The sequence below is a fragment of the Taurulus bubalis genome (genome assembly GCF_910589615.1).
Source record: "Taurulus bubalis genome assembly, chromosome: 9".
In the NCBI taxonomy this organism is placed as follows: Eukaryota; Metazoa; Chordata; class Actinopteri; order Perciformes; family Cottidae; genus Taurulus; species Taurulus bubalis.
Window position 1 is genome coordinate 4,419,423 of NC_136597.1, and position 72,089 is coordinate 4,491,511.

Consider the following 72,089-nt stretch of genomic DNA (forward strand, 5'->3'; position numbering starts at 1 on the left):
AAAAGAAAAACAACCGGCGGAGTACGGCTCCTTATTCGGATTGCCCCGAATAAGGAGCACAAAAGCATTTACACACGTGTGTTTGATGCCAAACCTTTACAAAAAAAAAATGGAATTCTCGACTGGTTTGGACTTTGAAGACCTTCTTTCCCCTTAGTGCAACGGGGAATCGACAGCCATTGTATTTCAACAAGATATGTGATGGCACCCTGAAGCTGAAGAATTAGACAGTTTTAACACACACACACACACACACACACACACTTATTGTCTCCCTGTGAGGCTCTCCTGCAGCCTGACGGCAGCAGCAAGGGAGATAACGGCAGGCCAACACACACACACACACACAAGCGAACACATTTTGTCACGGTAGATGGATACACTGTTAATAACACACAGACGCACGCACACACACACACACACACACATACACACACTGAAATACGGTTATTACCACACCACCAGGATCGTCGCCCAGACCGGCCTTTGCCATCACAGATTACACCATGAACATGTGTGAGAGCGCCGTGTGTGTGTGTGTGTGTGTGTGTGTGTGTGTGTGTGTGTGTGTGTGTGTGTGTGTGTGTGTGTGTGTGAGATTTCTCTCTGGCCTGCACACTGCGATATCTCTTCCTCCGGGACACTCACACTGCAGACAAAAAACAAAACACCACCTGACCCTTTCCAACAGCAACATCCTCCAAAGTGCGAACATTGTAATAATGGACGAGAAAGGGGCCCCTCCATTCCCATAGAACACCTGCGTACACGCACGCACACACACACACACACACACACACACACACACACACACACACACACACACACACACACACACACACACACACTAAGGCACGTCTTCATTCACTGCACCATTGTTCTACTGCGGAGATTATTACATCGGGCCGCGGAGTGTGTGTCATTGTGAGACGTCCCGGTGACGATGCCCAGGGTTGTTGTCTGAATACCCGAGGTGTACCTGTGTTTATTGTTAATCAAATTATGACACCATGGCTCCGTTATTGTATTGTAATTTTTATGTGCAACATTCCTCTGTGATTCGACTGGAAAGCGCTTGTGTTTTTTTTTTTTTTATATGAATATTCAAGTGTGAAATTGTTAATAAGCAGCCACTTATTTGATGTGTTTCCTTTCCTCTTTTTTTCTCGCAGGGCTTTCTCCGGCAGACACGGTACGTCCTCCATGAAGAAGAGTGTAAATTGGAGATATTATTTGGATTTTATTCACAAATCTTTAAAATAAATTGTTATGTATTTACTCTTCACAGAGCGCGACGCTTTCGACACCCTGTTCGACCACGCTCCAGATAAACTGAACGTCGTCAAAAAGGTACAGGGGTCTTTTTTTTTTTTTACAGTGGCAATCTCAATTCCAGCAGCCATCATGGAGGTCTGGTAAAGATATGGCAAATTACATGTAAATGTGCAGAAGTAATAAACAGGTCTTCTGGTATTTAAACCCCCAAACTGGCCATTTTGCTCCAGTCCATGGTCCAGGTTTTACTCTGCACCATTATCGAGCTCATGTCATTGGTCCTGAATAATGAGGGCAGGTCCTGGACCTGAATATACGGACCTGAAAAAGATTGTTGCCATTGTTTAAGGTGCAAATAATCTAGATTTGTTCCCTTATTTTGGGTTCCTGTGATTTTTCCTTATTTTCCTTACTTGTTACTACTTGAGTACCGGTATGCGTTACTCCCAACACTGTTCTTGACCTTGGAATATATTGACCAAAAACTCAAGGTCCTCTTCCTGTCTTCTTTTCTGGGACTTTCCATCCCATCCAATGGTCTTCGTCAGTGGATGTTCTTAGTTGTCAAGGAGTTGGCTGGACAACTTGGCAAACTTCACCCACTGATGAAGACTGTGATTTGGATTGAAAGTTTATTTTTGGGACAAACTATTAGGTTCTTGCTCAAATCATTCAAAAATAGTGATGGCAACCAGATACTATGGTTTAGTTGCTAAAACGTCAGAAACAAATGAATAAATAGGTGTAAAATTCTTCTCCAAAGCTGTCATTTTCACATCTTTAGGTTATAAACTCATGTTGTTTTTCACCATTTCTTGGAGGACCTCAAATGTGGCTGCCATGGACCAAGATGCTTTGATGTGTTTTTTTTAAAATATATATCTGTGTGTGGCAATGTCGTGACAGAGCTTTCTTTTATTTTGTGTTCGTTCTCAGACATTGATCACGTTTGTGAACAAGCACCTCAACAAGCTCAACCTAGAGGTGTCTGAATTGGACACACAGGTACTTCACACACACACACTTCACAGCTCCTACATCCACAGCTTGTGCATAATAACCGAGAGAACGCTCACTTGTTTCCAAACCCGTTGAAACAGCGAGTTACCGCCGCTAACCCGCCCGCGCTTGTCTCAGTTTGCAGACGGCGTTTATCTGGTGCTGCTGATGGGATTGCTGGAGGGATACTTCGTGCCGCTCTACAACTTTTTCCTCACACCAGAGAATTTTGACCAAAAGGTAAAAGTGTGATTATTTATTTATTTATTTATTCTTCTTCATTCCTTTATCAGTGTGACAATTGCAGGAATGCTCCACCAAAGAGTCCACACCAACTTCCCGCTTCACTATTCAACATAATCTGCCCATGTGATCATTATTTTCCAAATACCATTTTCCCACCGAAATATTTCATAAATGCGCAGTGTCAGTTTGTCGACTTGCCGTTCACCGTTCTTTCATGTGACTGCTTACGCTTGCTTTGGTCAGGAATGACAAACGTAATCCCTTCATCATGCTGGCGACACGCTGACGCTGTGTTGTTGTTTGCTGTGCGGTGTAAATTAAACTCACTTGATTTTACAGTGAAACTATTCGAATATTCGAGCCTTGTGTACATTCTGTTTTCAAGACCCCTCGAGGAACGGGACTCGACCCTTTTTCGTTTCGAGAAAACACAGCCGAATCCGATACTTCATATCTGAGGAGCCCGTGCACTCGGGGAGCCAGCGCTCTCTTCTCAACCGCCCCGGTGAAATGCCCTCCGCTTTTTTTTTTTTTTTTTTTTTTTTTTTTTCCCGGAGCCCATTCAGCGAGTGCGCCGCCATCTCTCCTCTCCGTTGGCCTTCGCTGTACTGCGGCATTCTGAACGGGCGATCTGCGGAGACACCACAGTAGCCTTTTGTTTGGGGCTCGGCCAGAGGGGCCCCTGCCAAGCTGCGGAGCAGAATTGGGTATCGGTGCCACACACACACACACACACACACACACACACACTCCTGGCCCGGAAGAACAGGCACCAGCCCCACAGCATCTGTAATCTCCTTTTGCACAGGGAAACACTGGAGTGGCTTAGGGGCTCAGCTCTATTACTCCGTGTGTGTGTGTGCTCCCTATCGATGATACACCTGGGGTGGGCTGCGTAAAGTAGCACCAGGCACCAAGAAAGCACTCCTGCTTGTGCTCAGTAGATCTCTACTTAAGGTTTATTCGCTCTCCTTTTCTTTTTGACTGTATTAGAAGCTAAGGTCACGCTTTTCACACAATGAGCCCTTGTTGGGCAAAGCTTTTAGTACATCACAGCAGGCGCACACACTCACACTCACACACACTCAACCATACAGATATTATGGGCAGAGAATAGAAAACATCTTTCAACTCTTTCTATCTCTTCCCTCTGATTAGTTTTCCTTCTCTCTTTCACTTTCCTTTTCTTTTTATATTTTTTTTCTGAAGTCCGATTGGCTCAGATGCGGGTTTCCACCGCAGAGCTGTGTCTATATAAAGGTTGAAAGGAAATACAAAATAAGTACACCTGTAAAAGATTCTGATTCCATCTTTTGTGAATAAACATCAGACCTGCATTTTTTATTTTTGTGGCATCATTCAGTTCCCAACAAAAAACAATATCTTCAGCACTCATGTTTCTCCCTCTAATAATAATGTAATGAACGCGAAACGGCCCATTGGGTTCCTTCTCTTCCCTCCACACTGTACACGTGCTACTCGTGCGCTACTCCTGTCTTCGTCGTTCAACGACACTGTGGATTTCTTGGGAGTTTTTCCGAGTGACGCCGATCGACGCGCGTCCATTGATAAAGCAGTTGTTTGTGCAGCTGCTGACGGCTTAAGTTCTTACAGGACAGAGCGCCGCTGTGTTTGCCAGCACAGGAAGCTGTGGTCGTACGATTGAATCAAACCCCGCCCCTCCAGTGTATTGTGGGATTTAGCAACCAGTGTCCACCGTTCCCTTATCAGCGAGGAGCTGTGTGTGTGTGTGGAGATGTACGGTTTGCACTCACCCACCTTTTGCCTGTGTGCGTGCGTGTGTGAGCGTGTGCGTGCAGCGAACAGAGAACATGCTTCCTAACGGCCTTGTTACTCTCTGCAGGTCCACAACGTGTCCTTCTCCTTTGAGCTGATGCAGGACGGGGGTCTGGAGAGGCCGAAGCCCCGGCCAGAGGGTAGGACGCTCTGTTCAACTAGGGGTCTCCCCAATCCAAGTCTTTTAATATCAGCTGTCCCCGATACTGATGCTGATTTAAATATATCTATCTGACTCATTAAAGTAACAGCTGTGGCCTAAATTGGCAGTTTGTGATGTGTGTGTTGATGTGGTCAAAGAGGGTTAGATTAGAATTTAGAACGAGCTTTCCTTTTCATCGCCATACACTGACACGTAGCGCGGTATTTATCTGATTAGAGGACAGTGGCATTCTTTCATGTCATGATGTAGATTAGTCTGAGATTTGGATCATTCTAAACGGTAGTTTTGAGCCTTTTTTTTTTAAACCAATTTTATATGTTTGGTAAGAAATGTGAGTATTCCCACCAGCATTGATGTGTTTCATCACAGTACAGTCTTATCGTTTACTTCGGAGCTCTAAACACCTGCTTCAGTGTGCAGTCACCCTTTACACTCCCACTGCATGTAGGCCCCCAACAGCTCATCTCTCTGTTTGTTTGTTCCAGATATAGTGAACTGCGACCTAAAGTCGACCCTGCGCGTCCTCTACAACCTCTTCACCCGGTACAGGAACGTGGACTGAGCCCCGATGTGGCCGGAGGGAACCCTTTACACCATGGACCACATGTTAGAGCTGAAAGCTTAAAGATGTGCCTTTCCTTCTACTTGTCGTAGAAGTCTGTTTTTATATGAATGCATGCATCACATTGTTGCCCCTGTTGGATATTGTACCACGCACAAGTCTGTATTTTATTTCCATTCCTACAGAGACATTAGTATGGAAGCCTTGGGAGGCATGCGAAAAAAGAAAAAAAAGTGCTCTACATTTTTTTTCTGTCCTGCGTTTAGGACTAAAGAACAGGTACAAAATGTGGGGTATTTTGTAATACTTAAAACTACATTTTGACGGGTGATTTCGTTTTTTTGTGTGTTAATTTGGGCAACACAAAGCTGAAGTCCACCACAACCCCATGTTCTAAAATAGGACCCGTAAGCGTTCATGTTTTCTTCCAGGTGAGTTCTAATTTCCATAAATTGCTAACGCACGCTGACTGCACCTTGTGTTGAGAGTGCATGGGGAAATTAAAACTCGGCTGTAAGAAACATTAATGCTTTTAGTCTTATTCAGAACATGTGATAGTGGTGCATTTTGGTGTTGTGTTGACGAAATAAGCACTGAAAAAATATATATATATATTATCCTGGCAAAACCTTTTGTGGCCCTTTCAGGGCTTCCGTACATTCTGACTGTTGTGACACTAAAATACTTTGTATCGTAGATCGGGCATTGCTACGCAGTCCTACTGACATCAATGAAATACGATAGCCACTGGTAATGTTGAGCGAGGTTGAGGAGGTAATTCTGTCATGACTTCTGTCGCCCTGTGTTGTCATCACAAAGATGAGCAACAGCTCTTTTATTTTTGTCACTGCGGTCTCGTTCATGTCATGCCTTTTTAAAGACGTGTGAATAGAGCGAGCAGCTCCCATAGTTCGTCATACTGGGACGCACATGCTCCCGAGTTGTCTTAACGTTCCGGATTCCCTTTCCATGTGTGTGGGGAACCTTTTGAAATATCTGACCAAAGCCCTGTTGTATTCACACTGTAAATCATATAAAGGTGTTACTCAGCAGCCGCTCTCTGTCTTGTGTTTTTTTTTTTACTTGATGAAAATACATGGTATACAGGAAATGTTTTTAATACACATTAATTAGATTTCCCGCAAATGAAAACACATTGACTGCATACATTAAATCTATGTTGTGGCCTACTTTCAAGGCCATTCCCAGCTACCAACACTCTCCATTATGTATCTGAAAGCATTATATCCAATATTACGTTCGGCCCCTGAATGCAGCTGCATTTTTATTTTTTTTTTATTTTTTTTGCCCCTCAAAGGGAAGCAAAGGAGAATGTGTTTCCAACAAAACAAACATTGGGGTCAGATTGGTTCCAATTTGGCCTGCACAACAGGACAAGTGGACCCTGCTCAACAATTTTCCTTTTCTTTTTTTTCTTCCGCTAAATACTGTCAGTAAAAGCTTTCTGAATTGGAGCTGACCCCAACATGGACCGAAACAGAAAGCACAGTTACAAAGGGAATGAAAAGGTTCATTTTTTAATTAATTTAGTTCCCCCTCCCAAATTCCACTATAGCTTTTGAAAAGAAAGTGTGGGGGTGTATATCCTTAATGTGTGTGTGTGTGTGTGTGTGTGTGTGTGTGTGTGTTGTATTATTAATACACACTGCTATTGCAATATTCCCTGCCGAATCCAACGCACATTGCAAATATCCTCACATGTTTTTGATTCCAAGTTGTTTTTTAATTAATTTCCAATTTTGCTGTATTTTACGGACACAGAAAACCATGCTTGCGCGTGTGTGTGCGTGTGTGTGTGTGTGTGTGTGTGTGTGTGTGTGTGTGTGTGTGTGTGTGTGTGTGTGTGGTCCCTAAATTGCAAAGTGAGTAATCTTTTAAGGGCCGTAACATATTTCAAGTTGAGAACATTGTAAAGGCTATAAATAATGTAATCTTCAATCGGGAGAGTTTGTGAGAAAGTTTTTTTTTCTTCTTCAATTTCACCTCCGAGACGCTCTGTGAACCTGCACGTGTTTTGGGTTCGTGAAGACGGGAACGAGCCGCACGCATGCATGCATGCAGCGTCACGCACGGCGACTTGATGCCCATGGCCAAGTGTACCATTTGGTCCGTGTAACCGTATCCGGTGATGATTGCCCTCTCAGACGCTCTCATGTCAGTTGCAACAGATCCTGAGGGATCTGAAACCATGTTATGATCATTTCCTCTCCGCTCCCTCGCCCAGGGAACAATTCAGCCGCTCTAGTTATTACCTTGTTACACTGTCGTTATTGCATTATTGTAACGTTGGCGCTCTCGTGCAGTAGGTCACGTGGGGACGCGGCCCCGCATTCCTCTGATTGAAGACACCGCAGTAATGTAGCATGAAGAAGAGAGTGCTGCTTCTGGGATGGGATTGTTGGTTCAATAAATAAAAAGTTGTATTTGTTTGAAGAGTAAATTGCACCATTTGCATGACAGCAAACAAGTTAGGACTTGTTTCCTGTAAAAAGGTAATGGCGTCAACCAAAAGCTGTGATGACACCTCATGGTTTTTATAAAAAAAATTGCTTTGTTGCATTTTAAGGTTAGCCCTCGCCCTGTTCACCCTGTCCTGGTGAAGTGTAATCCCTAAAGGTGCTATAAACGAGACTGGGAGCATTGCTATCGCCTCTCAACGGCTGAGCCGGTGGCGGGCAACTAAAGGTGCTGAAGGCGCTAACGGCGCCAACAGTGCAAACTGCAGCAAAAGTGCTGACAGAGTGAACAGTGTTTACCTGAGGGGAAACTGGAGGAGGGAGGGTGCTATAGTTCCACGACGGCCCGCCACTGGCCGACAGCGTTACTAGCTGTAACCGCTGCATCAACGCAGTGAGCTAACCAGCGGTGCGCAGCGAGCTGTCCGAGCCATGTCAACAAAGCACGGAGAAGCGCCGAATACAACACGCGCAGAGGTACATGCTCTTACTTCTCTGTACTACTTTAAAAAGCAGATAGTTGTTTAATGCTTTGAATCCAGGATATTGCATGTTGAAATAGTTTGTAGTAAAACCGCTGTTAGTAAATGTAGCTGGAGACAGCAGCAGTTTAGCTTAGATCAATGTTTAAACTGGAAACAGCACAATATATCTTGCGTGTTTTCTGTATAAACACCAAATTGCTATTTTACAGGCGGTTATGTGACCCAAAAAAATATAATATATAATACAAACTTTGCTCCCAAAAGTGTTTCCCAAAACCTTTTAAAGCTGAGCTCATCAATATTTTTTATATATACAGTGATTGAAATGCGAAAAGTATCTGGTACCAAAAGTCAGTCTAGCCGAGCCTTTGCTGTAGTGGAGCATTTAGTTGGTGGGGACCAAAAACAGAGCTAAAAGGAGAAGTGAATAATAGACTTCGGCTGGTGGACTAAACGTTTCTAAACGTATGACCATCAAATATCAGTGTTGTTTTTTACAGCCTGTACCGCTACCCAAAATGATCGACCAAAGGAATCCGTCATTACGTTTCATTACGTTTCCCTTTACATTATACCTTACCTGTTCCGTCATAGGTTTCAGACAGCCTCATGTTTACAGGTAATACCTTAGCCACTTTGTATTCCAATCATTCATTAAAAAAACTAAAACAAAGAAGAAACACATTTAGTAGTTCTGTCTAATAATGTTTTCATAGTAGCCTTCCTAATATTTTACATCACAAACTTTTAACCAAATTTGTAATTGCTAACTTGATTAGTCACCTTAAACTGCGGCTTAATTTGACCACAGCAAAACAACTGTGCTTTGAGTCTTGATCGGGGCTTCAATCAGAATCAGAATCAGAAACCGTTTATTTGCCAGGAATGTTTACACAAACGAGGAATTTTTCTAGACGGAAGGTGCATACATTAGACATGAGACGTTAGACGAGACAAACAACAATCAACATTCAACGACAACAACAATGCAATGTTGTTAAATCAAGTATAAGATAGTGCTCAGACAAACAGATAACGTTAATGTAAATGTATGTTAAAGTGACATGTGTGTTTAAGTTAATGTGCATGTTAAGTGGCATGAGTGTTTAAATATGAAGTGTGCAGAGGAGTGACCGCTAAGAAGAAAGAAAAGAAGAGGAAAGAAAAGAAAGAAAAAATAGTCCGAAAAATAGTACTGGGGCCGACAGAATCAGTCAGTGGGGGACCCGGGCTCTGTTGATGAGCCAGACTGCCGACGGGAAAAAACTGTTGGTGTGGCGTGAGGTCTTGGTCCTGATGTATCTCAACCTCCTGCCAGAGGGAAGGGACTCAAATAGGTTGTGACCAGGGTGAGAGGGGTCAGCTACGATCTTTCTAGCTCGCTTCAGAGTCCTGGAAGCGAACAAGTCTTGGAGAGACGGCAAATTGCAGCCAATCACCCTCTCAGCAGAGCGGATGATGTGCTGCAGCCTGGCCTTGTCCTTGGCAGCGGCTCCAGCATGCCAGACAGAGATGGAGGAGCAGAGGATGGACTCAACGATGGCTGTGTAGAATTGCACCATCATTTTTCTTTGGCAGGTTGAATTTCTTCAGCTGCCTCAGGAAGAACATCCTCTGCTGGGCCTTCTTTGTGATGGAACTGATGTTCAGCTCCCACTTGAGGTCCTGGGAAATGATGGAGCCCAGGAAGGCTGCATTCTTTCTGAAGTGGGTATTAAATTAACTATATAAACTAAGATAAAGTGCTCGGACAAATAGATAACGTTAATGTATGTGTATGTTAAAGTGACATGTGTGTTTAAGTTAAAGATTAAGTTAAATATTCTCCTATGAGGCTCCATGGATAACTTGATCACAACACAGAAGCTCCATCAGGTCCTCAGGTGCTCCCTTCTGCTGCCCTCTGACCCCTTTATGAACTATACGGCAATACTATGTATGTATATGTTTTCTTTGTGAGGATCAATAAAGTATCACATTATTATATTATGTGGCATTAGATAAAAGGTTTGGCCATACAGCCCAATAATGGCTGGCACTCCACTTAGGTAATGTTACAAAGTAGAGCAGGATTGCTTCACCGGTCGGTCGTAAGTGTATCGATGTTACACGTGTCGGCTCTGACATGTTTCCTTTTTGCCGTTGTTTCTCAGAAGCTCCCCTTCAGTCTTGAGGATGAATGCAACAATATCACTGCCGTTCTGTGAAGAGACTGAGGGAGCAGAAGAAACGGAGAGACGGGGAGCAGGGGATATCACATGAGACTCGTACGATATATCCTGTTATGTGATTCATCTACTACGAGCGTGAAGAACTCTCATGGTGATGGGAAAGGCCAGTGGATACAAAAGCTTGTCACAGTGCATGAAAACATTTATGTGGACGATGATCTAATGTAAGTAGTTCACACTAAAGGATGAACGTGAGACACAGAGTACCTGTGAAAGTGCACTTTTGCACAAAGCGAGTACAGGCGACTGTGGCTCAGTGGTAAGCAGGGTCGTCCTTCAATCAGAGGATCGGCAGGTCCAATCCCCGGCTCCGCTAGCCCATGTCGATGTGTCCTTGAGCAAGACACTTTACCCTAAATTGCTCCCGTAGTTGCGCCTGCGGTGTATGAATGGTTGATAATCCTGATGTGGCACCTTGCATGGTAGCTCCTCTCATCAGTGTGTGAATGGGTGAATGATGTCATGTAGTGGTAAAGCGCTTTGAGTGGACGAAAGACTAAAAAAGTGCTATACAAGTACGGGTCCATTTACCATGCACACTATAATAATATATGGCGCCTGGTTATTCGTCTCCACGTAAAAGTTCAGTACAAGACTGTTGTCTTAATCCCGCTTCAGCCCACTGTATTTCTGATTATTACCACCATATATGTCATGCATCAGGAGGCAACCTCCGGTTCTGTTGAGTGAAGCCAATGCGGAAGTGTCTTTAAACTTGCATTCTCTCTACTGACCAGCAGGGAGCGACTCCTCCTGTCAGATCGTATGGAAGTCTAGTTTCAAATCTTCTTCAATACAGCATGATGTTCATTTATTAAATGATGGTTAATTTGGAGTCAAATAGACCATAACGCAGGGTATGCTTTAGGGCGGGGCTACAAGGTAATTGACGATTCACTGCCGCTACCAGAGACGTATCTGGCGTCACTATATTACTCCACCGCATTCCAAATATGGTAACTTCCATTCATTGGCTGCAAAAAACAACATGTCGAAGCCCATAATTCAAGATGACTAACCCCTCTTCTTATATACAGTCTGTGTTTGTGCACTGACCATTGATTTATATCTCTACAGCAAAGTGTGACACATATTTCTTATGTGCAGAAGGAAGTGCTTTATCTTTGAAGGAGAACCTACTTTAAACATAAATATTCGGATTTCGGGAAGCATGGCATGGTACTGCTTTGTGCGAAATGCTAACATTAGCAAACTAGCATGTTCACAATGACAGTGCTGACAAAGGCTAGCATTCAGCAGGTATTTGACACTAACTGTTACCTTGCTTGCCATCTTAGTTGTGTTGGCTGTGCTAACATTTTCTAATTAGCACTAAACACAAAGTACAGCTAGGGCTTATTACTTAAGCAGGAATTTGGTCATGAACCAAAGTATTGGACAAGTTCAAATTGAGATGGCGCTAGATTAAAAGTTAAGGCATTACCAAAATGACGATTTATCCTGAGAGGGACATTTATCGTTCTCTAGGGACTCCAAATGTTTGAAAAAATGTCACGGCAATACATCAAATAGGCCTAGTTGTTGAGCTATTTCAGTCTGGACCAAAGTATTGGCCCGACCGTGACACGAACATTGGCATTCCATAGAGCAACATTGCAAGCACAGGTAAAAACCCAGATAGGATGTTTACATACCACAGTACCCAGGTTTCTATCCACCCCAGCTAGCATATTAAAAGGTTTCTCAAAGCAAGGGTACGGGCTTACCCAGCATACAGAAACATGGTACGGTGTAATCTTACACAGGTAAACATTGTCTATAAGCGGGATGCCAAACAACCGATAATAACTGGGATACGATTGCTCATTCAAACACAGCCTGTGAGTTCACTCAGCTACTGTTTAATACCCGGCTGCTGTGTATGATGACGTTACTAGAATTCTAACTCTCAGTCAACTTCATATCAGATACAAAGATATAAGAGTGGTCTCAATCTTCTCATCTAATCTCCTGAAAGAAAAGTGAAAAAGCCAATAAGTCGGTTGGGACATACGGAAGAGATCCTAGAGGCGGTTCATCCGTCAGTAAAGATCACAGCAAGTTTCAAAATCCCAGGAACCAAACCTCTCAATTACATCTAGAAAAAACTAGGGTGTTTTGGGATTAATGTCCAATAATTAACATTTACTATTGTGTAGTATTTGTGTATGATCGGTAGTTCATTCCCGGAACAAATCCTGCAGTTGTAGTCCATTGAGGGCAGGACGGTGCAGTCTGTAGTCCCCGATCACTTATCATGCACATAATGACACAGAGGGTAAATCTGATTAGATCAGCACTCCCTATTCTGAGAGGCAGGCTCGTGACCTCTTTTTGACTAGTTCATTCATCCTCTCTCTGTGTCCGGGCGGCTTGATCAATGGCGGTCATGGAAATTGAGCTCCCAAACCTCGGCCCCATAACTGCTATCTTTCATGTCCGTGTGGCTCTCTCTGTCCATGCGTCAAATAAATGTCAAAAAATTCAAAAGGAGGCTGGTCTGCTCCACCCGTTCTATAAAAAGGAGCGTTTTAAAACACAAAAGGAGAGGAGGCTCGGTGTACCTGACGCCCTTTGTTACATTGGTGCACTCCATCTGTGTTTTTTTCTTCTTTTTTTTTTACTCCAGTGTACACTTTTGAAGGTTGTAATGTGAACGTATTGTGTTCCAGTAAAAGTGGAGAAGTGTGCCAGGCAGGCTCCCTGAATACAATATTCTCACAGCATGTATGTAGTGAAAATACAGTTCAAATTGTATGTCATTCTAAGTTTCCATATACTAAAAGATTTCCCGTTTGAATTAGATATTTTCATCAAAGCTACCTTGTGGTGATCAAAGAAACATAGCAAAGCGCCTAGAAAAGGTAGCGAAGAAGAAGGCTGTCCGCTAGCAAACACAGATGTTAAGAAACCCTGAAGTAGACATGAGAGACAGCTATTTCAAAATCTTTAATCCAGAAACCAGGTTACAAAACAAAGAAGGGAAACTTAACCATGCGAGGAATCTGGAGGGTGGGGAAAACAGCCGGAGTTTCAGACATAATTCGTGACGACAACATGCCAAGTGACTGGTGGATGCTACTGAGATAATTTGTTAAATGGGAAGCAGGTGAGCTATTTGTTGCCGGTTAGGTGGTGAAACTTGCGGGAAAAGAGTTTATCAGAGACCAGGAGGGGGAGTGGTTGGGTCAAAACAACAAGAGACACATCTCCTAATGTCCCACCAAACATGATTCAATTCAATTAAATTCAGTTTATTTTATATAGCCCAACATCACAAATACAAGTTTGCCTCGGAGGGCTTTACAATCTGTACACATGACATGCCTGTCCCGGGACCTCACATCGGATCAGGAAAACTCCCCCAATAAAGATAGTAAAAACCCTTTCACAGGGAAAAAAGGGGAAGAAACCTGAGGGAGAGCAACAGAGGAGGATCCCTCTCCCCGGATGGACAAAAGCAATAGATGTCACGTGGCCAGAATGAATAACGTAACAGAGTTACAGCACATTCAATGAATATGACAGAAATGCTTCATATAATGAGTAGTAGGCATGGTCCATGATCCAGATAGCCACGATCCATTAAGCAGAAGGAGGTAGAGAGGAGGGGCATCAGCAGGGCTATGGCAGCTGGCAGGCCTGGTTCCAGGCCGGTTCCATCAGCAGGGCCATGGCAGCAGGCAGGACCGGTTCCAGGCAGACACGAATCCATGGAAAAAGAAAGTAGAGTTAGTAATGTGCATTGAAGAGACAATCATTTATCCAGAAGGAGAGAAAGAAGAGGTGAAGAGGAGAGGAGGAACGAAAGAGGAAGAGAAGGAGAGGAGGAGCTCAGTGTATCCTAAGATGTCCCCCAGCAGTCTAGGCCTATAGCAGCATATATAGGGGCTGGACCAGGGCAAACCTGAGCCAGCCCTAACTATAAGCGCTATCAAAGAGGAAAGTCTTAAGTCTACTCTTAAATGAGGTGACCGTGCCTGCCCCCCGGACTGAAAGTGGAAGCTGATTCCACAAAAGAGGAGGCCGATAACTGAAAGCTCTTGCCCCCAACCTACTTTTTAACACTCTGGGAACCACAAGTAACCCTGCATTCAGTGAGTGTCTAGTGGGGTAATATGGCACTATAAGGTCCTTAAGATATGATGGTGCATCACTAGTTAGGCTGCAGCATTCTAGATCAATTGGAGAGATCCAAGGGATTTACCGGAGCAGCCTGATAATACGGAGTTACGGTAATCCAGTCTTGAGGTAACAAATGCGTGGGTCAATGTTTCTGCATCGCGTTGAGACATGATGCAAGTTCTGGATGGAACCAGGCAGCAACCTGCATTTCTGCAGAGTGAAGCCGATGCGGAAGTGTCTTAAAACTTGCATTATATCTACTGACCAGCAGGGGGCGACTCCTCTGGTTGTATAGACGTTTATGAGAAAATTACTCTACTTCTCTCTTGATTTCTTACCTCAGTAAACATTGTAAACATGAGCTTATGGTCTCAATCTCTTGTTTCAAGTCTCCTTCAATACAGCATGATGTTCATTTAGTAAATTATGGTCCATTTAGAGTCAAAAGGACCATAAAGCAGGGTATGCTTTAGGGCTGGGCTACATGTGATTGACAGGTCGGTGCCACTACCAGAGGCGTAAACAGCGTCACTCTGCATTCCAAATATGGTCACTTCTGCCGTAATCCAAGATGGCGACGTCGATCTCAAGGCTTCAAAACGGCAGTTAAAAAAAACAATGGGTGACGTCACGATGACTACATCCACCTCTTATATACAGTCTGTGGTTGGGTCATTTGTCAGAGTACTAACGTGTTGTTTTTCCTCTCAAAGGTTCTGCAGTTCTGCAGTCTCACTTTAAATACGACCCATGTTGTCCGTCCAAATAAACCCATTTATAAACGCATTCTAAATATGGTAACTTCCTTCTGCATTTCATGGAATATAAATCACTATAGGAGCAATACATATTGTGTATAGAGGAACAGGAAACCAAACTGCTTTAACTTATGAAAACAGTTCTCATTCACTGAAGATTCAGAGTGCTTTGCCATATTGGATCGTCAGGCAGTTTCAAGGCTGCTACTGATAAAATAAGTTTAAAATAAATAAATAAATAATGATAGTTAAATAAAACTGTGTTCCACACATTCCCACAGTTGCTTTGCCACTGAAAATACATTTAAAAACAGAAGCAGCCTATAAAGAAACTAACATCATACAAAGCCTTGACGTCCCTATGGCGTGGATGATACTTACCCTCTTCCTCTGATTAAAAAAAGTCTTACTCGAGCAAAACGCATACGACACATACAAGTAGACACACTCTGCCGAAGGTTAAATTGATATCTACACAGACAAACTCTCCAGAATATGGTTGCTAAAATGTGGAATGTTGGAGGCGAGCGACAGTCACAAAGCCCAAGGTTTTACTGAAGTGCGAGAATGCATCGCTGTAGCGCTGAATGCCGTGCTTCAGTTTTTTTTTGTAGGTAGAATACATTCCATTGGGCAAAAGTTTGATTAATTTATGTGCGTAAGTATTACTTTAATTACTAATGCGTTCAATGTTCAGTTCCATTCAATGTGGTACTCTGCTGTGTTACCAAAGTGTCAAGGCCTAAGTTCAGTTAATTAGAAATTTTAATCAACTTGTCTGCGTGTTTTATTGACGCACTTGTGTTTTCACAATATTCACTGTCTTCTTTTCCTTGGCATCTTTAAAAAAGCCGAGCGGCAGGGGAGGCCGTCCACTCCTCCAATGGAATAGGTATATTTACTCTTGAATCTGAGGTTCCTCAGCTGCTCTCCTTTGGCATAGTTCTTGACTCCTACATAGGCAAGGGGTATCCTTCTTAATGATGAGGCCCAGTTCTTGAATCCATCCTATTTGGAATGCGTCGACCTCGCCCAATGCTCTGAACCTTCAGCGGATCACAGATCTTCTCTTTCTTGCTGCCGAGGAGCTTTCTAAACAGACTGGTGGCCTCTGACTACAACGCAGAGAGCTCCTTTAGCCCTGGACAGACTTTATGTCATCAGCTTTTGGTAATTTCTAAAATTGCACCTACCCCAACTTTAGACAGTGCTGAAAAGGTTTTAACAATGCCAATCATTATGAGAAAAATATATATTTTTACCAGGCAGCAACCTTTAATTCTGTGTGTGAAGCCGATGCGGAAGAGTCTTAAACTTGCAATTTCTCTACTGACCAGCAGGAGGGCGACTCCCTCCATTGCAAAAACAAGTCTGGTTGTATAGATGTCTATGAGAAAACGACTTTACTTCTCTCTTGATATATTTCCTCAGTAAACATTGTAAATGAGTTTATGTCTCAATCTCTAGTGTCAAGTCTTCTTCAATACAGCATGATGTTCATTTAGTAAATTATGCTCCATTTAGAGTCAAACAGATCATAAAGCAGGTTATGCTTGAGGGCGGGGCTACTGTGATTGACAGGTTGCTGCTGCTACCAGAGCCGTATACAACGTCTCTGCTTTATGGTCTATTTGACTCTAAATGGACCATCATTTACTAAATGAACATCATGCTGTATTGAAGACTTGATCAAGAGAGAAGTAGAGTCATTTTCTCATAGACTTCTTTACAACTAGAGGAGTCGCCCCCTGATGGTCAGTAGAGAGAAAGTTTTAAGACACTTCCTCATTGGCATCACTTGCCTGAACCAGAGGATGCCGCCTGGTGCCAATACACAATCTGAAAAAAAGAGAAGAAGAATGTGGACACTTGTAAAAACACTCCTCCATAATGCCGCCAGTGATAAAAAACTCCACGGGTTCCTTTAAAATGTCCAATTTATCAGAGAGCAGTGCGGCTATGTAAACAAAGCAAGGAAAGGTGATACAGTGATATTACCAGTCTGAGCAAGTGAGCATTTTGACTTTATGCAAACTTGACTGGAGGTTTGTTTTTTAAAATATTAGACCGACGTAACAGTTGTATAACATGTCATTTTGGACATCCGGTGCATGTGAGAAAAGTTTTTTTCGTACATTTAAGCTGCTGTAGTAAGCTGTGGTAGTGAGCAGAGGTTGGGCATCTCGCTCAAGGGCACCGAAACCAGTTTCATGGATGCTGTTGGGATTGAGCGCCCTGTTCATTTCAGCCTCTGCATAAATGCCCCCTTAAACTCAGCTTGTGTGGAGACGCCACACCCTTTTTGTTTAGATTGCTCCCCGCAGACCACAAGAGCTGTCATTTTGCTTCCCGTCCACTTGGACGTGCTCCGTCTGCCCCTCTGTCATGTTAAGCAAAGGGGGAAACAGACATATTCAATTATACACAGATCAAAAATAAAAGCGCAGATTTGAAGGTTCCCGTTAAATCGGCGTTGCCCCAAGTGAAGTTTACAAAACTATTTTTAGCCCCTCAAAGAGTTTTCCCGGGAGTGACGGTCATATATATTTGGATTTCATGGCTGTGCTATTCTAGATCTGAGCGGTGATTTTGTTCTCTTTTTTTTTTTATGACACACAAGCCAACGCCGCGAGTGCAAAATAAATCTCAGCGAGCTAATGTTGACTTGATACACTTTCTAAATAATAAATGTATTTTTGCGTCCAAGGAGGAGACAGGATCCCAGGCAGAAGGAGCATTAATAAAACATCAGGAAACCAGGTGAGGTCACGTTCGAGGTCAGACTATTGACCTGGCTGAATGTTTTGTTTTAGCAGCCGGCTCTGTGTTTGCTCTGCTCAGAGTCTGAGAATGCCTCCCCGAAGATGTCACAGAAACAAGCTCTCCCCATGATCCACATGTGAGCCACTGTGTGTGTGTGGGTGTGTTTGTATGCATCTGTGAGAATTTTACTCGTGCATGCAAACACAGACACCATGTGCCATGTGGAATGCTAGTCTGTCGGCTGGCCGGCCTGGCTGCAGTGTCGGGTTGCAGTCGGTGTTCCAGGCTGTGTGACCCTGGCATATCTGTGTTTGTTTTCTGTCACGGCCCCTCCCTCCGGGGGAGATGACAGTCCAGCAGTGCCTGAGGGGGTGAAACCTGAGACAGGCAGAGCTTAGTAGTAAACAACAACTCCTTTTATGAGGCAGAGGCGGCTGCCTGCTGCATTCAAATATGTTCTGGTTAGGGCAGTGGTGCCCAGCAGTCCCTTTGGGGGGTCCTTCTGGGGGAAGAGGCGATTATAGGGAGGGTGGGCACTGCAAAACACATTTAATATCACCGCTTGTTCATTTAAAGTTAGAGCGGTCTGGGTTTAACTGGACACTAGGAGGCAACCTCTATGGCAGCTGTTCTCAACCTTTTTTCAGTGATGTACCTGCTGTGAAATATTTTTTCAGCCAAGTTCCCCCAAACCAGCGCAAAGCATTTTTGGTTGAAAAATATATATAATACACAGCACATCAGTGTCCGATTTTATAAAGATTACATCCAATTCTGTTTATGAATTTACACTTATATTGTATTGAATATTTATAAAATAATTATTTTTAAGGATTTTTTAATTTATGTTAATTTGAATTATATATATTTTTAATCTCACGGACCCCCAGGGGTTCACGTACCCCCATTTGAGCACCACCGGTCTACGGTTCTGCTGAATGAAGCCGATGCGGAAGTGTCTTCTACCTGCATTCTCTCCAATGTCCAGCAGGGTGCGACTCCTAAATCAGATTGTATAGAAGGCTATGAGAAAATTACTCTACTTATCTCTTGATTTAATACCTCAGTAAACATTTTACACATGACTTTATAGTCTCAATCTCAAGTTACTTGCTAATCTAGCAAACATCCGGACATTTCTGGAATCCACAGAATCCACACACTATGCGGTTCTACGCCACGCTGCGACAGCCTCATGCCGTGTTCACATCAAAAGAGTTGTGAATTTTCGCAATGCTTTTTCGGCTGAGTTTACTCGCTCGAGGTTAATTCACTTTTTCGTAACCATTCGCTGTGGAAAGGGGGCGGGGCTTATCTCTGTGTCTGTGAAAACATTTACTATTTCCGCCATTCACCATTGAAATAACCACTAGTTCTGTTTTATACTTGTTGAGGAAGTCCCACACACGTTGGAACATCAAACGGCCCCGTGTCTGGGTTCATAATATTATCCGTAGTCACACACAGCTCCGACTCCTCCAGGACGAGTGTCTGAATGAAGCCACTTCCAGCGCTCCTGCAGCAGTTTCATTCAGTAACGGCAGGACGGCGGTGATGTCGGGCGGAGCTTCTCAACACCGATTGGCTTTCGCAACTCCGTGTCGGGCGAATTATTCGCTGGAGTTGAAAAGGCGGAAAAGTGGATTTGCGAATATTCGCAACGCTCTATTGCGCCGCCCAGCGAAAAATGTGCATCTGTGCATTGACTTAACATGTAATCTACTCGCGAATAGTTCGCAACTCTTTTGGTGTGAACACAGCATCACACGTCAGTTACGCAACAATATCTATCTTAAGTTTGCTAACATTAGCCGTGAACTACTGGTCATACCAGATCAGGTACGGCTGTATTAAATTAAAGCAAACAACAATAAGTGTGTTGCTTATAAATTAATAAACCTTTTAATCTGTAAGTAGAAGAATTGTCTTCCTAAAAAAAAGAAGATTTTCAAATGTTTTTATTTTTTAAGACTAACTTTTTCTTTATTTGTCACAGATGTGACATTCATAATTTGGCAATTTAACTCGCACAGGCATTTTGTCACCAGCATTTTTTATTTAAATTACTATAATTTTATTATTATTTGTATACTTTTGTTTTTGGGTCGTTGTCAGCTGCTCGCCCCCCTCCGACTGAATAGAGTTTGGGCGCTCCACTCTTTTCTTTTGTTGTTGAACGCAACCCATACAGTCCGGCCCCTTCCCCCTCGCGCTCTCTTTTTATTTTTTCTCCTTCTTTTTTCCTCCCTCCTCTCCCCACCCACCCACCCGACCTCCCATCCCTCACTCCATCCATCCAGGGTGACGCCAGTCCCTCTCACCCCGCCCCGTTCAACTCAGTCCACCGCGTTCATTTCATTCCTGCTCCCATTCCGCGCATATTTCGCATCCTTCGGGAGAGACGCTGCGCGTTTTACGCACTCCATTTCCTCCCCTTTCGTCTAAAAAAACCCCGACGCGGCGAGGGGAGACCCCTGGAGTTGACGTGAGGCGCTTTTACCCCCGAATGCCGTAGCGACCTGGATCCGTGGAAAAGTGTGGGAATTAATCCATAAAGAGGCGTATGAATCGAGGTAAGTTCCCGAGGAGGATCTCCTCACCCCCCGCACCTTTGCCTTATTCAGCCCTCGGACGTTTCGCGTTGTTGCTTTAAAAAAAAAAAAACGTCGAAGTGATGTTCTGAAACCTCGCGAGCGAAATCGACACGCACTTCTAAACGTTAAACAAGTCCAACAAGCTCTTTTTTTGTTTTTAATGCTCCGCCGCGCGAGCTTTCAGAGGAGGGGGATGTCGCTTTCTCTACAGTTTTACTCCCCCCCCCCTCCTCCTCCTTATCCTCTTCCTCCTCCTCCTCCCGACACCCAAACAATCACTTCTTCCTCCTCTCCTACACTTAAAACGCGCTCTGTCGGGTAGTTTCTCCATCAGAGTTGCGTTCACGGACCGACTGACCTACATGTTCCGCGGAGAGGCGAAAAAGAGACGCGCGCGCGCGTTGGTGGTGAAACATTGTCGCCGCTGCGCTGCGCGGAGGCAGCTTAACAAAGCTGGAAGTGAATGGGGAGAGACTTGTTGCATCGGCGGGGCTTTTCTCTTTTTTCTCTCTCACGCTTGCGCACACACACACATAGACACGCAGGCGTGTCACAGGGAACAGGCCGGAGGCTGATAACGCGCACGCAGAAACAGTGTTTACCCAGCGGACGGAGCACATTGTACAATGAGAACACGAACGCACCGGCTGCCATGGCCCCCCATCCTCCTGTTGATCTTAAAGAGAAACATGAGAATATTTAGGATTTAAACATGTATAAGCTTAATTAATTCACTACAGAGGTTCAAACGTTTGAGTTAATGCATTTAACCGCGACACCGGCTCACATCATGCTGGAGGTGTGTGGTTTTTGTAAAAGGTAACATCAGCTTCTTCAACCCCCAGTAATAGCCTATAATATGCCCCGTATAGTTGTGTTGTGTACTTCCTGTTTAAATATCGATTCAAAGGACTGCTCTCGTCCCCTTTCTTATAGCCAGAGATCTGTGGTGATGCAGGCGATGTAATTATTGTGTTGGTGTGTGTGTGTGTGTGTGTGTGTGTGTGCGTGTGTGTGTGTGTGTGGGGGGGCGGAGGGGGGCGGGGGCGCAGCAGCTCTGCCTTACTCCTGGCCATGGTGAGATGGAGGGATATGAACTGATGTCATTGATGTGGCTGAACGCAATTGATGAACGTAGGTTGTTTTTCTTGTCAATGAGAAGATGTGGGAAATGATAGTGACGTTTTGAGAAGAAGAAAAAAAACTGACCCATTTGGTAAATCCTCTGACTATTAATACTATCCAAATTATTACAAATTGATATATCGTCGTGGACGACGCGCTCCGCCAGAAAACAACAACAACAACTATGATGTCACTCCTGAAAATTAGTATTATTTCACATTTTTTAAACCACTTATGTCTCAAATCTCTGCACTTCTTCTTCTCTCATTTGCTCCTTTTTATTTAATTGTAAATCAGGTCGCCCTGAGGGTGTAACAGGAAGGAGGTGTGTGTGTGTGTGTGTGTGTGTGTGTGTGTGTGTGTGTGTGCGTGTGCGTGTCATTGTCTTTGCTGTGTCTCGGCCTGCGAGTGTACAAAGCGTTGTCAGTCACCCTGGGTAAACAGCCTCCCATCGTCCCTCCACTACCCTCCCCTCTCCCCCTTCTCCAGTCCGTTGACATCTGTTTTGAGTGCTCCGTGCACCTGTAGGAAGTAAGTGTGTGAGAGAGAGAGAGAGAGAGAGAGAGAGAGAGAGAGAGAGAGAGAGAGAGAGAGAGAGAGAGAGAGAGAGAGAGGACGAAGGGAGGCACAGAATGCAAATCCAGGAGTTTGTTCGGGGCCTAAGCAACGCAGACTGGCTGACTAACGACCAGTGTGTGTGTGTGTGTGTGTGTGTGTGTGTGTGTTTGCCTCTCGCTGTCGAGGCCAGGCAGGCCTATTGTTGAGGCAGCAACAGGCGTCGGCGGATGAGGACGCACCATATGGCCTCTGTGTGCTTTGGCCACATAACCGCTGTGTAAGAGTGTGTGTGTGTGTGTGTGTGTGTGTGTGTGTGTGTGTGTGTGTGTGTTCACATACTTTGCCAATGCTGTTACAGTACGGCGGAGCTGCTGCTCCTTCTCGTTCCGTTTCATCTGTCGTCTCATTTCTGGATGGTGGGGTATGGGGGGGCAAAAATCCGGTACACAGATTTCTATGGAGTTGGGGATTAGGAGGCATAATCCCTGAAAGGGGAGGGGGGCACGAAACGATGTCTTGTGACGTCCAGATGTAGTCCCACTCTGTTCGCTTGTTCTGAATGCTTTGGATGAATAAACAGGTGATCCGGTGACTCCCGGAGATTACAAGGCGCAATTGAAGAATTTCCTCTTAAAAAAAAAACACAACACAATTTCCTGCTAATTAAACCAACTCCTCCAGTGTCCCCGGCAGTCCTGCTTAGATTTCCTGTCTTTAAAAAAAATGTTTTTACACATCTCTTGACTACATCGCCACCTGCTTTTTTATTTCTATTTTTTTAAGCAAAAGAGTTCAAAAGGAGACGGGAAAGCTTGATCTCGTATGTAGTGACATTTAAGGAGCGGAGCCAGGTTTATTAGAGCAACAATGCTGTGTGGGGAGTTCAGGGGGCAATAGTGCCAGGGAGGGAGGAGGGTTGGGTTTTGGGGGTGTGGGAGGGGGGCAGGCTTTGTTTAGGGGATGGGGGGGGGGACACAATAGGCACCCTCCCGGGTGGGGTGGGGCAGAGGGAAGCCTGTGCTGGCTCGCCCGTCTCTCCTCGTCTTCGTCACCCCTGTCTGTCCGTCTGTCCCCCCACCCCCCACTTTCAGTCAAATACAACAAAATTGTTTATACATTTGTATCTGAGTCGGTTTGTTTCCCGCAACCCGCAATTTGTTACCGTTAGCTTACTTTGCCGATGGTGAGAACAGCATTAACTTACAGGTGGCTGGAAAACGCCGTGCCACAAAAGGGGAAAAAGATCCCTACCTCGTGTTCCGGCAATTTCTTTGCGCCACGTGGATGTTTCCGTCGCGCAAAGTTAGATTTAAAAGGGGCGCGTACCCGAGTGCTAAGGGACCGATCACACCAGATGTGACTTTTAAAAGTGCAGCCGCTTCAAAAATGCCTTGGCAAAACAGCCCGGTGCGCCTGTGGAGCGGGCCTGCCTGCGCAACCGGGGGACATTGATGAGCTGTGCGACTCCGCGCCTTGCGCTTAAAAGTTGAGAATATTTAAACTTTTATGCGCGCCTAAAAACTGCTAGACAAGCGCGAAGCGCAGCATTTAAAGGCCATAATACCATAGGAAAACAATGGTTTTGCTAGCGACGTGTTTTTGAGAGTCGCATTCTGGTGTGATCGGCCCCTAAGTCATTTTAAACGCGGCTCAGCTAAACTTGTTGTTGTTGTGGTTGTTTCTTGTTGCATGAATACGCTGAACACGCTGCAGTAAAAGAAAGTCCTCACACGAGAGTAGAAAGTCAAATAAAAGAGAAATAAGAGGAAGAATGAACGGCGAAACGGCACTTATTTTCTCCCCGGTTTCGTTTGTGTTTGAGTTCAGAACAAATGCATTTCTAATCACTGTACACTGAAGTCTGGCTATGAGGGAACTCGAGGCCATGCCGTTTTGAAGAAAAACTAAATGTCACGAGAACAAACACCCATTGTTCCGAGGGCCCATTGGTCCGAAATGACAAACTCTGCAACAAACAGAAACACATGGCTAATTATTATGCAAAAACAACATTGCAGGAGCAACATTCCTAGTAGCAACATTCTTTTCTACCATTCCTACGAGCAACATTCCTACGAGCAACATTTCTACTAGCAACATTCCTACGAGCAACATTCCTACGAGCAACATTCCTACGAGCAACATTTCTACTAGCAACATTCCTACGAGCAACATTTCTACTAGCAACATTCCTACGAGCAACATTCCTACGAGCAACATTCCTACTAGCAACATTCCTACGAGCAACATTCCAACCATTGCAAAAGCATGACCCACCATCTACTGCCTCCGGTTGGCTTACCCTGATATTCTAACCCTCTACCTAACCTATAAAGGCAATCAATTGGAGGAAAAAAATAATAGGAAAGGGTCTTTGGAACAGGAGTCTCTTTTTTGGGAGAAGAAGATCACAGAACATTGGAGTTTCGGGAGCCTGGGGTGGATTGTTTGGTCAAGACAGGACGGCCACACGGGACTGCTGCTAGTTTACCATGTGAAACCAAAAGTTAATGTTGGTTTATGTGAATTTACATTTTAAATAACGCGGTGAACGCACTTTTACTAAAGCCAACAAAGACGTTTTGTTTCCAACACATTTTATTTTATTTTGTTTGAATGTACAACGTGTTTAAAATCAGTTTAATTGTATGACCCAGAGCCGCTCCCCCGTCACGGGGAAGCCTAAACCAGCGTCACGTTTCCTGTCCCCGGCAGGAAGCGAGCTGGACGTCTACATTTCCACGAGCATGGCTTCCTTTCCCGGTTGGAGGAGTTGACATGATAAACAGCTCACTCTGCTCTCTGGTACTCTCGCAGTGGGAAGAGAAATGTTCCCCCCGCTGTTGTGCTTACGACCTCGTTTTTCTTTGCTTTTTTCTGTCTTCAGTGGTGACACTCGCTGTGGTTTGTTCTGTAGCTCCCTGATCACATCGCTACGCTCCGTGTAGACGGTGACGCAAAGGGAACGGCTTCATTTCCCCCCATAGCCCGGAACATTTCCTGGTAATTCTGCTTTTCCTTTTGTCCTTTCCATTCTGAACACATTCACAACATCCACCTGGCATTGGTCATTCTTGCACATTTACAGTTCATTCATAACTAATACAAAATATACCCTTTTTTCCTGCCTTATCTTATTTTGTCTATATATATATATGAGACTCTTCTTTACTTCTGCAACACTTATAACACGTTTCAGGGGCTGCTTCTCCAGCTGATCCAGCTGATCCAGCTGTTACATAGTGTCAAATCTCGTCGTTGTGAAAATATTTTTTTCCCTGCCGGATTTGCAGACGATTGTTCACCGGAGCGCTGGGTCCACAGCCGAACTTCTGCTTGACGCTTTGTGTTTTCCTAATAATTAGCGATTGTCGTATGTGTAGAGTCGGCAGCTGTCCGTGTGTACTGAAGTGTGATCGAGGCTTTGACCCCTCAACCCCCAGGGCCATCATTTAGGCAACAATAGAATTAGAGCTCTTATGAAGGTAGTTGCTAAGAAAACAAAGGCAGGCCAACCATTGTAAATGTTAGATAAGATAAGATATTCCTTTAGTGCAAGATAGTATCAATGCACTAATGCCAAAGTTTTGTGAGACTGTATCGATTTTCAAAAACACTCTAGATTTTTGATTAATTTGACAAATAATCAAAAATCAAAAGTGTTATTCATGTATAACATAACATCCATGGTGGTGTGTTCTTTATATGACAGCTTTCTTAAAATCAGATTTGAGAAAGTTGCAATATATCACCTTGCTTACACTATCGGAATATATTGAATCGTAAACCTCGTTAAACGTAGCGTATCCTCAGATTCTTGTGTGTGTGTTTTGCCGGGTTCAACTATGACCTACCATAGCATGACTGGGCAATATGGAGAATATCATTTTTGACCTTTTTATTTATAATTTATAATCCTGTACCATACACTCAACCATCATACCGTCTTAACACTTTGGGTGCTCTCACTTTTGGTTTCACCTCAGTTTAAAGAGGCTTAGATAATCTGACTAGCCTATTGGCCTTGAAATATTTGATCATAACTGAAAAAGATGAAAAATATTTGATCATAACTGAAAAAGATTAACTGTATCTCTTACAGAGCCATGTTATAACCTTAAATAACCCACTACACGGCAGCATGGGCTGTACGGCCGCCGCACTCTCCCTCCTAACCTGCATCGGTCTAAATAAAGCAATACTCGCGTCTTAATGGACCACAGATGGAAAACGCAGTTCAGGGGTTAATTCACTTTTGTGTGTGTGTGTGTGTGTGTGTGTTGAGATGGAGAGCAGAGCATACGTTGGCTGTAGATTAACTGTAATTGTTGCGGGTGGACGAGGTTCACCGTACTCCCTTTTCACATTGACGGAAACAGACAACGCTCTCCTCGCTGGGTGTGGAATAAGTCTCAAATAATAACACACACACACACACACACACAAGCGCACACATGTGGTTTCTGTGCCCGGCACAATGCACCCGAGTTCACACTCATTAAATGGTGTTGGTATTGCTGCAACCTCCCCAGGCCTCTCTGTCGACTGGTGGAGGATATCGGTCTGTGTGTGTGTGATGGTCTACGTGTGACTCCCCCCCACCCCCAATCCTCCAGGACGAGGCCACATAATTGTCTCGGTGTGACTCAGCAAAAATAAAAAAAAAAGCCTGTTGGAAGAGGAGGGAGGCCAACAGAGAGCGGAGAGGAGAGCTGAGCCTTTTACCGCCACACATCTCCAGGAGGAAATCAGCACTTCACTGTATCAGCGCGGAATCTGCGACCAATTACCGCGCGTGTGCATAAATGGTAAGAGGAGACGGGGCGAAGTAACAAGGAGTGCACACCGCGAATCGCTGCCTCCTCGTCACTCTCGTACAGCGAGTCCTACCCTCTCCCTTTTTCTCACCGTCCTTCCCCGAGTGCATCAGCGAGAATGAAAGAAGCTGTGCTGTTTTCCCACTCTGGCCTGATGAATATCCTCCTTTGTTTTTTTGTTTTTTTTTAACACACAAAATCAGGTCAGAACTAATCAAACCGTCTCCAGACTGTATTAGACCATTTTTTTCTACCTCTCCGGTATTGTGCAAGATTAATTCACTCGTAATGGATAAATTGAAATCGTGACCATCTGAACTATAATGAGTGAATGCGTCAGCGGCAAGACAACAGTCACGACTAATGGAGTGCAGGACTGATTGTTAAAGTCTTCGGTGGAAATAGAGGCACAAGAAGTATTTGTGCATCATATAGGTAACAACCACCTCCAGGTTCAATAATATTCATGACAAAGACAAGTTTGAACCAAAGTAAATTAATGCAATATGAAGCTTCTTTGATCACAAATCATGTTGGTTAAATTTGTCAGACAGTTGATAGCGTTTTCTTTCTCTGCTTGGTGACGACGTCTGTTTAAATCAGACGGCAACCTCCGGTTTTGCCGAGTAAAGCCGATGCGGAAGTGAAATCCTGCATTCTCTCTACCGACCACCAGAGGCGACTCCTCTGGTTGTATAGACGTCTATGAGAAGATGACTCTACTTCTCACTTGATTTATTCCCTCAGTAAACATTGTAAACATGAGTTTATGTCTCAATCTCTAGTTTCAATTCTTCTTCAATACAGCATGATGTTCATTTAGTAAATTATGGTCATTTAGAGTCAAAAGGACCATGAAGCAGAGTATGCTTTAGGGCGGGGATACTGAGATTGACAGGCCGCTTCCAGAGACGTATACAGCGTCTCTACGTCACTCCTCCAGTTTCCAAATATGGTAACTTCCGTTCATTGGTTGCAAAAAAAGCCAACGATCTGGCCACGAACACGTCTTCTACCGGGTTCCTGTGTGAGGGTCATAAGTCGCCTTATTGGAGACAGTTGATAGGCTGATGCCAAACGAGCTGCATAAAGCTTTTGAGCCGGCGCGTATGGAGAGGTGCCAAATAACACAGTCCTCTTCTCAAACTGTCGGTTGAGTTTTGTATTTAATTTTAACGTTTGCTTGCATAGCAGTGGTTGCTGATGCTACGTGTCGACTGCAGTCGGGATGTGAACACAACGTGGGTGCTTCTTACACGACCTTACACGACTTAAACGACCCAATTACAGTTGGGTCGTTTAACATTTGCTCCAGAATTGCAAGTCTTCCAACGGCCGTGAAATATTTGCTCCTAGAAAACAGCATTGCATTTATTTGTATAGTTGGATAACAATTCAGTGTTTAAAGGGTTTGAATATGAAATTCAGAGCATTAATAACGAGAGGGAAGAAGATTGCCGGCAAAAACAAAAACAAAACAGCTTTGCACATGTTTAGTGTGAATGTAAGAAAAACACCACCATATAGTGGACTCTTGAGGCTAATATCTTGATATTTGGGGATAACTAATTTTTTATCCACTAATAATATATCGAGAGAGAAAATATCGAAATTAGTAATGTAAACACTGACCTGAAACCTAGTTTCTGCACTGCAATTTCTTGTTTCGGACATTTACGTGCATCGTCAATAAGCTGATATTGAAGATTGATACCATTGTATGAATATAAATAAACTTTATATTTATACATAAAGTATAACTATAAACCCAAGTCCAATTTGTCATGTCACAGCTGCTATATTCATTATTTTCGAACAGTTTGTGATTTGGACGTAAGATGACAGCAACAGGTCACCCATCTCATGTTTGTGATGAAAACCACCTCTTACCGGGCGATTAATCCCATTGATCGCTGCACAGTAACGCTTTGACCCTTTTTTTCAGAAGCAGGCCGAGCAGAATACACAACTCCACGAGTAACCATGCAGAAAATAGTTGCAATGATGGCAATTCACATTCAAACAAAGTTGCCTTCATCGTGATGCTGCACATATTGGTGCAATAGGAGAAAGAGGTGTCTGTTTCGATTGGTTCCCATAGTGACCAGTGCGGCGCTCAGGGACAGACGGCAGCTCTGGCCGAAAAATCATCCACTGAAATACATTTTGAGTGTTTGAATAACATGAGGTGCAAATGAGGCGTCCGGTGCCGAGGCTGTGAGGGCGGCAAGATAAATGAAGCACCCCTGAACCTGTTGAGGAATCAAACACTTTGGTCGCATTTGCACATGGAAAAAAAAAGGTCCTTGATGGAAAAAAGGCGCCTAAATAAGCAAAAAGATATCACCTCAGAAACTGAATAATTGTATATATATTTTTTGAGCTGTAAGGGAACATTAGAACATGGCAAAACACTGTAAAGCGGAACCATGTTTGCTTTGAGGATTATAAGAAAATGCTCTTTTTTCAAACCTGTGTGTGTGTATGTGTGTGTGTGTGTGTGTGTGTGTGTGTGTGTGTGTGTGTGTGTGTGTGTGTGTGTTTGTGTACGCGCGTGCACATGTTGGAAGCAGTTAAAACAGATGCCGTTGAGTGGTCCAACAGAAGAGTGAGTGAAAGGAACTGACGAGCTTGTGATAACGCATTCGACTTGTCTACCAACAGGACCCCCTGCTGACACACACACACACTCACACACACACACTTAAAACCCCTCTGGTGATGCAGGCACTCGCGCTCCACTCGCATTACGTTTCATTACAACCTCACTGGGCCCCGATATTTGGAACATGGCAGCCAAGGGCCGCGCTCACAGACATGTGTAGCTGGCATGCGGCTCTGAAGCCCGCGAGTGTGACAGGGGCGAAGAAGGAAGAAAGGGCAACACAGAGGGAAGAGCGCGAGCGTCCAAGGCAGCTGCAGGGCTGTGGCTGTGTGCCCCCCCCCCCCTGTTTGTGTGTGTTTGTGTGTGTGTGTGTGTGTGTGTGTGTGTGTGTGTGTGTGTGTGCGTGCATGCGTGCGTTCTCCTCTGAGGGCTGGCACTGACACCACGAAGCCTGCTCTCCCTGGCTGAAGTAGGCCCAGGCCTGTCTGGTGACAGAGAGAGAAGCGCACGGAGAGGAGGGGGCACCCAGGGTGCAGAGGAGTCACCCAGTCAGAGTTGATTGTTCTGTGACTAATGTCTCTCTCCGGCGTCCATCTGCTGCCGTCCCCCCCACCCTCCCTCGCTTCGCGTCTCCAGAGCCTTGGCGGGATTCTTCTGCTGACCGTGAAACCTGTCCCTCTGCTCCGCTCTCCTGGTTTTCACCACAATAGGCAGCTAAAAGTCACTGCAATCCCGAGGTTCGTTTGTTGGGGTGGGGGGGATGGGAGAGGGGGGGGTGGTAACATTAAAACAATTAAATGATCAGAAGTCATTAATCCGATCTGAGAGTTTGTTCGTGAAGTCCTTCCTAAGTTGTAAGTAGCCGCTAGCTACTGGTAATTTCATATCTCAGGTGGCAGCGTTAATACTTTTTATTTCTTATAAATATATATATATATAAATATTTTTCTGAGAGAAGGCTCCTAAAAGCCCCACGGCACTCTACCTGCCCTGTTAGCAAACTAGCTGGTGAGCGCACGCACAGCATTTAGCAGCTAGCAGCTAGCGAGACCAGGCGTTTCCCCTCTGGAGCTGGTGGAGACCAAAAACGGAGCTGAAAGGAGATTTCTTTGAGAAAAAAATAGATTCTTCATTAAGGTAACCAGCTTCTGCTTTAAGTTTTCACTACGCTTTGAACTTTTGAACTCACAAAGTGGGAATTGACTAACAGTTGGTGCGGTGGGCTCATTGAATGGGATGTCAGCTCGCTGGTTGATCGGCTGCCTTGTGGAGGATTTCCTTACCTGAATCACTTGCAAACATCCACACATGCAGGAGCAGCGCTCACACAATAGAGGGATTTATTTAAACATTTGCATGGTGTGGCTCAGGCGCTGCGGTGGTTGGCTCACAGCAAGAGGATTCTGGGTGTCCCTGTTGTTTTTCCTCCAGGTGGTCCAGACTCCTCCCCCAGTCCAAAGACCTTTTACGCTCATTTTCAGGTTCCCCTCTGGGGCCTTTTTATAGGGCTTTCACCACAAAAAGCATGTTTCGGTAACGATTCATTTTCTTCAATTAATCAAGCAGTCAGATAGATCTGAACTCCCTTTTTATTTAGAAAGTGCTTTAAAAAAATGCGCCCTCCTCGGACCCCCAAAGGTAAATGGAAGTTGTCTATTTAGCCCCGTTTTGGTGACACGTTCACCGCAACGGACACACTAATAGACAGCCGGAGTGGTGTGAAAAGATTTCTGTGGATTTTCCGATCATATATTTCCGCCATCATCATTGTTACTAAGGTGATCCGGTGTGTGTTATTCGGGAAGAAGGTAACTTCTTGGACACAGTTGCACAAACAAACGCCCAGAGGAAACACATCTTGCCGCTGGTGCTCAACCGCACGTCCCCGCTGGATGAATGGATCCTTGTTTGGGTGGTTAAGCGCTGGAGGGAGGAGTGGAGGCAAGGGTGGGTACACTGGAGAGGAAACGGAAATGAGGGGGAATAGAATAAAGCGTGAAGAGAGAACCAGAGGACAAACTCCAGTTAAAAAACTAACAGCAGATCTCGTTCACTACACACGGCTCGGAGTCTGAGCTAACGGATGTTCTTTTTTTGTGTGGCTTTTTTTGCCTCAGGTGTTTAAAAAACGGACAGGGTTCAAATGTGTCCAAAATGTTGCCTGCTGCTTTACAGGCTTCAGTTGCATGTGTGTGCACACTGTGAAGTATAATTGTGTTAAAATTAGCCAGACGCGCACACACACACACACACACACACACACACACACACACACACACACACACACACACACACACACACTGACATACACTTCACACTGCAGGCTTGTGCAGGCTGTGGCAAGGGACAGTGCATGGGAAGTGTGAACAGTAGAAGAACAGACAAAATGACATGTGTTCGCCCAAGGAGCTGGCACTGTAATTGCACGTGTGTGTGTGTGTGCATATGTCAGTGTGTAAGTGTGGTGTCTGCTACGCCAACCCTGCTGTTTACTGTGGGGGATTTTCGAAGAATTGTAGGCAGCTGGCAAGCCCCTTCAGTTTCTATTTTTTTTCTCTTCTTCCTAAATCTGCTCGTAGCTGAGTGGAGTAGTGGTCTCTGTCTGTCTGTCCATCCCTCATTCCCTCGCTCCACTTATGGGCATGTGGTTTTGATGTTGGGCGACCACAGCGGTTTAACAAAATAGGCAATTTTCTACATGAAAAGAAGCAATAATTTCCCTCGAGCAGCTGGGATGCAGGCCTACAATGTGTTGATCGGGACTTAAAGCTGCACGGGGAAAATATTTCCTTCGTAAAAAAGAAAAGAAAAGTCGACTTAATATCAGCGTGAATCACAGAGCGGGCTCCACAGAGGGAGGAGAATGGTCCATTTTCATTATGTTTGCCCTGTTTTCTGAGATTGAAACTCTGTGTTGTGTTTGATCACGACTGTTCAAACGTAAATAGAAAGTCCAAAGCATCTCATAAACAGCGGCAACATTAACCAACATTAGGTATGTTGCTCAGGGTTTCAGGATGTTTAAGGACATTGACAACTGACTCTTGCTATTATTTAGGATATACGTATATACCGAGCGGTATGCTGTATTTGTAGCTGTATGCTCATTCTAACTCGCAGGTTAAAGCGTCATAGACTCCCGTTTTGAATTTAAAAAAGGCATTGCAGGACTACCTTTGGTTTTGGTGCTTCCCACTGAAATTGTTTTTTGGGACACAAAATGTAGGAGCACCACTTCATCGGAATGCAACGCAACACGTGCGGATCTTCTTCCGTCTGAAAAGAAAAAAGTCTCAAAGTGAAATCGTGCTTTTTAGAAATGACATAAAATAATAAATTGTGCGGTCGTGCGGACTGATCAAATCGTGAGCATCAAACCCACCGTTATTAATAAAAAGAATGTCTGTCATCATATCAATCAGTCTTTTCGCCTTGACTATAACAGGGAGATTATCTCGCTGTCCGGAGAAAATATGCAATTCTTATAGCTAATGCTATACTTTCTCTTCTGTTTTATTTCTTCCTTTTAGGTTACCTGCCGTTTGGTGTCGTTTCGGACCATCTTGCTGAGTCGACCAGCCACTTTTATTATTATTATTGGTAGCTAGCATTTTGGATTACCGTTGGCAAAGCAGCGGCTAGCATTAGCATTCAGTTTCCAGGCGTCCTCAGCTGGCTGTCCCCACGGGGAGTTAATTATTTCCATTAGTGTGACCGTCGGCTTGAGTTTGCCATTAGCGGTTTTAATCCCGTCACCTACTCACCGGCAATCCATTAGCATTAGCGCTGAGTACGCGTCGGCGAGGCAACGCTAGCGGCCAGCATGGATCGCGGTAGCTGGAGTGGCAGCGAGAGTCCAGGGGACGACATGGAGAGACTGAGCGACTCAGGCGGGGATAAGACCATGGACGGGGACCCCGAGGGGGTCTGGAGCCCCGACATCGAGCAGAGCTTCCAGGAGGCCCTGGCCATCTACCCGCCCTGTGGAAGGAGGAAGATTATACTGTCAGATGAAGGGAAGATGTACGGTGAGTCAAGGGGGACGGGAAGACGGAAGATGTGAACGTGTTGCCAGAATATGGGGAGAAATGTCCGAGGCCGAGTAGGCCTCTTCAGACTTTCGGTTCAACCCAACCAAAAGCAAAAATATCCAATTTAAAACAGCAAATGTTTCACCATGGAACATTTGGTATCTTGACTTAAACAATTAATTTGTTGTTTTAGATGTATTATATTCGTTTGATATATACCCGCATATTTTTCTTACATAAGGAGGTAACTCAGAAATTGGAAGCTAAATTACATTGCACTTGTTTGTGTTATTTGTTTGTGTGTTTTATCCAGTCATGCGCAGCACAACAAGAGACTGTGGATCATTTATAACACAATAACACAAACTCACACAGTTGCGTCGTGACATAGAACGTGACATAGATCGTCACATCTCTGCGGCAGTGTTGTGAACACAGCCGCAGACTGGGCGAGCTGCTGAAACGTTTGTGTGTCGGACCGTGAGAATTACTGGTCGCCTGGTCTCGAGTGTCAGGGACAGAGGAAAGTAATGGTGAAAGTGTAAAGGAGAGGAAACTGTAGCTGTAGGTGCATCATGTGTGTGCGCGTGCACGTCTGAGAATGAGCGTGACGCTGAGAGAGAGAGTGTGTGTGTGTGTGTGTGTGTGTGTGTGTGTGTGTGTGAACTAATAGAGTGATGAACAGATGGTCCTCTGGCTGCCACCAGCTGCGCCTCCCTCCCTCTCTCTCTCTTTCACTCTGTTGTTTCCCTCTCTCCCTCCCTCTGTATGCAAAGTGCACTTTAGTGATTTCTTCATGACTCCACTAGAGTTTTAGGCTTCTGAGTATTAAATTAAATCCCAGATATTGGATGTCTTTTTCCCCCCCTGTGCACACTCGGAAAGCTTGCCTCTGGACTCTGACGGATTAAAACACACGCTTCATGGCCTAAAAGTATGCTGACACCTGAAGATTTGGAGCGTATGTGAACATCTCCCATTCGGCCACGCTACCGTGGCCGAATGGGAGATGTTCACATGCCGTCTGGCCGGGTTCACGGTCTGTGTTCCAGGTCCTCCCAAGGGTGTTCGGTTGGGTTGAGGTGCAGTCAGGTTCAACACCAACATATTTATATAAACATTACTTTTCATTTAGCTGATGGGAACAATAGGAAAAATCGTTATGTGGAATGTGAAAGGTGTCGATTGTATGGACAAACCCACAAGAATTACCACCCAACTTTGCCGTTCCTTCCAGCTTTACGTCACTTTTTAGAGTCTTCTTGCTCACACAATGCTGACAAAATGATACCAAAATATTTTTATGGATGTTAGTTTTTCAGCCACGACAAAGACTAAATTGTGGCTTACAGTTTATGAAGGCTTTCTTTTAAATCCTAGACGATTAAGAGTAGTGGGAGAACGAAGTTAACCACTAGCTTGTGAACATTTAATAGGACATTCAACCACTAAAAAGCCATGAATTCCCCTCATGCGCTGGTGGAGACCAAAACAGAGCTAAAGGGAAGGTGGACATTGGACAGCTCCAATGAAAGCTAATGTTGATCTGTTTCTGGATGTGTACATGTAAAAGGTATTGTTGCGTTTACAGTTAGTTTCACAGCCCCCAAGTGGCCGACCCCCCCAAACAAATCAATTAATAACGAACCTTTCCTTGTGCAAAGGGCTAAATTACTATGACAAACTTTCAATTGGTTATGAAACTGTCTCAGTTTAATACTGTTGCCTCTATATGACCTAGATGAGTAAACAGGCCCATCAGAAAGGCCAGAAAAGCCTGTCGGACCCCGCTGCAGTAAAATTAGAAGTTTTCTAAAGAGAGTCGAGGACCCAGAAATAGACACGTAATTCTCTTAAGATTTCTCTTAATTCAAACAAAGGGCACCAAATCAGGACATGCAGTCCAACAGTATAGACATAAACTCCATCTGAGCTCCTTTGTGCTATTGACTCGCCACCGATCAGTCGGTCCACTCTGTTCATGGCCTCAGTTGCATGTTCGGCGCTGTTTGTTTACCTTGTTGACTTTGGGTCCAAGTTGTTGCCACGTTTAACAATGTGGCCTAATTGAGTTGGACAGTGTCTGTTTTCTGAGGCAGAGCAGCGTTCGGCATATAAATCAGCATCTAGTTATGGCTCATTGTGCACGCAGCAGTAGACGGGCTCACATTTGCACCGTATCCATGCTTGATGTTTCATTTGACTTTCTAGAAAGGACCTTACAGATAAAAAAGAAAAAAGCACAATGTCTTTCTTCATGCACAATAAGACACTTGCTGAATGCACATAACCTTGAAGTTACTTTAGAAACGTTCAAAGTAAATTCAAAGAAAAAAAATAAAACATTGTGACTAATGGTGGTTTTGTGGTTTCTTTGAGAAAAACATTAATGGGGAAATGAGTGTCAGGTGAGTAATTCCTTCAGAAAATAAAGTGTCAATATCTGATGGGTAGGGACCCTCACTGGCTGCAGGGAAATGGACTGAAAAAGAAAAGAAGAAGGAAAATGTGCAGAAGTGCCGGGATGAACTTAGTGGGAGAGAAGCGTAGAGAGAGAGAGAGAGGAAAATGATAAATGGATGTGTATAAAAGGGAGAGAGGATGAAAAGGTGAATAATAGCGCTTTTATCCTTGGCTAAGGTACGGCAGAGGTACAGTGTAATGGCCAGTGCCTTTGTCCCCTACAGAAACATAGTATGGATCCACTGGATGGATATGAAAGTCATTTAATTGGTATTGAGCCCTCTCTGTCTCCAAAGCTGTGGATCAGACACATGTTCAAAACAGATGTATTACCAAGGCTCACGACACACTGTGAATGGTAATGGGTGACGGAGACCACAGATGTCTCCCAGACGTCGTCACTACAGCCCTATTGAGATGTTTGATCCAGTTTTCTCGTACTGTATCCAACGCGCCTTTCACGGAATTTTGTTTCTTCTTAAAATACATGAAGTTATTGCGTCTTAGGTGAACACCTGGTTTGGCAAGTTGTACCAAAGGTGCCAAATGTGTAATTTCAAGCATTTATATAGCAGTAAGCAACTATTTGCTAAGCAACGATAGAGTGGAGTAATGGCATCACTAGCTAACTTATCGCTCGGCACTGCTCTCGTACGGCGGTTACTGCCGATAACGCCGCCCCGACTCATGGCTTCACAAAGTGTAGCGCCTGTGGGAGCATGTGATGGTTGGAGCCGTTGCACTGGGAGAAGATGGCGTGCAGAGTGCAGTCCCGCCGCTGAGCACTGTATGATTGACAGGTGGTCTTTTAGACGTACACCACTGTACGAGATGGAAACCTGGGTGGCCACTTAAGAACACATGTGGTGGGATTACCTGGTGTTGGGGAAGCAGCTCTGGGCCAGAGTTTGGTCTGAAGTTCTTAATGAATAACTCTGCTAATTGAGCTCGGGGAGAGACAGTAAATGATTATTTATCTGAATCTGGGAATTTCCTCCTCATCTGTCACTGCTTCCGTTTTAAGATCAAGTCTGCTTGTTGTTGTTGTTGTGGTTGTTGTTGTTGTCTCTCTAATCTTAACTATAATGCCAAAATCACATAACTAACACGCAAATTCTGTAGGTTTTTTTGTTGATGGTATTTTCAATTGCGTCGTCTCGCTCAATATCTGCTCGCACGCAGAGCAGCTTCAGCCCAGAGATAGAAACGGAGGGGGGGGGGGGGGGGGGGGTTCTGTTCGTCACGGTCTGACTTTGGCCTTGAAGTCTTTCACTGGGCAAGTAGAGATAGACAGAGAGAGAGGGGGGGAGCGGGGGAGAGGGAGGGAGCAGAAGGGAAGCCCATTCACTACGAGAGGGACGGAGGGGGGGGGAGAAAGGGAGCAGCCAGAACGGATGGCTGGATGGACTGACCGTGTGTGTGTGTGTGTGTGTGTTCTGGAGAGTTTTTGAGAAAAACGGAGGGCGAGGGATGTGTGCCGCAGGGTTACTGAAGGATGATAATTCACCGTTAAGCCTCCTAGAAAGACCAGCTGGCCCCTCTGGAGTCAGATGTCAGCCTCAGCAGCCAGGGTGTGTGTGTGTGTGTGTGTGTGTGTGTGTGTGTGTGTGTGTGTGTGTGTGTTGGCACTCATGCATGTACATACACGTATGTGTGTGTGTGCGTGTGCGTGCCGTCATCAGTCGCAGCTTTTGACTTGCTAGAAGGAAAACACCTGCATGGGGGAAGCTGGAGATGTTATCAGTCTTAAGCTCCCTATCTCAGTGAGAATTGGATTGGTCAGAACACACACACACACAGGCACGCACGCACACCATCTGCTAGCTAGTTAGGGCTATTGTTGCGAGCCATTTGGGTTGTGTGTGTGTGTGTGTGTGTGTGTGTGTGTGTGGATGTGGATGGGGTTTGGCTTTGTGCTGATCTTGACCATCAGTTGGCCAGCTGGCCTGACTTTGGTTTTCCACTCCAGTCACGACAGAAAACACACCGGGAGACAAAACCAAACTAAGCTGTTGGGGGGAGCGCTCGTTAGCAAATTGAATAATTATGTAATTCCATAAAAAAGTATCTGGGTTTCGAGGGGTTGCAAGATACTCCCACATCTGAACACATGTGCGCACACACGGGGTCCTCCGCTCCTTTCCCTCTTTCTCGCTCTCTGTGTCTCCCCCTGTCCCTCACTAATCTATGCTCGCCAGGTCATGCTGAGTCTGCTACGCTCTCTATTGAATGGGTTGAATTATTCAGCATTGTAAGCGTGTGTGTTTGTGCGTGTGTGTGTACACGCACACGTAAGCATGGGTACAGCTGGCCCTCTGGTTCCTTTAATCAGGGGGACGGCTGCTCCGCATGAATACCTGTATTGTTGGGTCATGTGTATTCAGGGCAGTGGTTTTGTGTGTGTGTGTGTGTGTGTGTGTGTGTGTGTGTGTCTGTGAGGGCTCACACGTGAAACCTGCACGTCACCAGGGGTCGCCGGGTCAAGCAAAATCAGGCACCGGTGTTCGCTGGGTTCACGCGACTTGTGCTCGTGCCTGAGAACCAAAGATGGCTACAAATGGCGTTTTGAAATGCGTGTGAATATCTCACCAGTGTGTCCTGTGTCTCCTCCTCCCCTTCAGGTCGGAATGAGCTGATAGCCAGATACATCAAGCTCCGAACAGGCAAGACGCGGACGAGGAAACAGGTAATGATGAAATCCAATCACGCCGTCTGCGGCATGTATCACAGCATATCACATTATACACGCGGGCTAATGAGGGGGCGGCGCTCCACGGAGAGGTTGACAAGGACGGCTGAAACGGCTGAACGGTCGCTGTCAGCGGTCAGTTTTTTTTGGCGGGGAATGGACCATTTAAAGCTGCGCTTCGCCCGATTTTATGTGTTCGTTTTCTACATTAGTCTTTACCAGTTCCATCTCGTTGCCGTGATGCATCACTGCCTGGTGCATCTTTATGTCGGGAACTCAATTGGTCGCTGGGGGTCGCCTCGACAGTTCCGATGATACCTGTTCTCATATTAGGAAAAAACAACAACATGTTGAATGTCCCCATCTCAAGTACAAATTAGCGCTTTTCAGCTGTTACTTCTCATGTTGATTTTTATTTGTATTTTTTGATGACACTGCAATCCAGTGCTCACTAAAGCTTTTACTCGGGAGAGACACCGGCGGCGCGGTCGGCCAAAGATGACGCCCGGAGCTGCAAGTGCACGTCATTTGTGTCAGAGGGTCATCGGCGAAACGCCAAGAGGGTATACGAACAAAACGCTCTGTGAAGAAGCAGGAAGTCTAAAACCAATCCTCGCTCATCTCATATATTTATCTCTGCAACGTAACCAAAAGCCGTCAAACAAATGAGATTTCCCTCATTGTAGTGAGTTAGAAGAGTAAAGTAACAGGAAAAAGTGTACTTAACCCTCTGGAGTCAAGGGTCATTTTCTCGATTTTACATAATTTCATAAATTCACCTTTTTAAAGTCACTTGCATATGATAGATACCCATGTGTTTTACATCTAAAATTGCAGAACAATCTCAGCTCTCTATATAATGAGGCACCATTGACATAAAACATAAGTGTAAAGTGATAATATGGCCCTAAAGCTGAAAAAGTGACACTTGATTTTTGAAATTTTTCAAAATATGGACAAACTATTTTGGTGCTAGAAATTGTTTTACCAAAGGTGTTAGGTTCACAAAAGCATATAAATAAAAGGGAAGATACAGGGAAATAAAGGTCTAAAAACAAATGTATTATTATATGGTGGAGATGTGCTCTGTGGCTGGCGTTGTGGCCGGCTGGTGGTGGTGATCGGTTTGCAGGGAGAGACGGACTGGGAGTCTGCATGTTGTCCACTGGACCCTAGCTGCTGTGACTCCTTTCTGTAAAATAAATTCACTAGTCAGTATATAGTGACAATATTTGATTTGCACCGTTCAGTCTAGACACGTAAAACGACATCTGAAGTGTTAACGTTGCTAAGCTAAGCTAACGTCAACAAACTAAGTTAGTTACAGTCTTACAAACACATAATGGAGAGCCAACACTAGTATTCGTACTATGTTCACTGAAAAAAAGTTAATGATGATAGGGACAAAAGTTGATTATGCATCGTTCAGTCTTAGCCATGCAAGACAACATCCAACACTGCAGGAGCTATCTCATCGTTAGCCTCCTCCCGCTAGCTTCCTGTTAGCAGCAGCGCTAGCTGGCTACAGGTCACGTTACTAACATAAATATGCTATTGCAAAGTTCAGTAAATATACTTACCCATCCCAAATGGATCCCTTTTATTGGCGTTGTCCTCTTTATCGAATCATCAGGGCGCTAAATCTCCGCCATCCACTCCAACATAGCTTTGCTCAGGTGAACTCTTAGCTGGGCCTCTTCTCTCCTGACTCCCAGTGAAGGTCTGGATGCGTCATCCGACACGTTTAGATGCTCAGATCTCACTGTAAATCTCGTAGGAACCCCGCGGGAAGAAGGCAGCGGAAGCGGAAATTCAACTGAATTTTTTTTTTTGCAGAATTATCGCAATAAAATGAATATTTTCAAAACATCAGTATCGTAAAGCGCGGATCCGTGCTCGCTGACTCCTAAGGGTTAAGTACATATACTGAGGTACTTTCCATGACTGGACACACACACATATACCGTATATATTATACATGTATATATATATATATATATATATATATATATATATATATATATATATATATATATATATATACAGGGCTCTCAAGTGTCACGCATTGAGCGTGACTGTCACGCATTTCGGTCTTAAGTCACGCCCTCCCGCCACACATCGTATTTCTCACACTGAAAAAAAACTCTAGGCTATTTAATGTGCCGCAGCGCACAAACATGACCTGGTTGCGCTGCCCTCACCATGGAGGAATCAAGCACGTCTCCCCGAATCCCCTGTAGTTCTGCCGTGAGGTGCCACTCATCAGCCAATCAAAAAAAAGAAATGGGCTACACGAATAGCCAATCAGAAAAACGTATCTGTTGTATCTGGGTGAAATGTAATCCAGCAACCAATGAAAACAAAGCTAATAATAATATGGGGAGGAAGGGGGCTGGTTTTGGGGCATACGGCATGGGCGGTTGCGCGGTCGGGGGGGGGGGGGGGGAGAGGATATGTCACTCTCACCTGTCTTAAAAACGTGAGAGCCCTGTATATATATATACATATATCCCTCTATATTCTAAGATATTCTTCGATGCAATTAGAAGTCAAACCCTTGTTTAAGTACAATAAAAAGAAAATACAGGTCTGGCGTGTCACGATAACAGTTTGGTTTCTCAGTTGAAGATCCTTTCGTATATTGGCGCAGCGTCTACCACCATGTCGGCACAGGAGAGGACGCGTTACGTTGCCGCCCGCGACATTTTCCAGACTCTGTGTAATCAAGTGAAACTGATACACACAGAAGGTCATACAGAAATATAAGAAGGCTTTTGTGCTTTTTAATGCTGTTTTTGTTGTTGTTGTTCATGGAGGGCTGTTCACCCACTGACATGTACACGTCTGTGTCTTGGCGGAGCACAAAGCGGCGCCCCCTGTGTGTCGTGTAACGTACTGTCTTAGTTCTTTGGCCCTGTTTTCCCAGGTGTCTTTCTGCTCTCTCAAAAGATGTGCATAGATGGGTCTATTCACTGTTGTCAGGGGAGGTGTGTGTGTGTGTGTGTGTGTGTGTGTGTGTGTGTGTGTGTGTGTGTGTGTGCCCTCCCAGTGTGGCAGTAGTCCTTTCATAACCATGGCAACTCACTGTTTGGTCCATCCTCCTCTCTTTTCTCCCCTCCAACCCCCCTTCCTTTCTTTTACCCTCTCTTCTCCTCTCTTCTCCTCTCTTCTCCTCTCCTCTCCTCTCCTCTCCTCTCCCCTTTCCCCCTCTCCATTTCTTTCCTCTCCTCTCCTCAGGTATCCAGTCACATCCAGGTTTTAGCCAGAAGAAAATCCAGGGAGTTTCAATCTAAACTAAAGGTAAGGGTTAGGGTTTGGTGGTTCTTTATTGTGAAAAAAATCCTCTTATTCACAGGAAGTGACATTTTTAAAAATATATATTTTTTTAATCCCACTTTCTTTTGAATGAATGCACCGCTCTGGTTAAACAGAAAGAGAAAAGCACCACCTCCAGAAAGTGAATCTGCTTTAACAGTATTTAACGCCGTGAAAACCTCAAACGTTACCGTTTAAAATACAGACTTTCACCGTGAATAGTTTTAAATGTTGAGCTCTCCTGAGGCCTAGAGAGGCACTATCGGACTAGTTTTGCAAACCCAACACAATGATGCATCAAAGCCGTCTGAATGCGTTGTGTGTAACTGGATGGATGGCTGCCACAGTGACGCCAGTATCCTAGGTATCTAATTAAGCCTGTTAAGGTTGTCTCCTCCTCTTCTTCTTGTCTTTCTCTTACATCCACACATTCATTCATCCGTTCCTCTCCTCTTCACCCCCCTCCTTACACTCCCTCCGCCCTCCTTTCAGTCTATTAATCTCCTGCCCTCCACGGTCTCCTCCTCCTCCCCTCTCTCTCCATCTCTTCCTTTTTTATTCTTCTTCCACCGCTGTTGGTTGTAATTAACTTCATGTAAAGCAACAAAGGAGCGCTTGTTTTCCGAGAAGAGCAGTCGGAACTCCGAATGGGGACGCGGCGAGGGCTGAATTGATGTTTGCCGTCATAAAGTAAATGACGGCTGGTTGATTAAACGTGATGGGAGAGGTTATTTGAAGAGATATGGATCAAACATTTCAGCGGTATTGGTGATGCCGTTTTCTTTAAAATGGTATTGGAAAACGACATTGGGAAGAGTGAATCAGCATGAAAATGTATAATTGTACTCTATATTTAAAGCTATATCATTATGTAGGCAGCCAATTGATATTTCCACTATAAAAGAAATTGTTTGGATTCTTTCCTCAATTGATTTCAATTCGCCACAAGCACAGGATGTCAGAATAGAAGCAGTCCAAAAGCCAAGAGGCTTCACATTGAAAAGACCGAAACCAAGAAATATTTGACCTTTTTTTGGTTAAAAGATGGGTTTGGTGACATTCTTTATGTTTCATGTTGGCAGCAAATCCAATGAAAAGCCAATGTATCGCTCTTCTTCTTCTTCTTCTTCTTCTTCTTCTTCTTCTTCTTCTTCTTCTTCTTCTTCTTCTTCTTCTTCTTCTTCATCTTCTTCTTCTTCGTCTCACTGTTGCTCCTTCATTACCATGAATACATACACACACACACACACACACAGACACGCATACACACATACCACGATCGCCGCCCTGCTGCCCCAAACACTCCAGAGAACCACATGTGTATTGATTTGCATCTGAAAATAGTACCGGAACAAATGTGCTATTTACTCCTGCTTGAGTAACATAAAAAAATGTACTGAGATTTTTAATTACATTTTTTAAACAACACTTTATATTCTCTTTTAAGAAATTACTTACACGATTAAGAATAAATATATACTGGTTATCAATAGATTGTCTTGGCACTATTCATCGTCAAAATAAATCTCCCATGTTGTTTGGACATGATGTAAGAGCCCCCCCCCCCCCCCCCCCCCCCCCCCACTGCTCTTGGATTCCCCATTAAAACCAGAACACATGGGCTGGCGGTTTCAAAGAAATGAGTTCAGGTCAAGGATGTTATCAAACCCATATGGCTCCTTGTATTTAATATGAAAATCCAGCATGATTCCCATCTCGGTGCCTCCTGTAACGTTATTACTTCCCCTAGGAGAAGAGATTTCTCTCAGTGCCAATTAACTTGAGTGAAGCTGCCAATTAGTGATCCTGCAGCTATTCCAGCGCCTCTAATTCCATTTCAATCGTCTGTTTTTCTGCTCCGAGGACTCTTCGTCGCTTCCAGTTCAGACGCTACAAGCGTGGCTCGCGTGTTTTGACCGACTGTAAAATCTTCTGTGTGGAGCCGTTGTGTTTCGCTGGCCCCGAGGCCTCCAACCCCCCCGACTGGTGTGAAACGCGTTTAGCTCGGCTCACCACTGTTGTTGCTATGACTTCCTCCCGGGGCCACAAACCAGAGCGCCACACCCAAATACACACACACACGCACACGCACACGCAGAGGAGGAGAAGGTGTGTACTTGGCTCATGAAAAGGCTAAATACTAGACGATGGTGGACAGATGGAAGGACTTGAACCCTGCTCCGCACTAATGGGCTCCGATTGTCGAGAACGAGCCGCCAACAGCTTCGAAGCCGCATCGCTACCTGTTTTTAATTCCTCAGAAGCCCTCTGCGATAGCTATTTAATTGACTATAAACCCGGTTTTAGCTCCTAGGTTCTATTGGAATAGAAGAGACTAAAAGAGAATAAAAGAGTCCAATGTCACATGTCCAACAGCACAACAAATGAGCGCTCCACATCGGGCCGTTTGCTCAAATTGCTGCGTGTTGATTTTGCTTAACCAGAAAGTAGCAGGAAGCGCCAATCTGATCCCGACCCGGCCAGATAATGACAACCATCGGGATGTTTTTTTCTCCCTTCTCTCTCTCTCCATTCAAGGCCTTTGGTTTTCTCTGTGATTTTAAATTTCATTACTCCAGAAAATGTGACCTAATTTGGTGCGCTGATATTAGTTTTCACTATGGGTTTGGGTTGTGTAGGGGCCAGGATCATGTTCATGGGGATGATAATGATGATGAAGGTCATAATGTTTGTGTGTGTGTGTTTGGGTCTTGTTGCCGTGGCAGGACCAGAACGCCAAGGAGAAGGCCCTGCAGAGCATCTCCTCTATGTCCTCGGCCCAGATCGTCTCGGCCACCGCCATACACAGCAAGCTGCTGCCCGGAATAGTACGGAGCAGCTTTCCCAGCAACGCACAGGTAACACACACACACACACACACACACACACACACACACACACACACACACACACACACACACACACACACACACACACAAACACTGCATGTATTCTCTCCAAATGGACCACGGGAAACACTAGGACATGAATAATAATGCACCTATTTTTTTGTGCAATTTGTTGGCTACATTTGCTCAGTTTGAAGTCACACATCAATGTGTGTGTTTTTTGTTCTTGTTTTAGCTGTGGCAGGGAATGATTCCTGGAGGACAGTCCAGCTCCGCCACAGAAGAGTAAGTCACAGTCATATCTAACTTAAATATAATATAAATGTAAAAGTAAAACAATATTTATTTATTTTCGATATATTTTAATGTTAGATTTGAAACATCTATGGTTTTTCTAGTTTGTAGTAGAAACCATTGTTGTGATTTTCACCGATTGACATAATCGATGCCTGGAATCTGCCTCATCCTGCCAAAATTACTGAAGGATAATTTTTTCCCCATATCACCATATGCAGAGTTTCAAATTAAGAGTGTAAAAACCTCCCTTGCTACCATTCCCCATATCTGACATTGGTGTCTGTTCACTACTACATTGTGCTTAAAGTTCAAACCCTCTTCGCCTCAGTGCCAGCTGCTGTTACATGACCATGTGATGATGATGATCTTGATGGTGATAATGGTTGTAAATGCTTTGTACTGAACTCCATAGACTTTCTTGACCTTCGTGCTCCTGCTTCCTGTTCATAAAGGGAGAAGATGATTCTCTCTCCCTGGAGAACGTAGTGACCCTACTGTGCCTCCTTCTTTTCTTTTCTTTAACACTCTCCTATACGTCTGTGTCTCTCAGCATCAAGCCGTTCTCTCAGCAGGCCTACGTGGTGCAGACAGTGGGGACCAACACCATCTCAGGTGAGCGGGAACGCGGGCGCAATTATCTCGTTTCTGCCAAGCGAACAGGCGGTCCTCTTCTCTCGCTGCCATTTGGGCCCACTGGCTCTCTACAGGGTGTCTTTTTTTTAAAGACTTGTGTGGACACCCGGGTGTCCCAGGGATTCTTCTTGTGAAGATGTCACCGGAGGACTTTCTATCTCTTGTAATGAAGAACATTGCTTTATTTCTTACAGTTTCTACTCTGAAACCATTTTAAGAGTTGGGCCGAGGATATATATATATACTATATATACCGAGGATATATATACTATACAAAATGCATTTTCATTTATTTGGTTAATTACCATTTCAAGAGAAAGACAGTCTTCATCATTTTGACTGCTTGCGGCTAAAAGCCACTTAGCATGCTAAAAGCTGTTTAGCGATTGGGACAAACCCGACACCCGGTGTGTGGGAGCTCCTAGTGACTCTGGAGATGTTGTAACCAGAATGTACTTTCTGGTTGGTGTTAGCGGTCAGTTCCAAAAGCACGAGTCTGACTTACAAGAGGCGTAAATGGAGTTTGGAGTCTCCCGTGGCGGCACACATGTGCAAAGAGCTACGCTGGCATTGCTGCTAAATAACATGACCGTATGATGTTGTAGTGACACTGTGTGTGTGTGTGTGTGTGTGTGTGTGTGTGTGTGTGTGTGTGTGTGTGTGTGTGTGTGCGTGTGTGTGTGTTGTCTAGCCTACGAGGCTCCCACTGCAGCCCAAACGCACAGGGAGCCGGCGTGGCAGGGTCGCTCCATCGGCACCACCAAACTACGACTGGTGGAGTTTTCATCTTTCCTGGAGACACAGAGGGACCAGGAGGCAGTGAGTCTGACACACACACACACACACACACACACACACACACACACACACACACACACACACACACACACACACCGAGAGAGAGCAGCAGTCTACAATAAGCACTCCCTATTGTCCCATAAACAGAGATGACAGATAACCCCGCAGCAGCGTGCGGCGTTAAAGCCCTTTGTGTGTATCCTGGTATGAATAACCTTTGTAAAGCTCTATCTCTCGCGTCGGCTCAGCCTATCCGTCATCCTGCCACACTCTGGACTCGCTGTCATTTTTCCACCCCGGGCTCACGGACAGCCGGCATTCATCTTGTCGCAATTGTTTGGACAGTTAAAAACCTCGAACCGCTCCACGCTGACTCTGAAATGGACCGTGTTGTCAGAGGGGTCGGCGCGTTTCCCCGCATCATTCACCACACACGCTATGACGCCGGTGCAGTAAAATGTATAATTTGGCTGGAATGGCAGGCCAAGGCAAAGGCGACGACAGAAACACATTCAGTAACACATTATGACTATTGGGGTTTTATTTGACCCAGTGCATCGTTAATGATGTATGTCATAATTCAAAATGCAATTCATCTTCATCTCAATTCACATCTTACAATTTAAAAAGTGCTGTCTTTCAGATGGGGACTTCGACATGAGCATAATGAATCAATCAGCCTTGAACATTGTTGTAGTTTTGACCTCAGTTGTCATCAGTTCCGAGAACAACTTTACATACATTGCCTTCCCGAGGCCTTAAAAGAATGCGTTAAACGACACTATAAATCATTTTGGATGTTTTTTTATTAATACCTTTTTGCTGACATCCGTGTCTGCTAGTGAACCGCTTTCGTCTTCTCCGCCTCTGCTGGTCCGTCGCTACATTTTATTATTAGGAACTCACAGGCAGGAATCTATGCTAGGAGAACAAACTCACTCAATACTGCCCTAGTGGTCAGAAACGTCACGGGGCTGCTTTAATTTCGGAGATGTGGGGACACAACAATGTTACATCACAACCTCTGTTTCTTCCCCTGTGAGATTCTGTTCCAAAAGAGCCAACAATTATATTAGTTTTCAGGTCGTTCTTTTATTGTCTGTTCGGATTCAATTGCTCTCACACAAAATGCATTCAATGGCCACATTTTTCAAAAATCCATCAACTCTATCAATGTTCATACTGTAAATCTTTACAACTTCAAGCAATAACTCAACTTCTTTCAAAAGTGTTAAATACACATTGAAAAACAGAATAAGGGCAAATTCCGTGCTTTTTCTGCAGCAACCCGACTGAAATGTGAAATATTCCTATTCTAAAATGAAATACGGATTTAAAGAAAACCTGTGAGAGTTTCTGCCAGTGTTATGGTCGAGCGAGCTCAATTATTATATTTGTTTGGCCAAAGGTACGAAGGTTTTTAAATAAAGTGGCTTCAGTATTGATCAGTCCTTGTTAGTAATAAAAATACTTGTCAGATGGCCAAAACTCATAATTGAATGCTTTGTTGTAAATAAAAAAGATGGATTTTCCTTTAATCTGTTTATCCATCCGTCTTTCTTCCCCCGCAGTACAACAAGCATGTGTTCGTGAACATCAGCCAGAGCAGCCTGAGCTACAGCGACCCGATGCTGGAGTGTGTGGACATCAGGCAGATCTATGACAAGTTCCCCGAGAAGAAGGGCGGCCTCAAGGAGCTGTTCGCCAAGGGCCCGCAGAACGCTTTCTACCTGATCAAGTTCTGGGTGAGCAGACAAACACTGAGCTACTTCCTGTTGACGTGACGGCCTTTTCTTTTCTTTTTTTCAAGGTTTCAAGGATCATTTATTGTCATTATGAGGAGGAAATTCAGTCTGAGCCTGTTTGTAACACAACAAACACATGAGGAACACAAAAACAGTAGAACATTCACATTGTGCATTTTTGTATTATTTTTTATTTGCATCAGAAGGAATGTAATCGGGCCGATCGTCTCAAAGTCTGCTGCACTTAACCAACGCTCCCTTTTCAGATGTGGATGAGGTTGTTCTGTCCTACGCCGTTAGTGATGAACACCAGAGACAAAAGAAACCAGCGAATAAAAACTAAAATGTAGCAATGTACATTTCATTTTGTTTCCTCTTTAAATATCAGCCTCACATGCATCTGAAACAATTTAGCCCGCAGTTTTTTATTTTCTTATTTTAAACGTTTTTTCTCAACCCTACTTTTCCTGTATTTTTCCACCAAGTGCCATGTCTTTGTCTCTACTTACAGGTGTGTGTGTGTGTGTGTGTGTGTGTGTGTGTGTGTGTGTGTGTGTGTGTGTGTGTGTGTGTGTGTGTGTGTGTGCGTGTGTCCCACCTGGGATATGGAGGGTGGTGGGTTGATGAAAGCACAGTCGCTTTGTTTGAACACCTGCTCACCTTCTGACTCACAGGTTGCTCTCTCTCCACCTGTGTTTCTGTGTGTGTGTGTGTGTGTGTGTGTGTGTGTTCGTTCATTCTCTCTTTACTGTTCTTTCTCGTAGCTGCAGTACACCAAAGGACTTTCAAGAATCCCGGCAACAGAACACATTTCGCAATTTCCTCTCCCAGCAGAGTAATGCTGACAGTCGAGTGATTTATTTTTTGTGACAAACTCAAACTAAGCGGATGGTCTCAAAAGAGCCTCCGACTAATTTCAGAGCAGGCCCTCAAGTGGGGGACGTGTGACAAAGCACATTTTCATCATGATCCTCCAGATTGGTCTGGGACTTGAATCCCAGAGACAGTGTATTTTTTTTTTTTACGCCTGTCAAACTTTCCGACTGACACGTTTTAAAACCAGAGCCCTGCTCATGAATTGGAAGTCGGCGGCCACATTCCTGACATATATGTGGGGCGAAAGGACGCATGGCCTGGGCAAAAACAACCACAACAAAAGGTTGCCATCCTCAGCAGTTAGAGTTCTTTGGAGGACACGGTAGTAAAGAGAGCGCTCTTGTATTGCAGTGTAGCACGAGTTCTTTTATATCTGTGAAAACTGATTTTAATACTCAATATGTTCTTTATGTTTAGAGTCCACGGAGAAATTAAAACTCACCCGGAGGAAAACATAAATGTGTTTACTCCGATTTAGAACAGGTGGAGTGGTGCACTTGCGCCTCCTGTGGCTGAAATGAGCGGTACACCTTTTCCCCTCCTGTTTCACAGATGAAACAACTCTATCATGAGAAAAACATTTTTCTTCTTCTTTTTTATTTACTCCTGTTCTTACATCATGAACACAGGAGAGATACACTTTGGGATTTTCTTTCTCACCTCCAGTGGCTTCTTGAGGAATGTTTTTAGGATGTTCATTTTAAGAATGTTAATCGTGGCTGTGTTTACTTCCCCAAATCTATTAAAAAGCACACAGGGCATTCTACACAGTGGACAGCCTATCAATAATAATAATGATAATAATATAAAAAATACATTTTATTTGTACTATTGTATTTGTGCCATTTACATGGTAAAAACAGAAACAATAAAGGCAATAACAATAGAAACAAGGCAGAGAGATGACATCATAACAGTAAGAAACAAAACATACGCAATGAGCATTACAGGTAAAAAGCAGATTTAAATTAGTTGTAAGTGCAGATTAGAAAGTGGGGAGTGATGGAGAAGATCTGAGGTTGGTGGGGAGTGTCGCTGCAGGAGGTCAGAAAGGTCGTAGGGTCGAGGGAGGTGAAGGGCTTCGTACGTGATGAGGTGAGCTGGATTCTTTGCTGTTTGGGAGCCAGTGGAGGTTTTGTAGGACGGCTATTGTGACGGCTTTTCCTTTTTTCTGTCACTCGTAACCCCGGGGTGGGGCTGAGCGGAGAGGTTGAGTATCAAAGTGCTGGACGGGATGTAGCTGTGAGGGTTACAGCAGCCGGGGGGATCGTGCAGGGGAGGACAGAACCAGTGAAGTGGGCTCAGTATACAATGCATGTAGAGGAGGTGAGATGGGCTCGTAGCATGACAACAAACAAGAGAGAGAGAGAGTAGTGTGTGTGTGTGTGTGTGTGTGTGTGTGTGTGTGTGTGTGTGTGTGTGTGTGTGTGTGTGGCAGGCATGTAGAGAGGCTTCTGTATGAATTTAATTAAAAAGCTCTCTGATCTACCACAATGGAGCATGTTTCTGATAATCTGCCGCTTTAATAGAGCACAGTGTGTGTGTGTGTGTGTGTGTGTGTGTGTGTGTGTGTGTGTGTGTGTGTGTGTGTGTGTGTGTGTGTGTGTGTGTGTGGTGCATTCTCCCTGAAAAACACAGTGCTCCTTGGAGAACTCATTACAAACAGTACGAACCCTCTTCCTCTTCTCATCCTGTAATCCAGGTGCAGCGTGTTCAGCGCCGCTCTGATTAAAAGAAGAAAAACAAATGATATTGTTTCATATATTGTTGTATCTTCCAGTATTTATATATATATATATATATATATATATATATATATATATTTTTTTTTTTTTAGAAAGTAGGATTAGGGTCTGGCTATCTGCAAAAGCTCCGTTAAGCATTAACAAAAGCTACGGGAGGTTTGAGCAAACTGTGTTTCGTTTTCCGCTTTTTTGTTCGCCAGAAGTTGAACCCTCTATGAGGTCAGACCGTGTATTGTGAATTTTTGACTCATAAAAAATCCTTTTAATTTAATTTGGTGTATAGAGGAGAGATCCTCCGCAGAGAAAACAAACCAGTAAACTTCCAGATGGCAACATCCTCCAGGATCAGTAACCCCGTTTCTTGTAATCCACGGACCTTTCTTTTGGAAAGGTTCCGACATTTCCCCGTGGAAAATAATCCCAATGACAGCTGTCCTTTCTCCTCCTTTGGGGTTTGGCAGAAATCTCACAGGATGATGTCAAGACTGCATGCGGATCTGGTCTCTGAGCGTTCAGACCCGGTCCGCTTCAGGCCAGTGCTCTCTTGGTGTGCGAGCGGCCGAGCTGCCAGCAGAGGGCGCCGTCGGCTCACCTCTGTGGCACAAAGTGGACCGTTCTTCTTCTCATGTTTGCTCTTTGTGTTTTCTGGCCAGTGGAGATGTCTTGTACCCCAATTAATGCCATAGGTGGTAATGTTTGGGTTTTTGTTTTTTTGCCAGGCCGACCTGAGTTACAACGTGCAGGACGACCCGGCGGCCTTCTACGGGGTCAGCAGCCAATACGAGAGCTCGGAGAACATGACCATCACCTGCTCCACCAAGGTCTGCTCCTTCGGCAAGCAGGTGGTCGAGAAGGTGGAGGTGAGGAGGGTTTGCTTCTATTCTGCTACGGTGTAGCCACCAGGATCATACAGTCTGCTGCGAGGCACTCTTACACATATTGTTTTATTATATTTAGTTATTACTATTGTTGTATTGAGGGGATTAACCTGAAGCCAATTCATCACAGCTTTAAGATTTGCTCTTCTGAACTGGCTCACGGAGAGCCGTTGGCTTTAACAGTTATTTGGTGAAATGAAACCTGTATACATTGTGGTGGAAGAAAAAAATAGGAAACACTCAAAGTCAAACCTGAACAACAAATATATATGTGAAAAAAAAAGACTTGTGGGTCATAATGAATGTACATTTTGGCATTCCGATCTCTCGGGGAGCAGATGCTTGAAATCAGGTGCACAGAGTTTAAAGAGTTTAGAAAAGACACTGCAGCCTACACATCCCATGATGCCGCAGGCTTTCTGTTCTAAATTTGCAAACAAATTTCATATGACTTATGAAGTCGAGTTACTTTGTGAGCCACAGAAACCGTAACACAACCTCCCTCTCCCCCTCTCTCTCTCTCTCTCTCTCTCTCTCTCTTTCTCTCAGACGGAGTACGCAAGGTTTGAAAACGGGCGCTTCGTCTACAGGATCAGTCGCTCTCCGATGTGTGAATACATGATCAACTTCATCCACAAGCTCAAGCACCTGCCGGAGAAATACATGATGAACAGCGTGCTGGAGAACTTCACTATACTGCTGGTGAGGCCACCAGTCATCTCTCTGTGTGTGTGTGTGTGTGTGTGTGTGTGTGTGTGTGTGTGTGTGTGTGTGTGTGTGTGTGTGTGTGCTCTGGAGGCCCAGAGAGGCATCTCTCAACTTAGTTCTTTCATTTGTGTAAAAAGCTGATTATTATTATTTCTTTGTCCAATCCCAATCTCCACCCTTAAGCACGCACAGTCCTTGAGGGTTTATTTCTGTCCCATTGTCACATCGTGGAGTGCTTGAGTCTCTCAGACATTTTGAGCCCTTTATGATCCCTTTCCGTAAATCAGCATTAGATGGCGACTTTGCCTAAGGGAATTACCCACAGTTCATAGCAATGTGACTTTAAACACGCAGTTACCATGGAAGAATGGAGACGTGAAAAAAAGGAGGTAAACAAAGAGGCATGTGATAAAATACATTTACACTACAACATTACGGATTAAAGATGGAACATAAAAACACATGAAATCAGAAGAATGCAAGCAGAAATTATATTTATAATATTTATTTACATTCATCAAACATTTAGTTTTGACAAAACGAGTAAATAGATAATTTAAAATTACTTCTCATCTCGTGAGGAAGACGTTTAAATCAGTGAATAAAAAGTATTAAATAAATACACAATTGTACACAATATTTTTGTATGTATTCACGTGATATGTTGCAGCAAAGTGCTGTCCCATTCATATTTACACCATATTTACATGTACGCCTCTCACACTCAACCACTTAGCAGCTGACGTCAGTAAGTCCCTGAGGGTTCAGGGTTTGAGGGTTTATGGTGGACATTGGGATTGGGCCTCAGTGTTTGTTGTTGTAATACTCATGTTGGCCACAAAAGGCTGAAGTGCACCAACCGAAGGTCTCAATAGGGCTGAAAGCCTTCATGCTTTCTTCCAGGGAGTTTAAATTCTTCCACGCACTCTCAACCAGAGACCCTGATCCTTTTGTGACCGAAAGGCCGTCTTTTGATTCTTAAAAACATTCCAACAAAGAGAACCACCTTCCCAAATAAAGGAGAGAAAAAATACCACAGAACAAAAGAAAAAGGCAAAAAGACTGCTGGTACGCTTTGTTTATTTTAACGACTATGTTTTTTATTTATTTGACATTTTTAGCACATTTAGATACATTTTAAAAAAAAGTAGATGATTAGGGTACTTTTAAGGGTTTTCAAAATGGTATTAAACTATTCAGCTGTACCTCCCCAGCCCACCAGACTATTTAAACGTCTTTAAATGACTGTGGAGTTTTCTTTTGAATATAAATGTGTTGTAATTGGTGCTGATCTGGTGGCCTATTGTGTCTGAAATGAGTTTGACAACAACAAACAAAAACTTTTATTCTCACTTCTGTAGTATCTAGATACATTTTCAACACCTAACTCTTTTTAATCATTTCTTTCCCCTCTGTCTGTCTGTGTGTGTGTGTGTGTGTGTGTGTGTGTGTGTGTGTGTGTGTGTGTGTGTGTGTGTGTGTAGGTTGTCAGCAACAGAGACACTCAGGAGACCTTGCTTTGTATGGCGTGTGTGTTTGAGGTGTCCAACAACGAGCACGGAGCTCAGCACCACATCTATCGACTCGTCAAGGAATAACACACAGACACACACTTGTACACAGACACACACAGACAGACACACACACACACACACACACACACACACACACACACACATACGGCCTTTTTGCTTGATGATTACCGGTGACATTGGAGGTAAAGATGTCCAAAAACTGAATACTACTTAAGTGTCTTTCAGCCAAACGGCTCCACTTGGTGAGGAAGAAAACATGGCTGCCTTTTGACCGCTGCTCAAGAAACACCACAACAAGATTTGGGTCTTTTTATTAATTATTATTTAACATCAGATATGATGCAGAATCCTCCTAAACCATAACGCTAATCTGAATAGCAGATAACACACCCGATCAACCCGGGTGTGTTGGTCCCCAGAAGTCCTGCTAATTGGTTTGTTCCTCTTCCTCCCAGTAAAGTTGTACTCTGCTGGACTGGAGATGGAAATGTAAGTGTTTCTTCTGTCTGTGTGTTTGGGACAAAACAGCAACAACAAGAGATCTTACAACGTGTCGTCTGTGACAAAGGGGTGTGTGTTACCTGACCCCGAAGGTCAGACCCTGTGTATCGTCAATGAGCGGAGATGGAACCAACACACTGCATTATCACACAGTAGGAGCGAGGACTTCTGTTCAGAAGGCCTCTGCTAATTGTGTGAGCCTTTGTCTTGCACAAATCAAATTAAAAAACAGGTTTGCCCCCAAAGAAAAAAAAGAAATCAAATTTTTACCTTTTTGTATGTTTTTTTGGGAAAAAAACAGGAGCGTCAAAACTTTGGGAAATTGTTTATTGATAAAAAGCATATAGACTATATTTTGATTCCAAGAACACTATCTAAAAATTATGTTGATAAGAAAGTATGAGTGAAATTGAACAATTCAGGTACCGCTCTGTGCAACTAATTATTCTTCATCAAGATTGAATACTTAAATAAATCAATAGGTGTGTTAAAGCTATAATCCTTAAGTTTGCAGCCCCGGCGGTTTGATCCCTGGGCCCGGTGGCTTTGCGTCATAATAATACTTTAAATAGCTATTGCTGGAAAAATGCAGACCATAAAATAAAAAATAAAAACCTAAACAGCGGTTTGATTTCATGAAAATCTTGAGGATTATAACTTTAAATATGAAATGTATTGTGGTCCGTCCGTTGGGAAGCACTGTGCCTCTTTGACACTTTACAACAACTTTACAACTCATCTTTACAACAGCGCCGTCATCGTGCACGAGGGGAAGGAAACCGTTGGAGCGACTCCTGCCGTCTTTCTGATCAGGTTCCACTGCGAGTTTAAACTTCAATATTCCTGCACCAGCTAGCGTTTAACCTTTAACGCGCCCGTGCTGACTAATGTGTTCAAGTGTGAAATATTATCACGTTCACATTGACATTGAGGTTTTGCCCCCCGAACTGTTTTTCATTTTGGGGAAAAAGTGGTGGAAGACCGGCCTCCCTTTAGTCCAGGAAGAATGGAAGTTATTTATGAATCTTAGTGGACGTAAAGGACGTGAGTCGGTATCACACGCTACGGTTTTCAGTGTCTGGGAGACTAATTATCTCGATCCCATATTTAATGGCTGTTCCTTGTTGTGGTCTGTAGACAGTCGGCGAGCGTATCGTTGTTATTTCCCCGCAGGACTAACGGGACACATTCTTCTCCACTCCATTTTATGGCCCACATTTACATGTATTTTCACTTTTCTTTGGTACGTGTATGTGTGTATTTGGTAATGTGTGACAGATTGATGTTGCAGACTAGATACCCCCCGGTGCCTCATTCATAAAACACAAGCTAGACCATCACTGCTAGAGAAGACCAACACTCGCCTGCATTCAGCGACGAAGAACACGGTCTGCCAAGGGCAGCTTCTAAAAAAAAACAAAAAAAAAAAACATTTTACCAAACAAGCCATCTTTAGTCACAACAGGATCTGCTCATAGCGATTACTCATGTCTGACGCTGAACACCGCTCCAAAACCACTGTATTCTGACTCCAACAACACAAAAACCTTTCTTTCAACCCGCCGGTGACTCATTCTGTCAGAAAAAAAAACCCTTTTCCAAAAAAGCCTTCAACTTTCCCAGAGTTTTGTCTCCGCACTAAAGTGATGAGTTGTTTTCAGGCAGACTTCTAGACCTTCACAGCACAGACTAGCAAGGTGACATTTACATGACAGCCTGAAAAGGGGCTGACTTTGCAATAATGACCCTCTGTCCGGACATTATCTACCACCTGCTTACCAAAGACGGTCGTCACGTGACACAAAAGGAAAAATGGATTTATAACAAGCTCGAGTAAATTACAAGCTTCTGCCAAAAAGGACTATCAACCTCCAAACATCTGTAGCTCGCAGGGCTACGTTGTAAAACTGTACAGATGTAATAAAACATACGACAAGATAAACTAAAACTAATGGAAGTAGGGTTACAGAACCTTTTGTGTGTTTGTTTTTTTTAACCTGGTGAACAATGTTTTGTTTTTTAAAGATATTTTATTTGACCGTAAGAAAATATGGACAACTTAGCATCATCACAAGAACTCAACTTTAGGGCTTTCCTGTTAAACGTCCACTCACTCTGTCCACCAGAACGCGCCGCGCTGATGAAGTCCCACAAACGCATCGTGTACATGTCGCCCAGAGGTCATTCAAAAGGTTCCAGCGTTCAGAGAACCGCTGAGTCATCGTCGTCCGTGTTGTTAATGTTGTCTCGTATGTGCAAGGTGGATATTTATCTTCTTTTCTCAAACCACAAGTCCTGTCTGTAATCGATTCCGAAATGGCCTTGAATCTTTTGGCTCCGGTGCATTCGCAGCACGCCTGTGTCTGCACTGAGGGTTTGTTTTGATAAGGTGCTTTATATAAAAGGTGACAATACCGTTTATTACAGATGTTGTGTATATCTTTGATATTCTAATGTTTATCTATTTTGCGAAGAAGAGAGAACATTTAGTGAAATCTAAAAGCTAGTAATGGTTGTCTATTGGTACTGCACAGGGTCTGATCTTTGCTTTGTAACCTTTTTTTTTTTTTCTTCATGGCTAAAAGTATGTTAGATATTTTCTAGCTTTGTAGAGATTTGTACGCATATGCTATTCAGTTTAAATAAATGGTCAGTTCCAAACTGTGATCTGAGTTTTTGTCTTTACTTATTATTTTATTTCCAGTCCATTACCAGTCAAGAGAACCACACTAATGCATTGTCTTTTATTTGTTAACATCATTACTGGGATTGCACAAAGAAAACAATGGAAAATTCAACTCAAAAGGCCATTTGATTATTTTAACAAAATATTTATTATGATTTAAAACATAAAATATGGCAATAGATGAGGTGAGTACCCATAGCTTGCAAAAAAGTAATTGTATAATATCTCTATTAATAAGTATATTACGTCAAAAGACTCGTATAAACATCATACATAGTGTGTCGAAAATGTTTTAAACGGTCATAGCATAGTATGTAAAAAAATAAATAAAACTATAGTATGTAGTCAAAACATAGTTCAAAACATTCTGAAGACTTTTTTCAAAATACTATACATATTATAGCATAGTATAGTATTTTGAAAAAAGTCAGTATAAAGTATGTCGAGAAAAGTCAAAGTAGTTAACTATCACGTCCAAATGTCAAAGTGTCACAAAAATGCCATTGTATTAAGAAAAAGTTGAAAGCGTAATTGTATATATAGTATAGTATTCATTTAGTACCTCAAGAAAATAAAAACAAAACTTAGTATAGTATGTCCAATAAGTCATAGCATAGTTCCTTAAAATAAGTTGGTGTTCATATTTCTGGTATTCAGCCAGTGTGGCTGGATCCGCTGCATTTTTTTCAACATATGTTTACTTCATCCCAATTACAGGCTATATAAACAGCATATGTATAGTTAATATTTGCCCTTTACATGTCGTTAGATCACATGTATGTGCTACTTTTTTGTTTTTTATGAAATGTCATAAAAAAAGACAAATTATAATCAAGACATGAGTGATGCTCCTGGCCACAGCTTCTCCCCTCCCTGTGTTGCTGCCTTTCTTTGGCACACAGGACACACGACCCTGGAAGAGATGACCGGCCTGTTCCGTGTCATCAGCATTCTGGAAAAGCTCAGGCTGCTTTTCCGTATCGTTCCCACCACGGTACGCTTCCTCTTTAGGAGCTCCTGTCCAGCTTTTGTGAGGTAAAAAGATTGTTGCATGTGCTGCTCCTCCATCAGGCTCCCTGTGTAGACTTCATACGAGGAAGGGCTTCACAGGCAGCCAGATCTTTATTCAAGGAGACCATTCAATGTCACACTTTTTTTTAATATCCATATTTCTTCACTTGCTTGCTGATGATGGGTCTTCGTTTTGGAACTAGCTGATGCTCGATCTCATCCTCTTCTTCAAAGTCACTGTCAGACTTTGAATTTCAATTGCAAGGCCCTCTGAGCAGAGAATCTTTCGGCCATCTTGATCAGTTGTAATAAGGTTTGTGTTCTGATTTATGTTCTTTACAGAAAATGAGCCAAGGCCTATGAGTCTGAGCTTGAATTAGTTTAATTAATCGTATAATTTTTTGGGGGATAAAAAATACATCACACAAGGGCAACACTGATCCAAATAGCTGAATCCCATATATGGATACTATATATTGTATATAAGAAATGCATTTTGGAAATTTGCCAAAGCAACTGATAAAAAAACAAAACATGAAATAATTTGGTCATAGATGAATGTTGAATGAGACTTGCAGCTGATGAACGGTGTAATCTCCTTTATGGACAGCAGAGGGAGCCACACTCAAAGAATTCAACCCAAAGCGCGTCATCGCTGTCGAGGCCTGATCAACTCATCACCTTCACCGCCACGTGCATCAACAAATCGAAGGTCTGTATTAATTTGCTCTTAAGATAATGGAATCATTACCACATCTCAGTATATTTCATGGATTATGCATAATCCTAAATAGAAGTTTTAACCACAAAGGAGGAACAAAAATAGAAAAAACGTTGGACCTGACTCGTGTTGTGGAGACACTGGAAGAACCAAACCCAGACAGTCGGGATGACGTCACAGGAAACAAGATCAAAGATAAGAAAAGAAAAAAGAAACTCCCCTCCCGTTTTCTCGCGTCCCAGACGCAGCACCGACACACTCCTGTCCCCACATCTCGTGTGTTCAGCGGCGCGTGCCCTGTGAGTAATGCCGCGTGTTTGTGTCTGATACGTGCACGCGCACACACACCAGCGTGTGGCCCCACACTCCCCAGATGGTTCTCCACGCGCAGTTATTTTATCAACAACCCGCGGCACGCACGCACACACACACACACACACACACACGCACACACACGCGCGCGCACGCGCACACACACACACAGGGATCAAACACTTGCCGTTAATGTCACACTCAAGCCCCGGCCCCAATAAAGAAACACTCTTAGTGCAAATCCCTTTCTGGGCCTCGCCTGAAGTAGTTGAAAGGGCAGATGTGTGAGCTGCATCACGTGGGGCTTATGAAGATGAAGATGAAGCGGTGTGTAGAACAATGCACACACTGCGGTGCAACGCCGCTGCTGAGTCAGGGCTTCATCCGGGGCTTTAGCCTCTTCTTGGCTCGAGACCTCGGCCCTACTTTGTGTGCGGAGGAACTAATAACCACCAAACAGATGTTAAATAGATCAGCTCAAAAACTCATTCTGTAAAAATGGGACTGTTGTAAACAACTAAACATTTATTTTACAATTATGTAGTATTACATATAGTTATGTGTAAATTAACCTGAGAATGAAACAAATACACTTTTATACACGCTCATTGAAACAGAGGTCTTCTTCAAACTCCAAAAAACACAAAGACTTTTATTTCACCATCCTGCAGGAGGAGAGAGGGAGGGGAGAGAGAGAGGGGGAGGGAAGGGGAGGGAAGGGGAGCGAGCGAGAGAGAGAGAGGGGTGAGGGAGCGAGCGAGAGAGGGAGGGATGAGGGAGGGGATGGAGAGAGGTGAGGGTGGGGGAGCGAGCGAGAAAGGGAGGGGAGAGAGGTGAGGGGGAGGGAGGGGTGTGAGGGGAGCGAGCGAGAGAGCGAGGTGAGGGAGAGAAAGGTGAGGGTGGGGGAGCGAGCGAGCGAGGGAGGAGAGAGAGGAGCGAACGAGATGAAGGAGGGGAGAGAGAGAGGGAGGTTGAGAGGGAGAGAGAGGGAGAGAGAGGTGAGGGTGAGGGAACAAGTGAAGGAGGGTGAGGGAGGGGAGCGGGAGAGAGAGAGGGAGAGAGGTGAGGGTGGGAGAGCGAGCGAGAGATGGAGGGGTGAGGGACGGGAGAGAGAGAGGTGAGGGAGCGAGCGAGATGAGGGAGGGGAGAGAGAGGTGAGGGTGATTGAACGAGCGAGAGAGAGTGAGGGTGAGGGAGGGGAGAGAAAGAGAGAGAGAGCGAGAGCGAGAGAGCGAGTGAGAGAGAGAGAGAGAAAGGGGCGTGTCCATCCTCCCAGCAGCCTCTCCTGCTCTCTCCCCTGCTCTCGTCCCGCTCACAGCAGAGAGAGCAGCCGGCCCTGACACACAAGGACCCGCGCTCCTCTCCGCTCCTTCCGGAGCAGTGCGCAGGGCTGGAGACGATCAGCCGGGGAGAGAGACATAGAGAGACAGAGGGAGAGAGCGAGGCGATGTCCCGGCAGGCAGCACCGGGAACAGACCTCCGGACAACATGAGTGGATTTAATTTTCCTCGCTCGGACTGAGCGCTCCTGAGGGACCGATGCGCAGCGACGGGAGCGCGCGCAGGACGTGTTACCCTCATCGCATATAAACTGATTATGTTTTAAGTCCGCTTCAAATGCAGCGAGGGACTACTTTCTTCTCCTTTACTCTCTGAGTTTCGCCACAAACAGAAACTTTTTGGGGTGATTTTGAGTCGGACCGGAGATGGAGCCGGAGGAGGGGAAGATCTCCGTGTGGGTCGGCCGGGAGGAGAAGCTCGTCTCCGGGCTGACCAAGCGGACCACCTGCGCCGACGTGGTCCGGGTCCTGCTGGAGGACCAGAACCTGCAGCAGGGCGCCTCTGCGGCCATGCTGTCCGGCTCCCCGCAGTCCTACTGCGTGGTGGAGAAGTGGAGGGGCTTCGAGAGGAGCTTGCCCAACAAGACCAAAGTGCTCCGGCTGTGGGCCGCCTGGGGGGACGAGCAGGAGAACGTGCGCTTCGTCCTGGTGAAGAACGAGGCGTCGCTGCCCAACAACGGCCCCCGCAGCGCCGAGGCCCGGGTGGTCCAGAGCCGAGAGAGCGGCGGCCCGGGCGGCGCGCTGAGGGGCACCGCGCGGACCTGCTGGACCGCCGCGGCCACCGCCGCCAACTTGTCCCAGGACAAACAGAGGCGCGTCGTCCGGAAAGCGTTCAGGAAGTTGGACAAGATGAACAAGAAGAAGGAGCAGGCTGTTTCTAAAGACCACGGCTCCGCGGAGAAGATAGAGACGCTGGTCCACCTGGTGATCTCCCAGGACCACACCATCCGCCAGCAGGTCCAGAGGGTCAAGGAGCTGGACCGGGACATCGAGCGGTACGAGGCCAAAGTGCACTTCGACCGCATCAAGAGACACGGGGTGAACTATGTGCAGGACACATACATGGTGGACTCCACCGCCTCCTCCTCCTCTTCCTCGGAGGCTCCCGCGCCCTCGGACTGCGCGCGGCAGGACACGCGCAGCACGGCGGAGGCGGTCGCGCAGTTCGAGGAGTACGCGCGCCGCTGCGAGGAGGTGGTGCGGCTGCAGGAGGAGCTGACGGAGCGCGAGGCGCTCGTGGAGTGCATTACCGGGGAGATCCAGGAGGAGCTCAACCGGCGGTGGATGAAGCGGCGGCGCGGCGAGAGTGCGGCGGACGCGGCGCAGGACGCGGGCGGCGGCGGCGCGGAGGAGATGCGCGCGGCGGAGCCGGACTCTGACAGCTTGTCAGAGGACGAGCTCGCGCTGGAGGAGGAGAGGATCAAAACGCAGCTGGACACCAGCCTGTACATCGGCCTGCGGCTGAAGACGGACATGGACGCCATCAGGGGGGACCTGGACCTGAGCATGGCGCTCTGGGAGACCAGGGAGAGCGAGCTTCTGGACCTTCTGGCCAAAGTGGAGACCATGGAGATACAGCAGGCAGACAGCACGCTGACTGGCGAGCCGGAGCCGGGGGCGGCGGGCGCAGAGGCCGAGAGGAGCAGCGTCTGGGTGGAGCAGGCCAGAGGCCTGTCCAAGGCCTGCAACACCAACGACGAGGACTCGGACACGGGCCTGAGCTCCATGCACAGCCAGGACTCCGACAACGCGCCCGTGTGCGAGTCGCTGGTGTAGACTCGCTTTTATGTTGTCGTTTGTGAGCACGTTGGACTTTTTATGCAATGGGGAGCCACAGACTCAGGGGCCGATACTGGGGAGACGTTCCTCACTACCCAAAACGCACCTCAGCACGGATACTGTCATTCTATAGCAATAATATGTAACTGCACAATAAGCTGGGAGGGGCGGCATGCTTCGAGAGGGGTTGTAGGCCGTTGCTCCATTGCTGACCTTTGACCTCTGCAAGGAGAGTCAACAACAGCAGCACGTTAGGAGACACAGCTCCACGACAGACCACCGCCTGTAGACCCTCACTGGGAGCTGAGCTCAGTCGCGGGTGGACAGACTGACAGCTGGCTTTTGGTCAGAGGTAATCAAGCTGAGCGCTGAACGCACAAGTCCCCTTTAAAGGTCGTCAGTGCTCCTCTTTGGGGTCCGCTATCAATGTGCCATGACCGCTCTTTTTCAGTGCAAGCGTTTTAGGGGAGGGGGAGCCCCTGAGAAAACAATTAGGATTCATAGCCAGTCAGATACCAGACCACTGTTAGATTTGATCCGCTTTTGTGGAAAGACTCTTTGGTCCGGAGGTGAAACACTGATCCTCAGCAGCAGGACGTCGCTTTGACATCGTCCTCAGTGTCCGTCTTTAAAGCACAACAACAACAACAACAACAACCCTATTTATTTCATTTAGTTGTTGTTCTAAAGCAGTGTTCCTCCACCTGTTTGGCTCATGGCTTTAAAACAATACAAACCCCCTCGTCAAAATGTGCATATTTCTTTGAGCAAGCAATTGTTTCAATGTAATAATTATAGACACCTGAAGAGGCCAATAATAATAATAATATATGTTTTGTCTTCCCGTAACTTTTTAATCATCTTGTTATTCCCTGAGATTTTTATTTTGAGCACCTCACTGGGACCCACTGGCTCCAGCGAGTGTTTCACCCCCGTAAATGTGAGGGAGTTACAAGAGACATATAAAAAATAATGAAAAAGAATGATTGAAATTAAAGCTGCACTGGCTGAGATATCCTAATTGTTTTTGCTCCTAGTAAGGGTCAAGTGCCCCAAAAGCACAGGGTTATACATTTCCCATAATGCAACTGTATTTTTAATTAGACCCGGGCTCTCCGTTAAAAACATAAACGTCTCCTCGTGACAAGTGGACGAGACGTCAGTCGGGCTGTTCAGGAGGAACATTTCCTCTGTCAGGAGGACGGCTACATCAGATGCTGCAAGTGACTGTAAGAGAAATGGAACCTGCCCATTAGATAATAATATATCTCACAATGTGTGGGGAGCCAGAAAGTCCAAAAACACTCACAATTACCATCGGACGTGTTTGTTCATACGCATGCCGATGTTAAGATGCTTTTTGGGAGAAACAGAAGCTGTAGCAGAAAACATTACATTTGAGACCGTCCTTTTTCCTCGTCATGATGTCATGATGTCATTGGTCTCTCAGGTGACTTGTCTCACTGTCAAATAGGTGAGATTAAATGACCATGTAGCACACCGATGGTACCGGGTTCTGTGAGGCGTTAGCGGCCAGCTTGTATCCAAATACCAAAAGCCAATTCATCGCTTGATTGGGATCAGATGGACACACACACACACACACGGCTGCGTCGGCATGTTATCTCACATGACTGTTAGTGTTGAAATAAAGAGCAAAAAAAAACAACCTATCTGGCTCTTAGTGTGGCTTTATTTGGCTCAGTTTAGAGACGACCCCCCTCGGCTAAACATCCTTCCCTCTTGTAGTTTTTCCATTTCATGTGTGCTTTTTATCTTTTTGGACGTGGAAATGTAGCTCTCTAGGCCTGCAGCGCTCAGCAGTGAAAGGTGTGTGTGTGTGTGTGTGTGTGACGAAGTCGTCCCGTCATGCTCGCCACGCATAGTTGTGTTTAATTGCTGCTCTCCCGATCGCTCTTGCATGAACTCCTGCATTAATTATGACAGGATGAAACAGAGACCTGCATGTAGCCAGACGGCCCCACGCAGCTCACGTTACCGTTCAGTAACGAAAGCCTCCGAAGCGTTCCTTCAGGGAACTTTTTCATATTCTCACCGACCTCTAATGCCGTCTAACTATGCAGATTGGTTTGGGTTTTCTCTGTCAAAGTTTTAAAGCAATATCTGTCTCTGAGGCTTCGGCATGGAGCCAAATGAATGGAGGTGAATGGAATCTGTGGCGCTCGCAGCAATGATGAATGCTATTTGGAATATTTAACAGCAGCATCGCTCGTCATGAAACACTGTGGGCAGTTGTGAAGGGGTTTCACTATCTATTATTATCATTATCCAGAGCAATGCAGCTCCATCCACCTCCATTGTATTGGTCTTAAGAAGAGTTAAATTATACATGTACTCTATACATTATACATGTACATGTACATGAAGTCTGATTCCAGTGTGCTTCCACTGGATTAGCGGTGTCGCGAAATACCGGTGTCGACGATAACCGTGCTATTTAAAAATGTTTTATATTGATGTCATGTTAATAATACACGTATGTAAATCCAGCACCTCTTAAATCACACTTTTGTACAGTTATGGTTACAGACTCTCTCCCTCAGACTTTTAGTGAAATTCATTCGCCCCAGAAAAAGACTAAATTATGAATTTGATTAACATTCTTGTTATTAAAGTTATGGTATAGATCGTTGTGAATTATTTCGGCCACATTGACCGTGCAGTGAATATCTGATCCGAACACTTCACTGCTCCTGTCAGCGACCAGTCAAACCTACTCGACCAGGAGAATTCCAGCCGCGTCGCATAACAAAGGTTATGGTTTTGCGCCAGCTTATGTCACACCCTGGTGTTCTGAAGGTGTGGCTAGTGCCGCGTTCTCCACAGTGCCTGTGTCTACAGAACCAACCGCACAGGGGGAATGCTCCACTGAGCACAGAGAGAAGGGCACCTGTGTGTGTGTGTGTGTGTGTGTGTGTGTGTGTGTGTGTGTAAAATGGGGAAATATACAAACAGGAAGGTAAGTATTCTGCTTAAAAGAAGCAATAAGAACAACAAAAGTCTAAATTTGAAAATATCCAAAATACTGCGAAAAAGAAAAGCGAGGTTACAGTTGAATTGGCAATATGTAACGGAAATAAGTTAAACTGGAAGGTTCAGCCATTCGGTCCAAGTTCAAGCACTGGCGGGAGTTGCAGTGACAAAGTGCGATAAAAGTGCATTGGAAGTGTCGTGAAGTGGAAGTTCTGTGAGAAACGAATGCTAAGTGGTAGCAGTGAAGTGTGAGCACGGAGATCTGCTGAAATAAATATTGGGAACGACACAAAAAAAGGAGACTTTACGAGCACGCGCTGCTGAAAGCTTGACACGGCCGAAATAATGAAAACCTGCGTAATGTTGAGTTCCTGTACACCGGTACGGAGACGACTTCAATCCAGGAATAAAACGACTGCAGTGCTGAAGTGGAAGTGTCGGCGCTGAGTGAAGTCGTGGTATCAGTTGAAGTCAAAGTACTAAAAGTAGGTGAAGAGTCAGCTGAAGGTCGAGCACCGAAAGGAGCTGAAAGTGTGAGAGGGAGGTGTCAGGTTCAGAGGAAGACGTGAATGCCAGTTTATGTGTAAATTATAAGAAGTGTGTTGGAGTGTTAAAGCAGCAGGAGTGAATTACGTATAAACGGTGGAATAACACCTGAGGAGCACGTGAGCTCTCAGGTAAAGAACACAAGGCGAAAGCAGTGGAACTGTCCGTTAAGGTGTAACCGCTGTGCAAAGGCATCCCTTGGAACAATGTCAGCGTCTTTTCAAAATAAACTTCCTTTTTCTCTGGAAGTTAAGTTGAGGCAACAAAAACGCCTCGTGAGGTTGAGGGGAAAAGCGCTTAAACGACTCTTGTGAACCGAAAGAGTCATTTGACGAGCGACTGCTGAGAGTCAGGTGTACGACTCACGGGAGGACACAAAAAAGTAATCTTTGCTTTTGCGCTTTTGCACAGGAAACAAGTCCTGGGAGTTTGTTTGACTCATCCGCCTCTACGACTGCATTATCCAATGGGTTGGAAACGTCAACGAGTAAGAGATTAAAGCAGTGACATATTTAGCCAACAGGAGCATTGCAAACATCAGTTGGGGGGAAAACCAAGGAAAGTAGAACAAATCCAAATAGGAGGATATGTGCATCCCTGAAAAACATCTACATATTTGGATGTAATGTATCATATGGTTTTCACATGGCTAGAGCAGCAACACAGCAAATAGCTAAAAAAGTCCACATCCAGCAAAAGACTGATTCAAACTTTTCCATTATCATGTGTCGGTAGGATGTTTCGCCCCAGGGAGGAGGGGGGGCACCGTCTGACAGCTCAGTCGACACCCAGCCGCTGATCTCTGTCTGTGCCCGCTGTTCATCCGACACCATCCATCTCATTCCCACACCGACGGGCTTCTTATGCCCCTGGGTTCCGTTTCACCAGTAGACATCAGCGGCTTCATAGACGGCAGACGACAACCTACTTTCTCCCGTGTCTTCGTTGGCAGATTGCGGTTAAGTTACACGCCGGGTTCATTTGATAGGCTCCTCGTTCTCCGCTCTGCTTTCCTAGCCCCGCCTCTTTCCTTCTCGTCAGCCTCCACGGCGTCACATTTTGATCCTGTGATGTCAAATTGTCCGTTTGTTACATATCTGGGGCAATGCGGTTATTTTTTCTTCCTTTCCAACCGCTCTTATGTCAGTGGAGCTCGAGATTTGGTTAGCCTACTTAGCATTAGGGAGCTAAATTTCACTAATCAACACACTTCATGTGCTGGAACACAATTTCTTAAAGGTGTACTTCGTCCTTAAAAATCACCATTTATTTACCAATTACTGACCGTGTTGCCTTGAATTCTCTAAAGGAAACATTTAGTTTTTCTCGCGTGTCCACGGTGAGCCGAGAAGCAGAGAATTTTAGTAAATAATGAGCGCTGCAAGTCGGAGGTGTTTTAAAAAGTGACAATTTGGTACGTGATAAGTAAGTGTAAGTGATACATGTTTTTGGGGAAGTAATGGACACAACTTGAGAGGTTGATGTAACTTTGCTGTTGGTAAACCATTTACTTCCATTCTTTTTGGAAAGTTATTTGAATCAATTACTTGCTGTCCATCTTAACCAGGACTCCCTGGCAGAAGGGATATTAAAGAACACGGGGACCTTTCTGTTTGAATAAAGGATGAAGAAATAAATAAAAAATGTGAGAGCCAGCTGTTTCAAATACTCATGCTTTATATTTACTGTACACATATTTGAGTGATATTCATTTCCTCTACTTATCAGCACATCAAATGAGAGAATGAATTGAGATGGGACATTTTTGTACAGTTACCAAAAACCTATGGCGCATTGCTAGGGTGACGAACAAAAAAGGTGCAAAAAAATAATATTTGCATTATTGATAAATCTGTCAATCATTTTATTTCTTCACTCAACAATTCGCTCATTGTCGCATCCTTAAAATGTGAGAAACTTCACAACCCACAACTTCCCAGTGACATCTTCCAATCCAGAATCCAAAGACAACAGCAGAAAGTCCTTCTATTTGCTTGAGAAATGACAAACTATCACTCTCAAATATGGAAATGGTTTGCCTTATCATTTCGGCCGGAACAAATGCAAATGCTGTATATTACGCAACAGAAAAAATGTCCTCGGACTGCTCACATGCAGAATGAAAACAACACAAAAAACTGGTGAAAAGAACAAACGGCAAACGAAATAAATGAGTTTCCCATGGTGCTTCGGGCAGAGGAGATGAACGCACAAACAGCTGTCCAGCTCGGATAAAAGAGCTGGTGTGTGTGTGTGTGTGTGTGTGCAGTTGAGTCAATCCCTGCCGAGAACTTGCAGACAGGAGTGTGTGTGTGTGTGTGTGTGTGTGTGTGTGTGTGTGTGTGTGTGTGTGTTGAGAGAGAGAGAGAGAGAGAGATCCGGGCGAGACGGACGCTCCATCACACACAATATATATCACACACAGTTGGCGTTGTTGCCGTTATTTAAAAGAAAAATTCACAAACAAAAGAGGTGTTCTGATGACTCGGCCTTTAGCCTTTAGCATCTACGTTAACCTCCAGCTCCGATTGGTGGAGGGGACGTCATCAGATTTGAGATTTTAAGTGAAAACAGGAAATGAGAACGATGCAGCGGGGCATTCATTTGCTCTTTTAAGCTGTGTGTGTGTGTGTGTGTGTGTGTGTGTGTGTGTGTGTGTGTGTGTGTGTGTGTTGTCAACATTCAGGGACAGCTGGTGGCGGATTATTTTTTGTTGTCGTATATTTACAACACCTCATTAGGAGCTCATCCAGTTGAAATGAAACCCCGCAGGAAGGCCTTTAAAGGGATTTATTACGGCCATATCAGAGATGTAAAGAAGAGATAGACACTCTGTTGATGTTTCTAAAGCTGGGTGGATATCATGCATCATGTGCTTGAGCACCCAAAATGTCAACCTGCTGGTGGCTCCAGAGGAAAAGTTTTTTATGTCTGTACTTAATTTCATGAGCCCTCATGTAGTTGTTGGGATATTTCACTTAGAACTAAAGTAACTGACCGCCTGTCATGGCCTCTCTAAGGATGACATGCATAACCCCCACTCACACAAAAGAAAACGTATCCAGACAAAAGCTTTGTCACATGTTCCAGCAGTATTTGTGCAGCAGCCGTGGCCAATCAGATCCCTTCCTTCATTAACCTTTCATCACAGCTAACGCAGAGCGCTGACCCCTGATGAACAAGTCACTTAGCTCAGGAGTTATCCAGCTTGTCAGCGATATTATTTATTTAGACGGGGGGATTTAAATTTTTTTTTTTTACCACCAGGCAGAATAGGTCTGAGTCCACATCCTCCATAACATCTACCAATGCCGTCCCCACCGGGAGAGCCGGCTCGTTAATAATGAAGCGGAAACAGCTTGTAGGGCCGGAGCTGCTGTCCTGCTGAGTCAACCTGCATTATAAAGACGGGAAGGCAGGCACGGATTTGATTTAGGACGTGGTGACAATACTTATATTATATTGTATTGAGGATTGCAGCAGTACATGTAATTAGAGCAGTGTGGAAGACCAAACTCAACACAAAGACGAGGTTTCTCACATCATAGCGCTCTTCCTTCCGACCGGCGTCTCTGAGGGCGTTTCGTCTACTCCGCTCCCGTTCAGGGAACTCATTTCATACCATTGTTGCATTTGCCCCTCGGTTTGTTTATGTTCACACGCCGGTCCCAAAGTCTGAAACTAATGCCACCCTTTGAAGCAAGCTGCTCTCTCATTGGTCAAAATTTTGTTTTTCAAATTCACTTCCAACGCTCTTCTTCCTCTTTCTTTTTTTTCATTATTGGAGCACGAGCAGAGACAATGTGATGCTAATTGTTTTTCATTGCTGTTATGTGCTTACTATACCTCTGTTTATTAAATTAACTAAACTCAATACAGCTACTTGGATCAGTATTTGCAGTGCGCAGGAGCGACGTAGAGACGCCACATACGTCTCTGGTAGCGGCAGTAACCTGTCACTCACAGTGGCCCCGCCCTAAAGCATTCTCTGCTTTATGGTCTGTTTGACCATAATTTACTAAATGAGCATCTTGCTGTATTGACGAAGACTTGAAACTAGAGATTGAGACATAAACTCATGTTTACTGAGGGAATAAATCAAGAGTCATGGAGTTTCTTTTCTTCTTTTTAACTCATGACGTGTCTCGGTAATGTTGTTACTTTTTTCTGTCACAGGGATTACATTTCAAGATTTCGCCATATTGTTTTGATATCTACATGTTTTAAATATTTCAAGGCACTTTTAATGAGCTCAGTTAAAAAAAAAAGTAAAGCAATACAAAATGTAACATTTTCAAATATTCCATCAATCTTGCTGAAACACATTGGAGTTATTAAAGTCCAGAGGTTGATATTGTTGCGGTGAAGAAGTGCCGCGTGCACATTTTAAGAGGTTAAAAGTCACAAGAAGAAGGAAGAGCAAGTTGTGCCTCCATGTGTGGACGCTCAGTGGAGATAACTTGGAATGAGAAAAGTTGATCTCCAGGAGGATTAATATTTGAAAGCCTGAGAGCCTAATTGCACTATATTTACGACAATCCCAGGGAACAGGTGTGTACTCGCTGCGTTTCAACTTCGCCAACTTGCGACTTTATTTCTCCAATGCCACAGGGCAACTCCGATAACGTTTCCAATCGAAACTGTTGGCAGCAATGCATATGATTAATGCAGGCGGATGGGGGGGAGAGAGACATAACAGGAACAAGCTTTTCCAGTCAGAAGAGATGTAGCCGCCCTTCATGGGAGCGGATGAAAGCAGGCGACTTGAGCTAAGGAACATCGGGAAATCAACACAAGCTGTGTGTCAAAGAAAAAATGTGACTTTTATACTGTCTCATGTTTGCCTCATGTCAACACCGGAGTCTACAAAGTCAGAATGTCGCCCGGTGTGACGACATTCCCCGCCGTCTGACATGTCTGGAGACCAAAATACATCCCGACGCAGAACGCTGACACGTCCTTTTATTGCTGTTTGCAGGTTACAGACAAATCGGGCATATGCATATTTTCACCTATGCTGAAGTGTTTTTTGGGGGGGCCTTTTTCTGCAGCTAGAAACAACTCAATGTAGGGCTCAATGTTTTAACTTTGCCAACTATCGCTGGAACAATGATAACGCTATATATTACCAAAAAAAGTGTTCCATGACATTTCTCCCCATAGAATTCAATGTGAAAGTTCTTTACATGTACAATCAAATTCCACTATTATTCAGAATACGACAACATTATTAATTTGATATGGTACATGTAAGCATTGTATTCCGTTTGGATATTATAAATTAGGCCTTATTCCAAATGATTTTTTTTCAGATTAAGACATATGGAATATGCCAAACAGGGAATAGTAGAGGAATATGTATTCCATTAGCCATCCAAACAGCAGTTAGGGGTATTGTCTTTTTTTTCTTCGAATAAAGGCAAAAACTAGTGATGGCGAGATGAAGCTTCCTGAAGCATTGAAGCTTTCCATCCAATTGGTTCGCTCATGTACCGGAGCTTCATGGAGCTTCATTTGCTCTACTGCGCCACCAAGTGGACAATAGATGTAAAACAGGCAGAGTGATCATAACGACACCATGGCTTTGGTGTGTGAAGCTTTAAATGGAATAAATTATGTTTGTGACGCCAATACATCAATTATTAACTTATTAATATTGTGTCTATCTTTATGATATATTGGCGGGGTCAAAATCAAAACTCGAAACAAATTGGGAGAGGGTTGTGATGACTGTGGGTCAGTGGTTAGAATATCTGACTTTCAGTCAGAGGATCGGTGTTTCAAGCCTCAGCTCCGCTTGTTGATGTGTCCAATTTTTTTTAAATAAGAACTTTTCCACTGCGCTGGGCTTTTTGAGACTATTTCGCCTGCTTTATAAAATACCCTTTCACAGGCACACATGAAGCTGGGTACAGAGAGGAAGGGGGGAAATCCATTGAGTTTCTCAAAAATAAAAAATCGCACGGCAAACCCACAAACTATTTTCTGAATCAGTCACGTGGTACGGCCGGCTCGCGAGGCTTCGAACGTCACCGCATACGTCATCGACACAAGCCTC

The 72,089-nt window shown here is 44.5% G+C and overlaps 3 protein-coding genes across 3 annotated transcripts in view; all 3 read left to right on the plus strand.

Annotated features, from left to right (window-relative positions):
* Positions 1 to 6,097, plus strand: part of parvaa (parvin, alpha a) — an 18,101-nt gene extending 12,004 nt beyond the window's left edge. Inside the window, exons 8-13 of the mRNA XM_079223240.1 lie at positions 1,173 to 1,192; positions 1,289 to 1,350; positions 2,212 to 2,280; positions 2,413 to 2,514; positions 4,385 to 4,457; positions 4,966 to 6,097. Of these exons, the coding sequence (XP_079079366.1) occupies positions 1,173 to 1,192; positions 1,289 to 1,350; positions 2,212 to 2,280; positions 2,413 to 2,514; positions 4,385 to 4,457; positions 4,966 to 5,042 (403 nt within the window). The 3' untranslated portion in view covers positions 5,043 to 6,097. The remainder of the gene's footprint in view (positions 1 to 1,172; positions 1,193 to 1,288; positions 1,351 to 2,211; positions 2,281 to 2,412; positions 2,515 to 4,384; positions 4,458 to 4,965) is intronic.
* A 27,306-nt stretch (positions 6,098 to 33,403) lies between these two features.
* On the plus strand, positions 33,404 to 54,205 carry LOC306741507 (transcriptional enhancer factor TEF-1-like; the record flags this gene model as incomplete). Its single annotated transcript, XM_079223805.1, has 11 exons — positions 33,404 to 33,608; positions 38,696 to 38,760; positions 42,001 to 42,063; positions 44,805 to 44,936; positions 45,163 to 45,212; positions 45,775 to 45,836; positions 46,549 to 46,676; positions 48,227 to 48,400; positions 51,741 to 51,881; positions 52,449 to 52,601; positions 54,092 to 54,205. The coding sequence occupies 11 exons, from the start codon at positions 33,404 to 33,406 to the stop codon at positions 54,203 to 54,205; spliced, it is 1,287 nt and encodes a 428-aa protein (XP_079079931.1).
* A 6,633-nt stretch (positions 54,206 to 60,838) lies between these two features.
* Positions 60,839 to 64,397, plus strand: LOC306740996 (ras association domain-containing protein 10-like). Its single transcript, XM_079223247.1, has one exon. The coding sequence runs from the start codon at positions 61,079 to 61,081 to the stop codon at positions 62,486 to 62,488; it is 1,410 nt and encodes a 469-aa protein (XP_079079373.1). The 5' UTR covers positions 60,839 to 61,078; the 3' UTR covers positions 62,489 to 64,397.
* Positions 64,398 to 72,089: the final 7,692 nt, after the last annotated feature.

Excerpts from the sequence above, each read along its gene's own strand:
- LOC306740996 (XM_079223247.1), top strand. The coding sequence starts at position 61,079 with ATGGAGCCGGAGGAGGGGAAGATCTCCGTGTGGGTCGGCCGGGAGGAG.